Genomic DNA, 72,089 nt, shown 5'->3' on the forward strand with positions numbered 1-72,089 from the left:
CGGACACTGACAGACAGACAGGCAGATTGATAGACTGGCACACAGACTGATAGACAAATAAATAGATACGAACAGATACACAAATAGTTAGGTAGGGTAGGTTGGTAGATTGATAGATAGATACACTTATTAACGGGTAAGTAGGTAGTTGAAATGGATAGATAGATAGATAGATAGATAGATAGACGTAATGGTATACGGAGTGATTGATACAGACATTCAGAGAGACATTGAGGTAGCTAAAAGACTGAGTCAGAGTTGTGTGAATAAGACTAAAGAATAATATAGAAATTTGTGAATATTGAGAAAAAGTGAACGAAGGACGGAAGTATATGAAATGGAAGGATAAATTTAAGAAACGAGAGAAGAGAAGCGTGAATGAAGGATAGGGGAGAACTGAGTAAGGAAGGAGGAAAGCAAAAAGAGCAGAGGGAGGGGATGAAGCGAAGCAAGGAATGGAAGAAGGAAGCAAAGGAAGGAAGAAAATATAACATGGAAGAAAGAAAAAACTATACAGTGGAAGGAGAAGAGAGAGAGAGAGAGAGAGAGAGAGAGAGAGAGAGAGAGAGAGAGAGAGAGAGAGAGAGTGATCCTGGGATAAATATTCATAAGGCATGTGAATTAAGAAATCCTGTTATCTTAATGAGGGCGTAAGGAGAAAGAGAGCCTTGTCAGGGAAAGAGGAAGACTATAGTAATATTCCAAAATAAGCGCCTTGTGCTGGAGTTCCGCTTTTTAAAAATATTTATATAATTCACTTTTGTTTATATGAAGATTGTTACTGCTCTGTGTGTGTGCGTGTGTGTGTGTGTGTGTGTGTGTGTGTGTGTGTGTGCGTGTGTGTGTGTGTGTGTGTGTGTGTGTGTGTGTGTGTGTGTGTGTGTGTGAGAGAGAGAGAGAGAGAGAGAGAGAGAGAGAGAGAGAGAGAGAGAGAGAGAGAGAGAGAGAGAGGCTCCCTTCGCTTTTATTCAGCGTGACTCGACATTCTTCGTTCCTGTTTTTTCGTCCAAAGTTCTGTCATTATTTGCCAAGATTTATTTTTTCCTCACCCTGATTGTCCACTTTACTACCACATTGCCTTCCTCCTCCTCCTCCTCCTCTTCTTCCTCCTCCTGCCACAACCACACCCTTAACACATCATGCATTCTTACACTCCTTCCTCATCCACCAGCCCTTTCCCTTCCTCCTTCCCTTCCTCCCCTCCATCCTTCTTGCCTCCCTCTTTCCTTCTCTCATCTTTCCTACGCCGTCCCTTATCCCCCCTTTTTTTTTTTCTTCCCGTCCTCCCTCCTTCTGTCCCTCTCTCCCTCCCTATTTCTCTCTCTCTCTCTCTCTCTCTCTCTCTCTCTCTCTCTCTCCCGTTCACCCCTCCCTCTTTCTCTCCCCTCTCCCGTTCACCCCTCCCTCTTTCCTTCCGCCTTTTTTTTTTTTTCTCTCTCTCTCTCCCACCTCTTTTTCTCCGTTCCTCTTCCATTCCTTCTCTCCGTCTTTCCCTCACATTTCTTGTCATAACTCCCTCTCTCCACCATTTCCTATCCTTTCCGTCTCTTTCCTTCCCTCCCTCCTTACCGCCTCCTTCTCCCTTCCAACTCTCCCTCGCCATCTCCCTATATCCTTTCCTTCCTTATTTCCCCTCCATCCATACTCCCTCTTCCTCCCTTCCTAAAATTTTCTCTTCATTCATTCCTCCATTCCCGCTCCTCCCTCTCTGCTTTCCTCCCTCCCTTCCTTCTCACCTCCTTACCTCCTACCTTCGTCCACCCATCTTATCTCCCTCATTCCCTTCCCCTCTCCCTCTTCCTTTCCCTCCTCCCCCCTCCTTCTCACCTCATTTGCTTGTCTGACAACCTGTTAAAAAAAAAATCGTCTCCCTCTGTCCTCAAGCGCCTTCCACCCCCACCGCTCTCTCTCTCTCTCTCTCTCTCTCTCTCTCTCTCTCTCAGCACTTTCTTTCCCATCTTTACACAACGCTGAGAGATTGTAGTAAGATGTGCTCAGCGATATGGTGCGGCGTGGCTTGGTGCGACAGACGTGTGGTGTAGGGTGTAGTGTACTGTAGAGTGGTGTGGCTTGGTATGGTAGATAAGTGTGATATGATGTGGTATAGTGTTGTGTGGTGTTGTCTGTGGCAGACAGGTGTGTTATTGTGTGATGTGGTGCGCCAGATAGGTGTCCTGTGGAGTGGTGTGGTGTGTGGCAGAATGTGGTGTGGTGTGGTGCGGTGGGGTGTGGGATGTGGCAGACAGGTGTGGTGTGGTGTATGGCGGGCAGGTGTGGAATGGTATGGTGTGGTGTGGTGTGGCAGATAGGTGTGGGAGGGTGTGGTCTAGTGTGGCAGACAAGTGTGGGAGGGTGTGGTTTGGCGTGGCAGACAGGTGTGGGAGTTTGTGGTGTGGTGTCGCCTGGGGGTCGAGGCAAGGCGAGGCGGGGTGAGGGCAACAGTGGGGTCTAGTTGGACGGCATTCCCCACTCGCTGGATTGGTGGGTGGGAAGTATTTGACATTATTAGGGGAAAGAGAACTTCTTACGTCTATTTCTTGCATTGTCTCTTCCAAGGAACCTCGCAATTTAAATCTTATGTGACAAAAGGTGATTCTTATGAGGTAGCCTTAACTTCTATCTAACCCAACTACCTGCCACACAAACACCCCCTTCAGTTCCATCACACGAGTACCGGGTGCGCAAGTCTTAACATCACTACAAATGGCGACTCTCAAGGTTCCTCTAACTCACTTACGGCAGAATATAAAAATTTAGCGTTAACTGGAATACAAATTTAGACCTTCCTCAATGAGAGGGTTTACATGAGGATTATCCATAGTATGCTGTTTGAAATAGACACGGAACAGTCAGTGTATGGTTGAACAATGTTACCATAGATGGTGATGTCACTTGGAAAACAAATAACATAGGAAAGTAAGGTGTTTTCCCAAAAGGTGAAATTTGTTAACGCATGAGCTGATTAGGTATTTATAAAGAAAAAGGAATATGGAAACAGACGCAGCAATGCGTTGCCACGAATAAAGAGTGGCCAACAAGTAAATATAGGAGTCTGTTTGAAATTGGACAGGTAATCCCATAACTATCTAATGGCCAATAAATTATACGAACCCCACGTCTATTCCTCTATCATGCACACTGTACCTCTAGACAAGCTAACCGGCGAAGAAGATGAAGAAATGGCCATATGTACACGCATGTATGTATGTAACCCACCTAAGCCTTTTTTATCATTCACGAACAACAATACAATCTAACCCTCTCTTCACGCCCATTTCACCCTTCCTGCTGTTTACATGTCCTTCTACATCACAAGCTGCCGCACTCCATTTACTCTTATTTCACGTGTTCTGTTGCATACACATTGCTTTAAACTGGTAACAGCAGACGAAAGAAGGAACTATATATTCAATCACCACATCTGCTAATCCTTACTAGTTATTTTACGTTAACCTGGCCGAGATTTTCTTCCTCAGGCAGCTCACTTCACATAACTCAGTGGCAGAAAAGGACAATCATCCACTCAGTCAGTCAACCAGTTAATCAACCAGCCACTCAGCCACGAAGTCTTCCGCTCGTCAGCACAAGTATTGTCAGAGTACATCAGTCAGTGAGTGACAAGAATTCCACACATCGGTAAAGTGATATCTCTTACCACACTACTGTACATCTATTGTTTTACGATTGTTTTACGTCTGCCTCATAATGCTTTCCTTATAATGCTTCTATTAGTAAGGTTACCATGAAAAGTCCATATCTCCACAACGAGGCTTGCCGTGTTGATAGATTCATTCCACTGAGATGCAACAAATCAGCCATGGAAGAGACCCATATTGGAACACTTTTTCTCTTTTCTCCCCAATGAAACTTACCTGCGTTGGTAGATTATTCTCGTTGAGACAGAAACCATTCAGCTGTGGAAGCTGCACATACTGAAGTATTGGTTGGTTTTCTTTTGCACGAGTGGATATGATTGCGTGGGGATTGATGTGCAGTTGAGCAATTTCATGTTCTGTACTGTACAGTCAATAAAAACCTATCGAGACTCCCACTTTCCGTGATATTGAGCTTGAGTGATATTCTTCCATGTGTTCTGATGTGTATGGTATATCTGTCTATCTGCTTATGTATCTATCTATTATTGTATAAAATCTGTCAATCTAACTGGCTTCTTATATTAATCAATCATTGGGTCAGTCAGCCAGTCAGTCAATCTGTCTGTAGTAGTAGTAGTAGTTGTTCCCTAGGCAGTCTGGCCGAACAGTCCCGAGTCCCTTAGGAAGGCCATGGCCGAGACCGGGCTTTCCCACAGTGCTCTCAAAGAGTGTATGTTGTGTTGCTGGCGTAGGTGATTGTGTGCAGTGCAGTCTTCCATAATGTGCTTAATAGTATGGGTTGCTGTGTTGCATCCTGGACAGGCATCAGCAACGGAGTCATCCAGCCTCTTCTGGTAGCTTAAGAGGGCTGGATGGTGCCCACATCTCAGCCTGGCCAGGTGGACCCTGTCCTCACGAGGAAGATAGGATTCTGAAGGGCGGATGTCAGGAGGCCGTGCATGCAGCTGTGTGTTGTCTTTAAGTGACTGAATGGAGCGGCGAGTGATCTGAGTGTGGATATGCTTCTGGAAGCTGGTCTGAGGTGGGCGAAGGGGGGGAGATGACAGTATTTGTGTATGGTATCGTGTGCTGGGTGTTGTTTTGATGTTCCTTGGTGTGGGTGGATGTGCTGCCATGTATTGTAGTGGATGTTGTGGATTTGTAGAGGCTACAGCAAGAAACTGGGAGCCTCTCATGTCTACAGTAGGTGATCCTTGACTTTGATGACTTTGGTTTCTTGATGTAGGTGGTCTGTAGGTGCAGTAGCTGTGCAGCCTGTGATTATTTTTAGGGCCTTGTTCTGTATGGTCTGTAGAGTGTTGTAGTGTGTTTTGGTGAGGTTAGAAGCTCAGGCAGGGATTGCATAATTCATCACTGAACGTATGTATTGTTTGTATACTGTGGTGGTGGTTTCTTTGTTGTGTCCAAATGTTGTACGGGCAAGTGACCTCAAAGCATTGAGTCTTGGTGTTATTTTATTTTTAATGTTTGTGATGTGTTGTTTAAATGACATTGATGTATTGTACGTTACACCAAGGATTTTGTGTGTGTGTATGTGTGGTAAGGGGGTGTTGTTTATGGTGAGGTGTAGGATGTGACTGTGTTCTGCTGTCCAGTTTGTGAGAAGAGTCACTGTAGATTTGGCTGGGGCTATTTTGAGCCTGTTTGTGATGAACCATTCGTGCAGTGTGTTGAGGTAAGGTTGAATGATGTGTGCAGCTGTGTTTGCATTTTGGTGCATATACGTAAGTGTTCTATCATCTGCAAAGGAAGCTATGTGTATCTGTGGTGTGTGAGGTGTGGGTACTTCGTGCATGTATAGGTTAAAGAGTGTAGGGGACAAAACAGATCCTTGGGGGACGCCGTTTGAGAAGTTTCTGATGTTAGAAGACTGACCGGCAAATGTTACGTGTGCACATCTGCCTGCTAAGTAGTTTGCCAGCCATCTTTTTGTGTTATTATGCATGTTTGTGTTGAGTATTTTGTTTGTGAGGTTGTGGCAGGGGATGGCATCAAAAGCTTTGCTAATGTCTAGTGTGACTAGGAGCGTTGTGTGTGGTGGCCTAGCTGAATTCATGCCATCAAAAACTCTCTGTGTAAGGTCTGTAAGAAGGGTGTTTGTTGAGTGTAGTGGCCTAAAGCCATGTTGTGACTGGGCTAGGGGAATGTGAGGTGTGACTAGTTGTAGTACCAGTCGTTCAGTGACTTTAGGGGGGATGCAGAGGAGTGTGATGGGGCGATGTGAGTAGGGTAACGTGGGGTCTTTGTTGGGTTTAGGGATAGTGATGATATTGCCATGCTTCCAGATGTTGGGTATTATGTTGTGTGAGTAGCTGTAATTTGATATGTTGGTGAGTGCTTGTATGCCTTGTGGTCCTAGGTGTTTAAGGTGAATGTTGCTTATGTTGTCTGGTCCACAGGCAGATGAGTGCTTGAGGTTGTTAATGATGTGCTTCGTCTGGTTGTAAGTGAAAGGTGCGTAGTCTGGGTGTGTGGAGAACTGTCTCTTACGTCGGATGATACGTCGGTCTTCGGGATGGGGGTTTAGATGGCTGACTTGTGAAAAGTGTTTGCTTGTTGTTTGTTTGAGGGTATGGTGTCTGTTGTTATGATGGCAGCGTGTGATTGTGTGGTGTTGCTGTTGGAAAGTGTGATGCTGTTTAGTGTTTTGTAGAGTTTACTGATGTTTGTTTTGTGGTCAAGTGTTTGGAGGTAATTTTTCCAGTTTAGTGTTTGCTGTTCTGATATTTTATAGTTTATCTGAGTGTTGAGTTCTTGTATTTGTTGTATGGTGTCTTGTGTATGGGGTGTCGGGGAGTGTCGCAGTGTGTCCCGTTGTCTGATGAGGCCTTGAATTTCTGGTGTGAAGTTGGGGTTGTGTTTCTTTCTGTTGCCTCTAGGGATGTGTCTTTTGTCTGCGTTTTGTATGATTGTATTGAAAGTGTTCACAGCGGTGTTGATGTTTGTGATGGGTGTACTATTTAGTGTTTCGAAATGTTGTTCTGTTTCAGCTACAAAGGCCTCCCAGCTGGCTCTCTTATAATTAGTGTATGTATGTTTGTGGCCAGCTGGGGTGATTCTGGTTTTGGTAGTGATGATGATTGGGAGGTGATCAGAACCTAGGGTTTTGACCGCTCTCCATGATGTAGTGAGGGCGAGGTTTGGGGAGCAGAAGGTGATGTCTGGAGATGATGGAAAGAAAAGAGCTTGGTGTGGGATATGGGTATGTTGGTCTAGACTGTTTAGTATGAAAAGGTGGTCTGTCTGGGATTGTAGTACCAGCCCTCTGTCTGTGTCAGGGTTGTTGACTACCTGTCTAAGTCTGGTTTTCTTTCCATCTGTTTATCTATAGGTTATCCAGGTGTCGTGTGAAGCACGGCCTCAACATAAGAACTTCCATGCATTTCTGCTTCTGTACAACAAGGTCCCCTCCCCTATTTTTTCCAGGCCACACCGGTCTCCCCCGGTTCCATCGCACCTTATCGCTCCATCTTGCTCTAAATCTCCCCTTTCCTCTCCTTAAAACCGCCCCTTTCATATACTCTCCCATTCAGTCTCTTACCCTCCATGCTACCAAACTACCTGAGATTATTTTCTTTATATATCCAACAGTATCAGTCTACACCGCACTCTTCACGAATCGTTTCATATATCCATCAATTCTTTCATGTCACTTAACAGACACTTATAAGGTAACCACTTTCAACAGTTCGCGTTCAAGATTCCTGTCCTTCGAGTATATGTAAATTATGTCGATTAGAGAGAGATGTTACGAAGCCTCCTGTACCACCTAGAATAGAATTCATTGACTGTGAAATGTATTGTATCTTACTGCATTGTAATGAAGGTAAAGTATCTTAGAGTGTGTCAGAGTTTTCATGTATGTCCGTGATGTCAAGTAAATTACTTTTTATTTTTCTCGACTCTGGTCATAGATTTAATAGCCCGTTCTAATACCCAGCAGTTCTATATACCCTGCATATCTTCAAATGTCACCATTTCGACGCTAATACTCACCGTTCACATCGAATACATGCATAGGACTTTATCATTTAGGATAGGAGTGATACTATGACTGAGGGTGTTTTTATAACATGTCGAAGGGTCCTGTGGAAGATACGCAAAGCCTATTTTAATGAAATTCATATATTCACACTATTCCCTGCCTCAATTTAGGATCGAACCAGCGTCACTTCGAACAGTTGACTTTAGCCACTCTGCACGTCCAAGAACTGTCTACCTTTAAATGGCCTCCACTGTCCGCCACCAGCGACATACAAAACACTTATTTATTAGAAGACTGATTAGCCGACAGAAAAGAGAGAAAAGAGAGAGTCTGCACAGGAAGAGGAGACATGCAGACAGGCAGACAAAAGAGAAGGGGTGAAGGGAGAAAAATCGTAAAGGAACAGAAGAAGAAAGTGTGTGTGTGTGTGTGTGTGTGTGTGTGTGTGTGTGTGTGTGTGTGTGTGTGTGTGTGTGTGTGTGTGTGTGTGAGTGAGTGAGTGAGTGAGTGAGTGACAGACAGACAGACTGACTGACTGACTGACAGACAGACTGACTGACTGACTGACTGACTGACTGACAGACAGACAGACAGAGACTCTACCCAGCTCACTCGTGTTGTTGACATATTTCTCCGGTGTAGGAAGAGGAAAAATTCAGAAAGGTAGGTAGATGAAACAGCATGAAGAAAGTGAAAGAAATTTGAAAAAGAGACCTATGTAGACAAGAGAGAGAGCTTGAAGGGGGAGAGAATCCAAGAGGAAGAAGAGGAGGAGGAAGCTGTGCGTATGATAGATTCGACCCGGCTCACTAGTGTTGACATTATTCTTCCATACAGAAAGGAGAGAAACGCAGAATGACTGACAAGAGAAAGCATGAGAAGAGTGAGCGAAACTGGAGAAAGACAAATAGACAGACAAAGGAGAAAGCTTGAAGGGGAAGATAGAAACCACAGAGGAAGAAGAATAAATCGGGAGTGGCGAATGAGACAGATTCGACCCGGCTCACTCATGTTGACATTCTTCTCCCTTGTCAACATTTGTCTCTGGGCCGCCATTACACTTGATACCCGTTGAGACGCACGCCACCCTTCCCCCGTATTTATAAAAGATCCTAACCCTCTTTGATGGTGCTGGAGAGGGGCACCTTCATGTAGTGGCACTGATATAGCTGGGTGGCGCAGCTTTCTGGTTTACAAACGTCCTTCATCTCTCCTTGTCACCCAAAATGAGGATGGTGGACTGCAGGAGGGTGGCTTCAGCCTGCAGTCCACTGGGTTCATATTCAGATGAGCCTGGGGTTGTAATTACTCTTACTACTTCTGCCACTACTATAACTGCTGCTGCTGCTGCTGCTGTTGCCACAACTACTATTCATCTTCTCTCATGGTGACAACCTCTGTTGATCTGTCACTTGGTCCAGATTTTCGCCTTTTTACAGCTTATTTCACGGAGTCCTGTGGCAGAATAAGACAATACTATGGTTCTTCACGCTTTCTTTTTCATTGCTACGTGTCTGGCGTCATATTTTAGTTTTTATCTATTGTTTGAATTCAGGATTCAAAATGGGAAGATGGCAATTTTAGGCCAAATTGGAGTGAAGAGCATAATATTTCGTATTGAGGAGAACCAGACGATTTTATTCATTAAAAGGTGAATCACATGGAGCTGAGATTTTGAATCACAGGAAGCTGAGATTTAATACTATAATAATTCTTTTAACCCTACGATGGCTGCCTCACATAGAGTATTTTATTTGGGTTATCATCAGACTTGGGTTTATTTTAGGGTGAGCCTGAGTGCCTCAATCCCTGTACCATAAATCCCATAGGGTCGGGAAAATTGTGGTATTCTATTCAAGCCAACTCCAGATGATTTTACCCAGCAGAGAGTGAGTCATAGGAGCCTGAGTCTTATTACTAGAACCAATGACCCCATTACGACCGCGACAACTTTAGTATTTTATTCCAACTACCGCCATGGTAGTAACATTTCGTCTTCAGCTATTATGCTTTGTCGCTCTTTTAGATGCACGAGCTTCTCTGGGAGCGACACCGTCCGTCTGTCTTTAACTCCCCCCCCCCCCGCAAATTTAGGGTTTCACTCCTGTAGACGTAAGCGACTTTAGAGAAATCATACGATACCACAACATGCCACCCTCTCACACCAAACCACACCACAACATGCCACCCTCTCACACCAAACCACACCACAACATGCCACCCTCTCACACCAAACCACACCACAACATGCCACCCTCTCACACCAAACCACACCACAACATGCCACCCTCTCACACTAAACCACACCACAACATGCCACCCTCTCACACCATACCACACCACAACATGCCACCCTCTCACACCAAACCACACCACAACATGCCACCCTCTCACACCATACCACACCACAACATGCCACCCTCTCACACCATACCACACCACAACATGCCATCCTCTCACACCACACCACACCACACATCACATCACCTCCCACATCACACCACACAAAGTCACCCTCACACTCCACATCAGCCACCCACACCTCACTAATCTACCCCTCACACCAAACCACATCAAATCACCCTCATACACCAAGCCACATTAACCGAAGGGCATTAACCGGAGGACCCTGAAGCACCCACATCTCGTATTTTGTACTTATTCCCATTATTATTCACTCTAGTTTGTTTTTTAATTAAACTGTAGGTGTACGGGTTAAGATAAGAGTGCAAGCAAGCAATCTTATGCTCAGCTAAGACATTTTATAAATACAACCCTAGCTGGCTCTGATGCTGAAGTAAATATTGCGAGGATAGGAAGAAAGGGGGAGGGGGGCGTGGGGAGTGAGGCGATGGGATGGAATCGTGATGTTACTAAAGGGCATGTCTTGAGGAAGAGCGCAATGCAAATATCAGAAGTAATGGTCCTTGCACGGCTGTATTAAGTTTCTCCTTGGGATGTGTGTTTGTCATTAGCTTGGGAGTAAGACTCTCAAGGGTTGATATATGTTGTGGTGTACTAAAGGGCGTGTCACTGGGTATGCTGCAGAGGAATTCAGGTGTCTTCAGACGTAATGATCCTTGCAGAGTCGTATTAAGTGTGTGTGTGTGTGTGTGTGTGTGTGTGTGTGTGTGTGTGGGTTCGTATATATATATATATATATATATATATATATATATATATATATATATATATATATATATATATATATATATATATATATATATATGAACCGAGAAAACACGTGCAGAGTCAAAAATGACTAAAGTCAGATTATTACTTCCAATCGAACGACAGATAGTTGATAGTAAAACACACACACACACACACACACACATATATATATATATATATATATATATATATATATATATATATATATATATATATATATATATATATATATATATATATATATATATATATATATATTTATATTTTAGACTAGAGTGAGTAGTTGAATAATAATGATATTCGGTGAGGAAAACAGGTCATTATGATGATGATGATGATGATTTAAAAGGATAACAATTTATGATTTTCCCTGTTCCAACTTTTACCTCATTCCATCCCTAGGCTGTGGAAAGGATGATGATGATGATGATGATGATGATGATGATGATGATGATGGTGGTGGTGGTGGTGGTGGTGGTGGTGGTGGTGAGGAAATATTTGTCTTAAAGTTTGTCCTTTCCTTGTTTTAACTACAGACCTTCAGGTCATTACAAGTCAGTTTGTCTGTCTATCTGTCTCTGCGGAAAAGTAAATCATAAAGAAAGCTCACAGAACCTAAGAATTTCGAGATGCATGATTTAGCAGCATACTGTCTTTGCGCCACAGATCACGCTGACATTAGATTTTGCTTCAGGAAGTTTGGTCCTACATTTAGCTTGCATAGGAGGCTTCGCAGCACCTATTCTCTTGTGATTTATTTAGCCTACTGCTAATGATTATATTCTATTGTATGTTATTTATACCTCTTGAATATCGACGTAGATTTTACCTGTGACATAAAAAAGGAATGTTAAGGCGCAGTATACATAATGTACTGCTGAGAGAGAGAGAGAGAGAGAGAGAGAGAGAGAGAGAGAGGGAGGGAACATTAAGGCGCAGTAGACAAAACAGTAGGGAAAATAAATCGGAGAGAGAGAGAGACAGAGAGAGAGAGAGAGAGAGAGAGAGAGATGGACATTAAGCGCAGTGGGCAAAATAAATCGTTGACAGAGAGAGAGAGAGAGGAACGCTAAGGCGCAGTAGGCAAAATTAATTGTTAGAGAGGGGGACAGACAGACAGACAGACAGACAGAGAGGAAAAAAAAACTATCAAGGCACTCTAGGCAAAATAAACCGCTATAGAAAAACTGCAAAGAAATCTCCAAATCCACTAAGAACTGGGCCCTAGAATTCGGGTAATAAGGAATTCAACGCGGCCTGAGTAAGTCTTTGCACATGCTGGAATAAAAAGTGAGTGTTGGAATCTATCGGCCTTGTCAGTCAGGTGGGTATGTGTTTCTGACCCCCAGACGCCTCTATGAATGTGGAATTGATATTTGTTTGTTCTTCAGAGCTGACTGGCTTTTGGTTTTCTTTTTTCTGGCCATGATTTTTTTTTTTTCCTTACTGGGCACGAGCACTCTCTTTCAGGGCACTTATTTTTTCTGGTTATCAAAAAACTTTCCTTCTTTTTTCTGGCCCCAACACTATGTTTTTCTGGGCACTATTTTTTTAATTATTTATTTTATATGGTCATCAGATCTCTCCCTTTATTCTGGGTAGACTGCGAACATTATCTCTTCCGAGCACTTTTTTTTTTTTTTTTTTTTTAATTTTCTGGGCACCAGTTCTCCCCCATTTCCCGGTCACCATCAGTGTCTATTACTGGGCAAATATATTTTTTTAATAGGCACCAACACCATCTGTTTCTGGACACCATTTCTCTCTATTTTCTGGACATCAAGACCATCTATTTCTGATAATGTTTTTTTTTTTTTATTTCTAGGCACCAGCGCTATCTGTTTCTGGTCAACAACAATATCTACTTTTGGAAACTAATGTTCACCCTTCTCTGACACCAACACTTATGTTTTTCCTGAGCATCAGCACTGCTTTTCCAGGGAGCCAAAATCTCTCTCTCTCCCTCCCTCTCTCTCTCTCTCTCTCTCTCTCTCTCTCTCTCTCTCTCATATTTATGAAACCCTGACATAAGCGCAGCGTGCATAATAACTACGGTGCTAACTTTTGGGATAAACACTGTAATTATGTAACTGTATGCGTGTCCCCAGAAAGTTAGAGAGAGAGAGAGAGAGAGAGAGAGAGAGAAAAAAAAAATTCTGTCTGGGTAAAAGCCGATGCATTATTTTTTCCGCATTTTTAGGTGTTTTTTTTTCTTTTTTTTTTTTTTCAGCCAGAGTTGAAACTGGTGTAAAATTCTCTCTCTGTTTCGGTTTTTAGTGTATTTATTTTCATATTTTATCTCTTTTTTTATTTGTACGTTTGATTTAGACTTTCTTCTCTTAAGTCCTTTGGTATTACTCTCTTTGCTCTATATTTTTTTTTAAATTTATGTAGTCCTTTTATTTTGCTCTGTTCTTGCTGTTTTGCGTTTTACCTGTTCTGTGAGGGGAACAATTCGCCTAAAATTTCACATCTCATGCTTTTCAATTTTATCTCCTGGTTAATGTTCCTACGCTGTAAGAGTCTTGTATGTTTTTCTGCCCAAAGATTTTTTTTTAAATGATATTTGACGGATGTTGTATGTGTAAACACAATGGAACAGTGGACTAATTTATATCTCATGTTCTTGTGGCCCCAGGCTCGTCTAGACATGATCTCAGTGGACTACAGGTTAAAGTTTCCCCTCTCTCCTTCCCACCATCCTCTTTTCGGGGGAGAGGGACGGAGATGAGAGACGTTTCCGTAACTGGTCAAAGGATCTGCCCAGTTTTATCGGTGCCACAAAGTGAAAGGGTCCCTCTTCAGTACTACGGTATTAAGTTTCCTGTTATACTTGGCTGGTTTTCCTTTCTGTCTCGCCCGCTTCACCTTTCCTCACACACATCATTGCCTCTCCTGGCTAATCTCTTCTTTCTTTTTTCATCCATGTCTCATCCCTTCTTTCTCTTTTAATCCCTTCATCACCGCCTCTGTCTCACTTAGCCCCTTCTTCCTGTCTTACTCAACCCGCCATTCCCTCCTCCGTGCCTTGTTCTTCAACCCTTACTTTTCACCATCTGATATTCTTGTCGCATTAAATTTTCACTTTGTTTTTTTCCACCTTTTGGTCTCCATCATATGAAGGGTGTTCCTAGAGGAAAAAACAATTTTGGGAAGTGATATATATGAAGAATTTTTGAAAATTTAAAAATGTAATATTTGGAGGTGGAACGGCTGAGATATGGACCCATGTTGATACAGCTTTTTTCACTCAGAGTTCAACCATCCCTCATTTCCATTTCTCCTGGAACAACCTGTATATTCCTGCTGTTTCCCTTCGCTTGTTTTCTTTGTAATATATTTTGTTGTCTTGATTTCTTCCAATGTTTTCTGAGGTACATGACTAACTTTTCTTTCTTTTTCGGCCACTGTCTTAACCTTTCCCCACACTGGTCACGCTTCTCTCCCTGCCTCACTTATCCCGCCTCTCGTCTGCCTCGACGTGCTCCTCGATTTTCCTTATTTTTTATGTATAGGTCTTTTCGTCTCATTAGTGTCTCAGCTTCACTTTGTACCAAAGTTTGCATAAATCCTTTTTTTTTTTTTTTTTTTTTATAGAATATCGTGTGTGTGTGTGTGTGTGTGTGTGTGTGTGTGTGTGTGTGTGGGAGGGGGGTGCGCGTGCGCGCGAGCGTAGGGAGAGAGAGAGAGGGGGGGGGAGAGAGGATGAAAATGTCGAGTAAAACACACAGAAAGGCTGGGCACGACGTCAAAATAAAGCAATTACACAAAAAAATCATGGAGAAAAAACATTTATTCCGGGCCAAAAAGGAGTGCAAACACCATCCATAACACGTCATTCCAGCTCAAACACATTACCCCAAGAAAAAACAAAAACTAAAGCAAACACAGCTGCTCAGACACAATAGGGACAAGCACAGTGGTTTGAACAAACATATCATTACAACAAACGCTGAGTCAACGCACTCTGTTACGACACGTACAGAGCAAATACAACGCAAGAACATTAAGCACAGAAAATGGAGGGCAAACTCAAGAAACATCCAGCAAACACAGTAAAACACGACAAACAGAATATAATAAAGAAACACATCAAGTGCACAAAACAGAGAAAATATAGAACACACAAGAAATATGCACTGCAAACGGGAGGTAAACACAGTAAACACATCAAATATACAGCAAATAAACACAACATATATCAAACACTCACCAAAACACAGCTGATGTAAAACGCACAGCAAACTATCAGTACAGAAACACACGGTAAGCACACAGCAAACATAAAGCAAACACAGAGCAAACAGACCAAGCACATTGTAAATATAGAATTATCACAGCAAGTAGCAGTCCCAGCAAACGCAAGACAAATACAGAGGAAACACAGCGAATACAGACACAGTAAACTAACCATTTAAATATAAAATCACCTGAAACAAACACAGCATTATATCACATAAGCAGATATAGGAGTTTAAGCACACGGAGCTTAAATATCTTAAAAACACCTGAAACAAACACAGCATCCTTAACACTGAGTACCTAAAACAACTGATTAAGGTGCCTGAACCAGCGCCACTTAAAATGAGCAGAAACAGGATTCTTAACACACAAGGAATAAACACACACACACACACACACACACATACCACACAAGGAGATTCACAATCCGTTAAATAAAGACAGCCTATCCAAAACACAGCTCCTAAAACAAACACAAACACTATCCTAAAGACACAGCACACAAAAACCAAACAGCGAGCAGCACAAAGACAGCGGCGTAAGCAAACACAGCGACCCGAAGCCAGAAAGAAAAACAAGAGATGAGATGAACCAGAAGGAAAGTTTGGCTATCTCGACCTGGCTGATAAGGTCGTAAAATATTCCCAGATCTGATATTACACCCCAGAGGCCTTCGCGCGCGCGCACGCACACACACACACACACACACACACACACACACACACACACACACACACACACACACACACACACACACACACACACACACACACACACACACACACACACACACACACACACACACACACACACACACACACCTACTTACACGGAAGCTCACACTTTCGTAAGAGGACATTACTGTATTCGTACGTATTCCGCCCAGGTTATTCCCACAGTCATATTAGTCAGTACACTTACACAGATGCCACAAATACACACACCAGCATATGTGTACGCGCTCACGTTCCCAGCGTAGCCCAATTCAGGCATACGATAATAAACATTCTGAGGCAAGTGCAGACTATAAAGTATATAAATTCGTAGGCAAGCGAATATCGAAGCATTCAGTAATAAACATGTTTGGCAAGTGCATTTCCAAATATGGATTAATAAACATTTCTGGGCATGTGTAGCTTCAAGTATATTATGTTAAACAGTCTTAAAGAAGTGCAGTGGGTAGTATACTATGATAAATATCCTAGGCAAGTCCGTTCATAAACATATCTAGGCAAGTGCAGTTCCAAGTATACAATAACACAAAGGCAGTATATTAATCCCCTCGTTATACTGACATCATTTTCATTTTTTTTTTCTGCTACCAGTCATTTTTTATTCTGCTTAGTACACCTCCATAGTGAAAGGGTTAATGAAGCTTTTATCTTACCCACCCATTCACTGAATTAAAAGTCGGCTGGCGCTAGGAAGAAAAAATTAAAAACCAACATCGGTCTGAGAGAATTACAGGTGTACTTGACCTCCTGCATCCAGGTGTATCGGTAGTGACATCTTCATTATTTAATTACACATACATTGACGCCTGTATCAACTGTTTAACTATTTTAGCACCTGCATTAATTACTGATACCTGTCTTGATACCTACTTTAATTACAGGCATGTACAGTAAAGATACACGCATCTATTTATACCTGTTGAGAAATATGTTTATCGACAAATCTGTACATTTACCACTTCAGCCAAAGAACTTATAACACTTTTTTCTCCCTGTCTTTAGACCATCTTATCTTACGAGAGGCCTGTTGTACTGAAGGGATTTGTAAATATTATATATAGGTACTCCAGGTCGAAAAATCTTGTAATTTGAATAAAATCGTCAGTAAGCTGCGAGAATTACGTAACTGTCTGGAATGGGTTAAAAAAAGAAGTACACACACACACACACACACACACACACACACACACACACACACACACACACACACACACACACCCAGTGAAACAACTGAAGCCCATACAAAGAATAAAGGAGGGTTGAGGAGAGCATACATGTGGAAACACATAGCAGGCTGTACCAACAAATTACAGAGACAATATTCTTGATTTATGTAAGGCCACAACTGACTTAGGGTCATGAATACAAAAATATACAAATTTTGTGCCACACTTTCCTGTGCACATAATTATATGTTTACCTTTCATTTACCCATTATATTTGTTATTATTATTATTATTATTATTATTATTATTATTATTATTATTATTATTATTATTATTATTATTATTATTATTATTATTATTGTTACTACTACTACTACTACTACTACTGCTGCTGCTACTACTGCTACTGCTACTGCTACTGCTACTGCTACTACTACTGCTACTACTACTACTACTACTACTACTACTACTACTACTGCTGCTACTACTGCTGCTACTACTGCTACTACTACTGCTACTACTACTACTACTACTACTACTAGCAGGGGTACCCCACTTTGCCGGGCCAAAAAAGCGAAAACACATCATATACCACTTATGCTTTTGAAGAGGGATTATATGAGGTCCAGGAACTTTCTATTTCATCTATCGCAGACTAACGCACAGTATTTGTGGGCACTTGTTTACTATTACAGGTGACCTCAAATAGCCTCTGACCAGTGACCTCAAATGACCTCGGAGGCCAATCTCACATAGCCTTTGTCCGAACTGGAGGTCAAGTGAGTCTCCACGACATAAATTAGGCTGCTGGGTCCAGTCGTTCGAGCGTGTATTACCGGTGACCTCAAATAACCTTCTACCAGTGACCTCAAATGACCTTGGAGGTCAACCTCAGATAGCCTATGTCCGAACTGGAGGTAATGTGAGTCTCTCTGACAACAATTGGGCCGCTGGGGTACCTGGCGTTTCCCAGGCCCAAAAAAAAAAAAAAAAGGCGAACACTCTACCGGTGACCTCCAATGACCCAGATCTGAATTTTGGCCAGCCTAAAACCATCCTTGGGTCACCCTGATTCAAAATATATATGGGTCTGGGGGTCTCTGGGCCTTGGTTTGAGCGTGATAGAAGGACAAACAAACAAACAAACAATGCGACTCTTTTATATAGATAGATAGATAGATATTATTATTTTTGGGGGGTCGGTGAAGGAGTAACGCTTACTGACAGCAGGACTGTAAGGAGGGTCACATTAAGGGCGGACATAAAGATTGCGTCACGTCTTCAGCGAATAGGTTCGTATAGAATTATAATTGAAAATATTAGGACTGCCCATGAAATATATTAATTGGTCCGGCATTACACGTAATATTAAAGCTACTCGATAAATCAAGAGAGAGAGAGAGAACGAAAATGAATACATATGAAGTTCGTAATGATATATAACAAAACAATGAGCAATAACAACCGAAATCAAGTGATACCGTCTTTTGGAAAACAACAGACAACTCAGGTTATTATGCTAGAGTTCCAAATTATTCAGCCGAAAAACAGTTTTGTGTGTGTGTTTGGGGGGGCCGGGTGGCAAGTGCAATGGACATATATCAATTCTGAATGATGCTATTTCTCCCACTGAAGCAAGTGATATCAGAAAAACATGACCCGAATCCTATGGACTAGTGTCACTAGACGAACAGTTGTACTGTACCATATATGCAGTTATGTGCTCCAGTCTCTCTCTCTCTCTCTCTCTCTCTCTCTCACACACACACACACACACACACACACACACACACATACAAACCGGTTCCCAAGAAGCATTAACAGGCCTAAGTCCGTTATGGCTCCTTGAGATGATTGTGTGTGTGTGTGTGTGTGTGTGTGTGTGTGTGTGTGTGTGTGTGTGTGTGTGTGTGTGTGTGTGTGTGTATGTGTGTGTGTGTATAGTGCCTGGATATTTGCTACATGGAGGTTTTTGGGAGATATATGTGCCATTGTTTTTAATCCTTTCAGGTCGAGATCTCTTTTTTTCTTTATTGTATTTCTTTATCTGCAATCAGGCTATTTTCACTGAACTTAGAATCCCCTCCTCCTCTATTGAACTGAGAATCCCCTTCCCCCTTTTACTGAACTTAGAATCCCCATGTCTTTACTGAACGTAATCCCCTCCACTCCTCCTTTACTGAACTTAGAATCCCCTCCCTCCCCTTTACTGAACTTAGAATCCCCTCCCCTCCCCTCCTCCTTTACTGAACTTAGAATCCTTTCCCCTCCTCCTTTACTGAACTTAGAATCCCCTCCACTCCCCCTTTACTGAACTTAGAATCCCCTCCCCTCCCCCTTTACTGAACATAGAATCCCTCCCCCCCCCCGTTCTTCCTCGTTATGGGTAAGAGATTTATTTGAACTTTAATCTTGCCTCTCCAGTTCGAAAAAATAAGCAAAATCTGAATAAAATTTTTATCTGAAGGTTGCAAATAATTTAATGGAAATGACGGTATTGTACTGAAAAGGTAAAAATAGGGATTGGTGCTGGTGTTAGGTTTCTCTCTCTCTTTCTCTCTCTCTCTCTCTCTCACACACACACACACACACACACACACACACACACACACACAAGCAGAAAGCAGACATAAAAACCAATTCCAGCACTCTTCACTCTCATTTTTCCTTGCCTCCCTGAAAAAGCACTCCCTCCCTCACAGCCTCCCCCTTCGCCCTCACTTCCCCTCAACCCTCCACTCCCTTCCCCCCCTTTCTCTTCTCCATACTCCCTCCACTCCCCGTCTCTCACAAGCATCTCTACCTCCACTCCCCCTCTCTCACAAGCTTCTCTCCCTCCACTCCTCCTCTCTCATGTGCATCTTTCCCTCCACTCCCCCTCTCTCACAAACATCTCTCCCTACTGTACACTCCCTCTTCCACCCTCCCTCCGTCACAAACACTCCTCCACTTCCTCTTTCCCATACACCCCTACCCTTCTCCTCCTCCACACATCAACTCTTTAAACACAGTGTCATCCTTTTCAGTTAGTTTATGCCTTTCATTTTTCCCTCTTCCCCTCAGAACCTCCTCTTTCCTCCCTCCCACCCTCCTACCTCTCCACGTTTCTCCACTTGCTCTATGGGTTGGGGTAGCCGGTAGTGCAGTGGTAGCGTATCCAGCTCGCAACTGAAGAATTTAAAGTTCTATCGCAGGGGCCGGTCAACTGTAAGAAAAAGTTTGTTTCCTCCTTAATCCTGATCACCAAGCAGTAAAATTATTGGAGACCGGCATGTAAATACGACAGTTGCGGATGATAGAGTCTTAAGAAAAATTTTCTGCCTTAGCGATTCTCGTGCACTATATTGTCATTAATCTTCTTTCCTTTTTTCTTGTTAATTCTCCATTCTTTTCTCATCCGGATTTCTTCTGTCCTTCCCCCCTATTTGGCCTCTTTTCTATGCCGGATCCCCCTTCCTTACCCCCTTCCTCCTCCTCTTTTAACGCCCATCCACTCTCTCCTCACTCCACCTTCTCATTCACCGTCTCTCATCCCTCCTCCCTTCCCCTCTGGAGCCATCCTTTCTCCCAACCCCACTCCCGCCCACAAAATCCTTTCACTCCCTACCCCTTCCCCTCTACATCCATTCCCTTCCAATTCCCTCCCTTGTAGACCCATTCTCCTCCTCCTTTCCACCGCATCCATTCCCTCTCAACTCCTTCCCTATACACCAATCCCCTTTCAACCCCCTCCCCTCTGGACCCATTCCCTCCTACCCCCTCCTCAGTGCACTCTTCTCCCCTCTGGACCCATTCCCTCTCTACCCTCCCCCTTTACACTCATTCCCCTCTCGTCGCCCACTCCCCTCTCCCTTAAACTGATTTCCCTCCTCCTCCCCCCCTTTCCTCAGTACACTGTATCCTACCCCCCATCCAGCTACTCCCTTCCCCCTCCCCTCCTGATCCATTATATCTCCTACCCTAGAACCCTCCCCTCCCTCCCTCCCTTCCGTCCCTCTCCTCATCCCATCCCTCTCCTCATCCCATCCCTCCATGGTTCGCCCTTTACCGTGTCCTTACCGCGTGTCCTGGGGAAGAGGAAGTGGGAGGGGGGGTGGGGACAGAGGGCGTAGTGGGGACGATGAGAGGGGAGAATAAGGGGAGAGGAATAGGGGAGAGGAGCCAGAGAAGAGCGAGGGGAGGGCGGGAGAGTGAGAGGGAGGGAGGGGATGGTAAGCAAGGGGAGGGGTGTGGACGGTAAACAGGGCCACACCGCACCACACCACACGGGGGACAAAAACTGGGTCACCTCAAAGCAACCAAACCTGCCAACTAAATTATTGAACGTTGCTGAAAAACTGACCCCGTCAGGTGGTGGAGCGGTGGTGTGGACGGCTGTGTGTGTCGTAAGGCGGCGCTGAAGGGTAATAGGCTCCAGGATAACAGTTATAGAGGTCTAATGAGAGGTGATTGCACACACATTAACTGCCTTCAAATTCCGGAGAAAATAACTTCACGTTTTGTTTTATATGAAGCACCTGTTATGAGAAATATGACGTTATGCAAAAAAAGGCAGCTTTGCTTTGGTCTGACAGCTTTACACATGCACTGTAATCTGCCTCACTTTGTTAAATTCATATTAATACTTGAATAAGTGTCTGATATATATATATATATATATATATATATATATATATATATATATATCTGATATATATATATATATATATATATATATATATATATATATATATATATATATATATATGGATGCTAGAGTGGGAAATGTAGCAGCTGAAGGTGTAGTTGGTATGCATGGTGTGCCTGGAAGAAATGAAAATGGGGAACGAATGATAGGGATGTGCGTTGAGCGAGAGATTGTGATTGATAATACGCTGTTTGAGAAGAAAGATATTTATAAGTACACATGGGTGAGACAGGAGAGTGGAAGGGTTGTTGATAGAGCATTGATGTACTATGTGGTTGTGTCTAGGAATGTAATAGGAAGATTGTTGGATGTGAGAGTTCTGATAGGGGAGGGTGGAGGTATGTCTGACCACTACCTCGTGGAGGGAAAGTTAAGAGTAGGTGACAGATGGGTGAGAGCTATGAGAGTTAGGTATGGCAGGGAGGTTTTGAAAGTGAGTTGGATAAAAGAGAGAAAATGATAGAGTATCAGGAGAAATTGAAAGATGAGTGGATCGCAGCGAAAGATCAGGAAAATGGCAATGTGGAGGAGGAATGGCAGTTGTCTAAGAGTGCTGTGGTGGGGCATGCTGAAGAGGTGTGTGGTGTGCGACTTGTGGGTGGTGGTGTAAGAAAAGGAAGTGAATGGTGGTGCGAGGAAGTAAGTATGGCCATGGTTGAGAAGAGACGTGTATATGAAATTAGGCTGCAGAGGAAGGATGAGATGTCATATGAGAGATATAAGGAAAAGAGAAATAGGGCGAGAAGGGCTGTGCGTGATGCTAAAATGGCAGCAGATGATAGGCGGGGGTAGGCGGTTGACTGAGAATTTTCAACAGAATAAGAAAATGTTTTGGAAGGAGGTGAAAAGAGTGTGAAAGGGAGAGTCTGGGAAGGAAGAAGGAGTAAAAGCAGAGGATGGAAGGATGGAAGAAAGAGATGGGTAGAGTATTTTGTAAGATTGTTAAATGTAGAGGAGGAAAGGGTGGCTGAGATTGTGGCAGATGGAAGGGTGCAAGGAATAAATGTGTTGCGATAATTGAATGATTCTTTGATCACGAAGGGGGAAGTACAGGAGGCAGTAAAGAAGATGAAAACAGGGAAAGCTGCAGGTATGGATGGGTGTGCTGTGGAATGCCTGAAGGGTGGTGGAGCGACTATTGTTGACTGGTTAGTAAGATTGTTGAATGTGTGCTTTGTGAAAGGTATGGTGCCAGTTGACTGGGCAAGTGCTTGTGTGGTCCTGTTGTATAAAGGCAAAGTAATAAGTATGAATGTACTAGCTTTAGAGGTATAAGCCCGTTGAGTGTTGTAGGTAACGTGTATGGTAGTGTTAATTAAGAGAGTTAGAGAGGGTACAGAGGGAGTGATTGGTGATGGGTAGTGTGGCTTTAAGAGAGAGATGGGATGCGTGGATCAGGTGTTTGCTGTGAGAAGTTTGTGAAAAGTATTTGGCGAAAGGCAAGGATGTGTTTTGGGCATTCATGGATTTAGAGAAAGTGTATGATAGAATTTGATAGAGAGGCTTTGTGGACTGTTTTAAGATTGTATGGACTTGATGGCAGGTTACTAAAAGGGGTGAAAAGTTTTTATGTAAATAGTAGGGTGTGTGTAAGAGTGGGAAATACTGTGAGTGATTGGTTTCCCGTGAGAGTGGGGCTGTGGCAGGGATGTGTGATGTCGCCTTGGTTGTTTAATATTTATATGGATGGTGTTGTAAAGGAGGTGAATGCAAGAGTTTTAGGTGGAGGTCTGAGTCTGGTAAATGTTGATGGTAGAGAGTGGAATCTGAAGCAGCTGCTGTTTGCAGATGATACTGCACTGGTGTCTGATTCAGAGAGATTGAGACAGTTGGTAGAGGAGTTTGGAAGGGTGGGTGAAAGGAGGAAATTGAAAGTATATGAGAATAAGAGTCAAGTGATGAAGTGTACGAGGTCAGTAGATGGTAGGAGGATGAATATAGTTTTGAATGGCGAGTTGTTTGAGGAGGTAGAGTGTTTTAAGCTTTTAGGGTGACATGTTGCTGTGGATGGAAGAATAAATGTAGAAGTGAAGTTTAGAATGAATGAAGTAGGAAAGGTGCTGGGAGGAATGAGAAAAATGTTTAGATGTTGTTTGGTCAGAATGGATGTAAACAGAAGGCTTTATGAGGGTGTTGTGGTACCGACTTCGTTATATGGGGCTGAAACATGGAATATGGGTGTAGCACAGAGGAAAAGTTTGAATGTAATGGAGATGAGGTATCGGAGGAGTATGTGTGGAGTGAAGCGTATGGATTGAATGAGAAATGATGAAGTGTGAAGGAGAACTGGAGTTGTTCGGGAGATAGCTGATCGAACTGAGCAGCGGGTGGGTTTATGAGGGCCTGGGCGGGTTTATGGGGGTCTGGTCAGGTTTATGAGGGCCTGGGCGGGTTTATGAGGTCCTGAACGAGTTTATGAGGGCCTGGGCGGGTTTATGAGGGCCTGGGCGGGTTTGTTAGGGTTTGTGCAGGTTTTTTGAGGGCCTGGGTGGGATTATGAGGGCCTGGGCGGGTTAATGAATCCCTGAACGGGTTTACTGGGGCCTGGGTGGATTTATCAGGGCCTGGGCAGGTTTATTACGGTCTGTGCGGGTTTATTAAGGCCTGGGCGGGTTTATGAAAGCCTGGGTGGGTTTATGAGTGCCTGGGAAGGTGTATCATGGCCTGGGAGAGTTTATCATGGCCTGGGCGGGTTTATGAGGGCCTGGGCGGGTTTATGAGGACGGGCGGGTTTATGTGGGCCTGGGCGGGTTTGTGAGAGCTGGACTGGTTTATGAGGCGCTTGGTGGGTTTATGACGGCCTGGGCTGGTATATGAGTGCCTGGGTTGGTTTATGAGCATGTGGGCGGGTTTTTGAGGGCTTCGGCGGGTTTCTGAGGGCCTGAGCGGGTTTATAAGGGCCTGGGCGGGTCCATGAAAGCCTGGGCGGGTTTCTCAAGGGCTGGGAGGGTTTATGAAGGTCTGGGCGGGTTTATGAGGGTCTGGGCGGGTTCATGAGGGCCTGGGCGGATTTGCTAGGGCCTGGGCGGGTTTATGATGACCTGGGCCGGTTTGTATAGGCCTGGGCGGGTTTATGAGGGTCCGGGCAGGTTTATGAGGAACTGGGCGGGTTTATGAGGGCGTGGGAGGGTTTATGAGTTTCTTGGAGGGTTTATGAATTTCCTGGCGGGGTTATGAGGGTCTTGGCGGGTTTATGAGGGCCTTGGCGGGTTTATGAGGCCCTGGGCGTGTTCATGACGGCCTGGGCGATTTTTTAGGGCCAGGGCGGGTTTATGAGGGCCTGGGCGGATTTATGAGGGCCTGTGTGGGTTTATGATGGCCTGGGCTGGTTTGTGAGGGGCTTGTTTTTTTTTTCTGGCCTGGACAGGTTTATGAGGGCCTGGGTTGGTTTATGAGGGCCTGGGTTGGTTTATGAGGGCCTGGGCAGGTTCATGAAGGCCTGGGCGTGTTGCTGAAGGCCTGGGTGGGTATCTGAGTGCCTGGGCGGGTTACTGAGGGCTTGGGAGGGTTCATGAGGGCCTGGGCGGGTTTATGAGGGCATGGGCATGTTCATAAGGGCCTGGGCGCTTTTATAAGGGCCTGGGTAGGTCTATGAAAGCCTGGGCGGGTTTATGAGAGCTTCGGAGGGTTTTTCAGGGCCTGGGCGGGTTCATGAGTGCATGGGCGGGTTCATGAGAGGCTGGGCGGGTTTCTGAAGGGAAGGGTTTGTTTATGAGGGGCTTGGCGGGTTTATGACGACTGGGCGTTTTTCTGAGGGGCTGGGCGGGTTTCTGAGGGCCTGGGCGGGTTTTTGAGGGCCTGGGGGGGGGGTTTGAGGACCTGGGCGGGTTTCTGAGAGCCTAGGCGCGTTTCTGAGAGCCTGGGCGGGTTTATGAAGGCATGGGCGGGTTTATGAGTTCCAGGGTGGGTTTATGATGGCTTGGGCTGGTTTATGAAGGCCTGGGCGGGTTTATGAGGGCATGGGAGGAATCATGAGGGCCTGGGCGGCTTCATGAGGGCTTGTGCAGGTTTTTTGAGGGACTGGGCGGGATTATGAGGGGCTGAGCGGGTTTATGAGGGGTTGCGCGGTTTTTATGAGGTGCTTAGCAGGTTTCTAATGGCCTGGGCGGGTTTTTGAGAGACTGGGCAGGTTTATGAGGGCCTGGGCGGGTTTATGAGGGGCTGGGTGGGTTTATGAGAGCCTGGGCGGGTTTATGAAAGCCTGGGCAGATTTATGAGGGCCTGGGAGGGTTTATGAGGGCCTGGGCGGGCTTATGAAGGCCTGGGCAGGCTTATAAGGGCCTGGGTGAGCTCATGAAGGCCTGGGCAGGTTATGAATTCCTGGGAAAGTTTATGAGTTGCTGGGCCGGTTCATGAAAGCCTGGGTGGGTTTATGAGGGCCTGGACGGTTTTATGAGGGGCTGGGCGGGTTTATCAGGGGCTGGGCGGGTTTATCAGGGATTGGGCGGGTTTATCAGGGACTGCGCGGGTTTCTGAGAGCCTGGGTGTGTTTATGAGGGCCTGGGCGGGTTGATGAGGGCCTGGGAGGATTTATGAAGGCCTGGGCAGGTTTATGAGGGCATGGGCAGGTTCATTAGGGCCTGGGCGGATTCATGAGGGCTTGGTCGGATTTTTTGAGGGGCTGGGAGTGTTTATGAGGGGCTGGGCGGGTTTATGATGGGCTGTGCGGATTTATGAGGGCCTGGGTGGGTTCATGAGAGCCTGGGTGGGTTCATGAGGGCCTGGGCGGGTTTATGAGGGCTTGGGTGGGTTTTTGAGGGTCTGGACGGGTTTATAAGGTGTTGGGCGGGATTATGAGAGGCCGGGCGAGTTTATGAGGGGCTGGGCGGGTTTCTGAGGGCCTGGGCGGGTTCATCATGGCCTCGGAGGGTTTATGAGGGCCTAAGCAGGTCTATGAGGGCCTAGGCGGGTTTATGAAAGGCTTGGAAGGTTTATTAGGGGCTTGGCGGGTTTATGAGGGGCTTGGCTTGTTTTTGAGGGCCTGGGCGTTTTCATGAGGGCCTGGGCGATTTTATGAAGGCCTCGGCAGGTTTATGAAGGCCTATGCGGGTTCATGAGGGACTAGGTGGGTTTATGAGTGGCTTGGCGGGTTTATGAGGATCTGGGCGGGTATATTGGGGTTTGGGGGTTTATGAGGTCCTTGGCGGTTTTTTTGGGCTTGGGCGGGTTTATGAGGGCCTGGGCTAGTTTTTGAGAGCCTGGCGAGTTTATGAGAGCCTGGGCGCTTTTATGAGGGTCTGGGAGGGTTTATGAGGGCCGTGGCGGGTTTATGAGGGCCTGGGCGGGTTTTTGAGGGCCTGGGCAGGTTCATGAGTTCCTGGGTGGGTTTATAAAGGGCTGGGAGGGTTTGTGAGGGTCTGAGCGGGTTTATGAGCACGTGGGCAGGTTTATGAGGGTTTTAGGGGATTTATGAGGGCCTGAGCGAGTTTTCTGAGGTCCTGGCAGGTTTATGAGGGCCAGGGAGGGTTCTTGAAAGCCTGGGCAGGTTTATTAATGCCTGAGTGGGTTTATGAGGGCCTGGACAGGTTTATGAAAGCCTGGGTGGGTTCATGAAGGCCTGGGCGGGTTTATGGTGGCCTTGGCGGGTTGATGAGGGTCTGGGCGGATTAATGAGGGATTTGGAGGTTTTATGAGGGGCTTGGCGGGTTTATGAGGGCCTGGGCGGTTTATGAGGGCCTGGGCCTGTTCATTCGGGCATGGGCGATTTTATGAAGGCCTGGGCGGGTTTATGAGGAGCTGGGCGGGTTCATCAGGGGCTGAGCGGGTTTTTGAGGGGCTGGGCTGGTTTATGAGGGACTGGCAGGTTTATGAGGGCCTGAGCGGATTTATAAGGGCCTGGGAGGGTTTATTAACGCCTTGACGGGTTTATGAAGGCCTGATCGGATTTATGAGGGCTTGGACGGGTTTATGAGTATTTGGGCGCATTCCTGAAGGCCTGGGCGAGTTTATGAGGGCCTGGTAGGGTTTATGAGGGCATGGTGGCTCAATCGGTAGAGAGGTGGCCTGCAGTCCTGACGGACCCAGGTTCGAATCCCGGCTGGGGCAGGGAACAGTTTAAGGATTTGAATTTCATTAAATCAGGCTTTACTGATCTACCAGATGACCCGCCGACATGTCGTAAAAATACCCCCGCTAATACCAATACACCAGTCCTGCATGAGACAGCCCTAGCGTGTATTCAATATGGACGGTGGGTGTTAGCGCCGAAGTGGTGACATGTAGAGGTGTATGGTATGTAGGAGGACTGCTGGGCCTTGATAGCAGGCTGTGAAGCCTATGCCCAAAGTCGGACACATAAAAAAAAAAAAAAAAAAAAAAAATGGGCTGTTTATGAAGGCCTGGGCTAGTTTCTGAGTGACTGGGCGCGTTTATGAGGGCCTGGGAGGGTTTATGAGGGCCGTGGCGGGTTTATGAGGGCCGTGGAGGGTTTATAAGGGCCTAGGCGGGTTTTTGAGGGCCTGGGCAGGTTCATGAGTTCCTGGGTGAATTTATGAAGGGCTAGGCGGGTTTGTGAGGGCCTGAGAGGGTTTATGAGCACGTGGACAGGTTTATGAGGGTTTTGGGGGTTTATGAGGGCCTGGGCGGGTTAGTGAGGCCCTGGGCGAGTTTATCAGGGCCGTGGCGGGTTTATGAGGGCCGTGGCGGGTTTATGGGGGCCGTGGCGGGTTTATGAGGACCTTGGCTGGTTCATGATTTCCTGGATGGGCTCATTAATGGCTGGGCGAGTTTGTGAGGGCCTAAGCGGGTTCATGAGCACGTGGGCAGGTTTATGAGAGTTTTGTGGGGTTTATGAGGGCCTGGGAGGGTTTTTTGAGGTTCTGGTGGGTTTATGAGGGCCAGGGGGGCTCTTGAAAGCCCAGGCGGGTTTATTAAGGAGTGGGTGGGTTTATGAGGGCCTGGGCAGGTTTATGAAAGCCTGGGTGGGTTCATGAAGGCCTGGGCGGGTTTATGATGGCCTTGGCGGGTTGATGAGGGTCTGGGCGGGTTTATTAGGGGTTTGGGGGTTTTATGAGGGGCTTGGCGGGTTTATGAGGGCCGTGGCGGGTTTATGAGGGCCGTGGCGGGTTTATGAGGGCCTGGGCGGGTTTTTGAGGGCCTGGGCGGGTTTTTGAGGGCCTGGGCGGGTTTTTGAGGGCCTGGGCAGGTTCATGAGTTCCTGGGTGGGTTTATAAAGGGCTGGGAGGGTTTGTGAGGGTCTGAGCGGGTTTATGAGCACGTGGGCAGGTTTATGAGGGTTTTAGGGGATTTATGAGGGCCTGGGCGAGTTTTCTGAGGGCCTGGCAGGTTTATGAGGGCCAGGGAGGGTTCTTGAAAGCCTGGGCAGGTTTATTAATGCCTGGGTGGGTTTATGAGGGCCTGGGCAGGTTTATGAAAGCCTGGGTGGGTTCATGAAGGCCTGGGCGGGTTTATAGTGGCCTTGGCGGGTTGATGAGGGTCTGGGCGGGTTTATGAGGGGTGTGGAGGTTTTATGAGGGTCTTGGCGGGTTTATGAGGGCCTGGGCTGTTTATGAGGGCCTGGGCCTGTTCATTCGGGTATGGGCGATTTTATGAAAGCCTTGGCGGGTTTATGAGGGTCTGGGCGGGTTCATGAGGGGCTGAGCGGATTTTTGAGGGGCTGGGCTGGTTTATGAGGGGCTGGGCAGGTTTATGAGGGCCTAAGCGAGTTTAAAAGGGCCTGGGCGGGTTTATTAGCGCCTTGACGGGTCTATGAAGGCCTGAACGGGTTTATGAGGGCCAGGATGGGTTTATCAAGGCCTGGGGGGGTTTATCAGGGCCTGGGCGGGTTTATCAGGGCCTGGGAGGGTTTAACAGGGCCTGGACGGATTTAATAGGGCCTGGGCGGATTTACCAGGGCCTCGGCAGGTATACCAGGGCCTGGGCGAGTATACCAGGGCTTGGGCGGGTTTATAGGGCCTACGCGGGTATACCAGGGCCTGGGCGGGTATACCAAGGCCTGAGCGGGTATACCAGGGCCTGAGCGGGTATACCAGGGCCTGGGCGGGTATACCAGGGCCATGGGTAGGTATACCAGGGGCTGGGCGGGTATACCAGGGACATGGGCGGGTATACCAGGGCCTAGGCAGGTATATCAGGGCCTGGGAGTGTATACCAGGGCCTAAGCGGGTTTACCAGGGTCTGGGCGGGTTTAATAGGGCCTGGGCGGGTATACCAGGGCCTGGGCTTTTATACCAGGACCTCGGCGGTTATACCAGGGCCTGGGCGGGTATACCAGGGCCTGGGGAGGAATACCAGGGCCTGAGCGGGTATACCAGGGCCTGGGCGGGTATACCAGAGCCTGGGCGGGTATACCAGGGCCTGGGCGAATATACCAGGGCCTTGGCGAGTATACCAGGGCCTGAGCAGGTATACCAGGACCTGACGGGTATACCAGGGCCTGGGCGGGTATACCAGGGCCTGGGCGGGTATACCAGGGCCTGGGCGGGTATACCAGGGCCTGGGCGGGTATACCAGGGCCTGGGCGGGTATACCAGGGCCTGGGCGAGTATACCAGGGCCTGGACGAGTATACCAGGGCCTGGGCGGGTATACCAGGTCCAGGCAGGGTATACCAGGGCCTGGGCGGGTATACCAGAGCCTGGGCGGATATACCAGGGCCTGGGCGGGTACACCAAGGCCTGGGCAGGAATACCTGGACCTGGGCGGGTATGCCAGGGCCTGGGCAGATATACAAGGGCCTGGGAGGGTATAAAAGGGCATGGGGGGGTATACCAGGGCCTTTAAGAGTATACCAGAGCCTTTACGAGTATACCAGGGCTTTCGCGGGTATAGCAAGGCCTTGGCGTGTATACCAGGGCCAGATCAGGTATACCAGGGCTTGGGAGGGTATACCAGGGCCTGGGCGGGTATAAAAGGACCTGGGCGGGTATACCAGGGCCTTTACGAGTATACCTGGGCCTTTACGAGTATACCAGGGCTTTTTCGGGTATACCAGGGTCTTGGGGGGTATACCAGAGCCTGGTCAGGTATACCAGGGCCTGGGCGAGTATACTAGGACCTGGGCGGGTATACCAGGGCCTGGGCGGATATACCAGGCTCTGGTCGGGTATACCAGGGCCTGGGCGAGTATACCAGGGCCTGGGCGGGTATACCATGGCCTGGACGGGTATTCCAGGGACTGAGCAGGTATACCAGGGCCTGGACAGGCATACCAGGGCATGGGCGGGTATACCAGGGCTTGTCCTGGTATACCAAGTATTTCTTCTCATATACAAAAAGGTACTCCAGAACTAAATCTCAAATCGGGCCTCTGCTGTCAGAAGGTGACCTGGTAATGGACCCACATGAAATATGCCACATTCTTGCTAACCAGTATGAAGCAGTCTACAGTACAGTAAACCGGACAACACAAAGATCATCCATGACCCACAACTTTTCTTCAGGACTGACCCAGCCAGACAACAGCAACATACCCTGACAGGCATTAGCTTCAGTGAGGAGGATGTTATCAAGGCAATCGATGAGTTAAAGTCTAGTTCAGCACCAGGTCTGGATGGAATCCCAGCAGTACTACTAAAGAAATGTAAAGAGGCTCTTGCGCGACCCCTATACCTTCTCTGGCGCAGATCACTGGACATAGGGAACGTACCCAGAGACCTGAAAAGAGCCACAATAACGCCAATACACAAAGGGGGAGAAAGAGGTCTTTCCAAAAACTATCGTCCAGTAACCTTAACATCCCACATAATCAAAATATTTGAAAAGATTGTAAGGAACCATATTATTGACTACCTAGAGGACCAAAAGCTAATGAACAATAGTCAGCATGGTTTTCGTAAAGGGAGGTCATGTCTCTCTCAGCTGCTGCAACATCACGATCACCTATTAAACCAACTGGCGGCTGGCAATAACATGGATGTGGTATTCCTTGATTTTGCCAAGGCCTTTGACAAGGTTGATCATGGAATACTCCTCCACAAGCTGAGAACCTTGGGAATCACTGGTAATCTTGGTATCTGGCTGCATGACTACTTGTCCTCCAGAAGCCAGACTGTCAAAGCAAATGGAGCGTCATCATCAGAAAGACCAGTAGTTAGCGGAGTGCAGCAGGGCTCAGTATTGGGGCCACTTCTTTTCCTTGTACTGATGATGGACATTGATGAAGAGATTCAGCACTCTACACTCTTATCATTTGCTGATGATACAAACATTAGTAAAAATATCAAATCGCTAGAGCATGTGAAGGAACTACAAAAGGATCTGAATACTGTATATAACTGGGCAAGGAAAAACAACATGGTCTTTAACAGTGATAAATTTGAGCTGCTCAGATGTGGTCCCTTAGAAAATCTAAAAAGCTCTACAGATATCTACATTGAAGATGGACAAGCCATAAGCACCAGCAGTGAGGTCAAATGCCTGGGAGTTTATCTTAGTGAAGATGGAAAATTTCAGCGCCACATTCAAGAGACAGTAAAGAAAGCAAACAGAGTAGCTGGGTGGATACTAAGAACTTTCGGTACAAGAGAAGCGGAATGCCTTGTAACCCTATGGAAGGCTCTTGTCCAACCCATCCTGGATTACTGCAGCCAGCTCTGGTCACCCCATAAGGTTGCAGACATTCAAGCCCTAGAATCTGTCCAGCGTCTCTTCACACGCCAGATCAGGGGAATGAAGTCACTTGATTATTGGAGCAGGCTAAAATCCCTGAAAATGTACTCTCAGCAGAGAAGGAGAGAGAGATATTTGGCCATCTGTGTCTGGAAGATCCTGGAGGGACTAGTTCCAAATCCATCAGGAGTAGTTCTACATCCACGTGACCGTGCTGGACGGCAGTGTGTACGAAGAGCAGCACCCAGCCAGGCACCACACAAGATTAAAACCCTCTTAGGGTACAGTTGCAACATAAATGGACCAAAAATCTTTAACTGCCTCCCCAAAGAACTGAGAGACATAAAGGGCTGCTCGGTAGAGGTCTTCAACAGAGTTCTGGACAGATTCCTGGCGGAGATACCAGACGAACCTCCTGTCCCGGGTTACACCCAACTCTGCAGGGCAGCCTCAAACTCTATCCCAGACTAGCTGGACCTCAAACAAAGGGACACAAGACTGGGGCGCAGCGGTGGACCACCACGACTGTGAGGCCTTGGGCTCTAGACTTCTTCAAGTAATTCAAGTAAGTAATACATAAATAAAGCTAAGATACTTAGGTGCACCTTGCGAACTGAGTAAACAACCGTTTTCTTTTATTCATGCTTGAGAGAGCACGAACGCGCCAGGGATAACAAAAGAAATAAGTAGCGGAAGCAAAAGGACCATGGAAATTTATTCCCTGATCATGTACGAAGCTGGACGCACGCTTTTCGAGACTCAGGTGATAAAAAAAGGCCAGGTAACCTGCTGATAATTGATATATGACTGTAATACATACATACATTCATATATATATATATATATATATATATATATATATATATATATATATATATATATATATATATATATATATATATATATATATATATATATATATCGGAGCATTCACAGAAGAATCACTTAGACACACACACAAAAAAAAAAACGATTTTTTTAAGGGCAACTGGCATACAAGTGCCCCTTAAGTACTGATATACGCACGTGTATATCTGCCCATGAAAGAATATAAGACGAATTTAGTAGTAAAGAAAAAAGAAAGGGAAAAATACTTATTGTTAAAAAAGGAAAAAACTGACCTTGCTCGTTAGCTTTGAAATTTCGCCGCGATATCACTGAAACTGACCAGGAACGTGACACACCTTAACCTGAAATGCGACATGAATCACGGCTTGATGTTACCTCAGTACGATATGAGAGGGGAGCTGCACACACACACACACACACACACACACAAGAACAGAGAGAGAGAGAGAGAGAGAGAGAGAGAGAGAGAGAGAGAGAGAGAGAGAGAGAGATTTACCCACGTCTTCCTCGTGTCAAGAAAGGCTACGAAAATGCACGAGAGAGAGAGAGAGAGAGAGAGAGAGAGAGAGAGAGAGAGAGAGAGAGAGAGAGAGAGAGAGACACTACAAAAATGCACAAGAACAAAGAAGTGTAAACTGTTCTTTTTTAACACCAGTGAGTGCCGTGACGAGCCATTGCCAGTCCTAGTTGAGTAGCTTGCCTCTTAGCTCCTACAAAATGGGTGGGCGAGGTGACATGCCTACTTAGTTCTCTTTTAAATCGTGTAACTACAGTAAATGTCAATATGCTGATGATTTTATTTTCTTTATGCGAGGAAGAAGGAACCCAAGGCCAGGAGCCCGCAATAACTGTTCCTTCCAAGAGAAAAACAAAATACCAGAGAGAGCCCACACACACACACACACACACACACACACACACACACACACACACACACACACACACACACACACACACATCTCCAGTTTGAACACACAGGCTGAAAATTTCCTCTCATGTTAATTTCTATGAATGCTTCCGGTTAGGCTTGCTTTATTAGTTTTTTTTTCTCTCTCTTTCTCTCTCTCTCTCTCTCTCTCTCTCTCTCTCACAGAGAGAGAGAGAGAGAGAGAGAGGTGGGTAGTGTGGGAAATGTCGGCCATATTAGAATGTTAAACAGATGACAATAGTGAATAAACTGATGAAATATTGAATGGAATTTTCTTCCTTACTATAACACACCTTACAGGGTTGCAAGGGGTAATAATAATGGTAAAATAATAATAACGAAGTAATAACAATAATAATAATAATAATAATAATAATAATAATAATAATAATAACAATGATGATGATGATGATAATAATAATCATCATCATCATCATCATCATCATCATAATTAACAATGATGATGATGCTAATGATGATGATAATAATAATAATAATAATAATAGTAATAACAATGATGACGATGATGATGATAATAATAATAATATGACGATGATGGTGATGATGATGATGGTGATGATGAAGAAAAAGAAGAACAAAAATAACAACAACAACAACAACAACAACAACAGGGACAAGAAGGAAGAAGAAGAAAAGAGGTCAGGCCAAAGGTGACCCAGTGAATGACCTCAGCCGACCCAGCAGGAGTTGTAAAAGGTCACTTAGGAAGCACATACACCGCACATTTGCCTCGTTATCGCCTTGTTTGCAGGAAAAGTTTCACCTGACTGCTGTATGTGGTGGTGGTGTGGTGTGGTGGGGGTGGTGCTGGTAGGTGGTGGTGTAGCTGTGGTGGTGGTGGTGTGGCGTGATGGTGGTGGTTCATATAGGTGTGGCGGTGATGGTGATAAGTTGAGGTGGTGATGGTGGTAAGTAAATGTGGTGGCGGTAGACGGAGATGTGGCAAATGTGGTGGTGGTGGTGGAGTTAATTTCTTCATCCATCTCCTCCCAGACGCTTATATCTCGACTCCATCAAAGACACACACACACACACACACACACACACACACACACACACACACACAGAAATCTAGACTACTTCCACCTACTTCATCATCGCTCCATCCTGCCATCCTCACCATCCTTCATCCTATCCTCATTTTCATCCTCTCACCATCTCAGCCGCGTCTCATTTTATCATCAACATCTTCACTTTCATCAATCATCCTTCACTACCATCACTCCTTCACAGTTCATCAATCTTCCTTCTCCACCATCACTCCACACTCCATCAATCTCATTCTCCACCATCACTCCTTCACACTCCATCGATCTTCTTCTCCGTCATCACTCCTTCGCACTTTCTTACGTCCCGTCTCCAACATGAATAACAATATGCCCCACACACGGAGAACCAAGAAAGAAAGGAAGCAAAGCAACAGACAAACCTACTTAAATAAATGCTAAGCTATGTGAACAAGAGGGCAGATATATAAGCACCAATTTACATAACTAGATGCATGACAAAAAATAAATAAAAACTCCATTATTAGCCACAACAAGTCAAAAAACCGTTTACTCTTTCCACTGATCCTACTTCACACCTAAGGCATGTCCGTCGCTTTCCTCCCTGACGCATCATATCAGAGAGAAGAATGAAGGGACAGAGAGACATGCCAAGCCTCTCCCAGCTTAGCAATACCAGCCAGCGGGGGAAATGACGCGAAATATTACACTTTCGACGGCACACCTTTTACCTGTCTGGGCTTGATTACCGTCCCCGCAGCGCACCTTTGTACCTGTGTGGGTTTGATGGTCGTCCCCGGAAAACACAACAACACTCACCTGAGGGGGAAAGAGGTCACCTGTGTTAGTTAATCGCATAAAAAAAATAATAATAATAAAACGTTTAACACACTCAATTAACCTATCCCAAAATTATGCAACTTTTCCATATTAAGGTATATTCAATTGTCCCATACATTCTGACACCGACTGTTTCTGAAATTTGTCCCATACATTTTGACACTGACTATATGTTTCTGAAATTTGTCCCATACATTCTGACACTGACTGTATGTTTCTGGAATTTGTTCCATACATTCTGACACCGACTGTTTCTGAAATTTGTCCCATACATTCTGACACTGACTGTATGTTTCTGAAATTTGTCCCATACATTCTGACACTGACTGTATGTTTCTGAAATTTGTCCCATACCTTCTGACACTGACTGTATGTTTCTGAAATTTGTCCCATACTTTCTGACACTTACTGTATGTTTCTGAAATTTGTCCCATACCTTCAGACACTGACTGTATGTTTCTGAAATTTGTCTCATACATTCTGACACTGACTGTATGTGTCTGAAAATTGTCCCATACATTCTGACACCGACTGAATGTTTCTGAAATTTGTCCCATACGTTCTGACACTGACTGTATGTTTCTGAAATTTGTCCCATACCTTCTGACACTGACTGTATGTTTCTGAAATTTGACCCATACCTTCTGACACTGACTGTATGTTTCTGAAATTTGTCCCATACCTTCTGACACTGACTGTATGTTTCTGAAATTTGTCCCATATCTTCAGACACTGGCTGTGTTTTTGTAAAGGTTGTTTGTAAATACCGTATGATCACTTTAATTTGGCTTAAAATTGCCATCATTCCATCTTCAGTGCTGAGATATAACAAGAGACTAACACTAGAATACGCTGCTAGTCACGAAGAAGTGCTATGGAAAAGGATATTTGAGTTGCAGCACCAAAGCCCTAAAATATAGAGCAATCTTATTAACACTAGAATACGCTGCTAGTCACGAAGAAGTTCTATGGAAAAGGATATTTGAGTTGCAGCACCAGAACCCCCTTAAAATATACAACAATCTGATTAACACTAGAATATGCTGCTAGTCACGAAGAAGTGCTATGGAGAGGATGTCGAGTCGCAGCACTAGTACCACCCTAACAAATAAACACTAGAATATGATGCTTGTCACGAAGAAGTGCTAGGGAGAGGATGCTGAGGCGGAGCACGAGAACCTGCGAAATACAGGGCAGTCCAAATATTACCCATCTCAATTCTCGTGCTCTCGGGACGGCTCACTTAACATTACCAGTGTCTAGCCTGCATAATTTGTCACTTTGCATAACACTTTCCATGCTCTCTTTTTTTTTTTTCTTCACGTGGCTGATTAGTTATATAAAGTTACCTGCACTCCTACACCTGCAGACTGAGCCGTTCCCGCGACACACAAGCTAGAGGAGCGCAATACACGGGGGAGGGAGGAGGAAAGAGGGAGGGAGGGAGAGAGGAGGAGGAAACAAGAAGAAAGGTGAGATGGGAGTAGAGGAGAAAGAATAAGAAAAACTAAGGTAAATCAAGGAAACAAGAAAAAAAAAAAGGAACAAAGAGAGAGAGAGAGAGAGAGAGAGAGAGAGAGAGAGAGAGAGAGAGAGAGAGAGAGAGAGAGAGAGAGCATTATACAAACAGGCATCACCATCATTTCCAAACCTTCCCTTTCCATAATTGTTTTTTTTTTTATATATATATATTTAACCCACTCCCAACCTGGCCAATTCCCGTCAATCCTAGCGAGTAATTACACCAGGATCAACGCTGGAGAGAGAGAGAGAGAGGGAGAGAGAGAAGTGAACGGATGAAAACGGAACACAAGCAAAAATGAGGAAAAAGGGAAAAAGGAACCAAGGAAGAAAGTAAGAAACTGTAAAGAAAACAAAGAAAATATAAGCAGTGACTCCAAGAAAGAAAATAAAGCAAGAGATAATGAGATAAAAAGCTAAAATTATACAAAAAAAAGGGAAAGTAGAGAAAATGAAGAAAACGGACTAGAGAAGCGACAAGAGGAGTAACTACCCAAAACGCACCCAATCCCGCCAAACAGCAAAGAATTGACAAAAAAAGATGGTCTAGGGAAGTTAGTCTCGCTTTTAGGCTACTGGGGTTGGAGGCTGTGTGTTTGTTGCTGTTTGTGTTTGTCTGTTTGTGACTGTGTTGGTGGTGGAGGCTGCGGGCGGTGAAGGAGGAGTTAGGGTGAAGGTGTAGCTCTCTCTCTCTCTGCATATAGACAGATAGACAGAGATAGATGGAAGATAAACAGATAGACAGATAGATAGACATAGATAGATTATATATGCAATCCATTTATATATATTTGTATATATCAGGCAAAGGAGGGAAATTGGGGTGGGGGAAAGGACATATCTTCTCTACCTATCTATCTGCCTATCTATCTGTCTATCTATCATCTATCTATCTGTCTATCTATCTATCTATCTATCTATCTATCCATCACACACACACAATTCCAACTAAAGTCAGTAAAATGCGTGACTTACAAAGCAGTGCCCCCGAAATGGAAACAGAAGAATACCATAGTGCCCCGACAACGGGGCAAGCAAGATACAGCCCAGTATGCCCGGGAACGTGCCGACACTCCCACACGGACCCCACGGGGTAGCCGCCACCAGTCGGAACAACCCCCGGCAACAACGGCATATGTCAGCCCAGGTCGTGCGCCCCTATGTCACGCAACCGCCATGCCGTCCCCGTCGTAGGAGAAGGACACTACCTTTATAGAGTGGGATTGTTGAACCAGCTAGGGGTGGAGTTGTTCTAGACAGTCCAGACGGCGCCCCTCCTCGTGAGACGGCCTATTGTCGCTCCAAAAGTGTCCTGGTAGAGACGGCCTATTGTTGCTCCTGCCCTCGTGAGACGGCCTATTGTCGCTCCGAAAGTGTCCCGGTAGAGACGGCCTATTGTCGCTCCCATCCTCGTGAGATGGCCTATTGTCGCTCCGAAAGTGTCCCGGTAGAGATGGCCTATTGTCGCTCTCGCCCTCGTGAGATGGCCTATTGTCACTCCGAAAGTGTCCTGGTAGAGACGGCCTATTGTTGCTCCCCTCCTCGTGAGACGGCCTATTGTCGCTCCAAAGGTGCCCTGGTAGAGACGGCCTATTGTCGCTCCAAAGGTGCCCTGGTAGAGACGGCCTATTGTCGCTCCAAAGGTGCCCTGGTAGAGACGGCCTACAGTCGCTCCCGCCCTCGTGAGACAGCCCACTGTCGCTCTGAAGGTGCACGGAAGGAGGCAAGGAGCAAGACGTTACCCCGGCAGGAGACAAGAGCCCAGGCCTCCCATACCAGAGTGGCCCAGACAGGCCTCACAGCCTCCCCTGGCCTCCGCTCCCTACGCCTGGCTCTGGAACAGACGCACCTGATGGGCCCCAGCATAAGCCGATGCCGCAGCCCTCCCCTGTCGACGCCCCTAGACGCTGGAGACCGCAGTCCGCAGTCTCTCCTGATCCTCCCCAGGACACCCGGGCGCGATCTCCATATGCCCCCACGACGACGTAAGTCTCCCACCTCCGGCCGAGACTTACACCAGAGGTTCCTGGAGCTATTCGGCCCCAGTCCCGAGGGCCATACCCCTGAGCCCAGCCTGGAAGCCACGGGTAGCCCAGGACCCGAGAGGACGCCCCTACGAGTTGTCCCGTGCCCTCTTGGCACGCCTCCCCTTGGCGGTGCCCCTAGCCAGGCAGGATTGCTGATGGCGTGTTCCCGCCCCTGCCCCCCCATGATGAATACGTGTGATGCTGCCCAGAAACAGTGCAAGTGATTTAGGTTAAGCGTGACTTTGCCTAGTGTAGTATCGTGCAGTGATTTAATATAATGAATATCGGGGCAAGTAAGATCACAGTGAGAGAATAAAGGACGAGTGTGCGAACCAAGATCTGGTAAACTATATTTATGAGTGACGTCCCTTATATACAATTAGTAAGACTGTGCCACCTGGAAATTCCTCCGTAGGAATACACCCCTACTGCTGTGAGCTCTAAAGAAGTAATACGAGAAAGTGTTAGTGATATTCCCCCACTCCCGCTACCCGTAAATCCTGTATGACATTCCCTCATCCCAGTATCTAGTGTAAGTGTAAACCAAGAATAGAATCAATTACCAAAGTCCCTTTGCTATTGGAAAATGTGTAATCCTCATTGTTAATCCCTGCCTCTCTCCAGTATTACCATAACTCCCTCCTAGCCGTCACAAGTCACTCCCCACACCATCCCCTTTTCTCCCCCCCTTTTGTGAGACTCACTCCCCGCGCCTCATGCGTGCACCTATATTCACTGTACCCTGAATACACTAGGTTTGATTGGTTGGCATTAATATCAGATAAGCAAGTATTCTGTGAGATACACATGTCCTAGATAAGGGTTTTATATTGCTACATATTATGTTGTAATATCTGCTGATTTGTCCTGTGTCTGATTGTGGTAATATACGTGTAAAGGTTATTGCCTGGAGTTTTTGTGTCCTGCCTCTCTTTATTGCACTAAGCTCCGGTCTCGATAGAGGACCCTGCTCCACGTTAGGTGTTTTAGGAACGAGAAGTTGAGCCTATTTACACCTAGCATTACACTGGTGGCCAGCGGTGGTTCTTGACCCGGGTGTAAAAGAGAGGTAATCAGGAATATTTGGCAAAATGGCAACTAAATCGCGCATTCAGTTACCCAAATTTGAACCCGACCAGTATGATATACACACATATCTGGCAATAATTAAGCCCTTACTGGATATTGGCTTTGAAAATGACCAACAGAAAATTGCAGTCACACTACCACTATTGGGTAAAGCGGCGGCGAACATAGCACCGAAAATCGTCCCAGAACTCACCGGCAGAACTTTAAGAAGTTCACTGTACAAGCCATCACCCCATCATTAGGGAAAGTGGTGGCTCTATCCCAATTGGATAGATTTTCATTCGACGGGGATTTAGATAATACCCTGATACAGGCAAGACGCCTGGTTACTGCTGCCTACCCGGAGGAAGATGAGGAAACCCGGGATCAGCATACATTTAACACTCTGCTCAGAGTGCTCCCGAGTGTTGTTAAGCAACACTTCACTATCCATGACCCAACAGGAGACATGGATAGAGATATACAGCTGATACAATGCCTCCTGACCGCCTGCTCTTCTCCACAGCAAATCAATGTTATTAAGAAATTCCCCACCCGACCCCTGGCTCCCCCAGCCACACCACGTCCACCTCTGCCTCACACCAGCCTGACCCCAGCGCCTAGCCCGCCCAGGGCACACCCCTCCCGTCGGCGCCCCACCCCGTGAGAAAACCCGAACCTAATTCTTATCAACCCGTGGGAATTCACAGCCTGCAACTCCCACTGCCCCCTTCATGACATACGGGACCAGCTTAAAACTGCTCGCCGCAGAATCACAGCCCCGGGTTCGCGTAAATTGTCTGCCTTAGAAGGCGAAGCCCCAGGGGACGAGCTGATGCCCATGGACGAGCCCCATTCAGGAGAACTGGAGCAGGAACAGGAGAATGCAAGCCCTAGCCAGCTGGATTTTTAGGCCCGCCCCGCACCAACCCATGGTGGCGGGGGCCATTACCCTTAAGTATCGCCCTCCAGTATACCACAAGATGAAAATAAACGGTGTGAAGGCCAGATTGCTAGTCGATACGGGAGCGGCCAGGTCCTGCCTTTACAGCCACTATTTCTCCCGCTACAGATCACGTTTTGGCCCACTCCGCCCTACTACCACTCACCTTGTGGACGTGGGGGATGGCCCCCTGCCCATCCATGGGGAAACTCGGGCCCTATGGGTCGACACCCACTAGCCGGTGTCCACCCAACATCCATTCATCATTTTTTATTCCTCCTGCCGGAGTTATGATGGGTATTTAGGATTGGACTTGCTCCAAAAACTCGGGAGCTACGATCGACTGTCGCCACCGGCAACTTCAGTTCCGCCCCCCACCCCGTTCCACCCCGGCCGTTTGCAAATGCACGCCGCGGCCCCGGCCGGAGGATTCGCCCCCTTCCTCCCGCCAGTGCCCCCCTTCCCCCGCCCCCCTCTCCTCCCCTTCCTGTGCCTTTTCACCCCACTCCTGCTCCTTCTTTCCCCGCCACCATCTCTGCCGCTGTTACCATCCCCTCCCACCATGAGGCTTGGGTGCCCCTTAACAGGCCCTCAGGTCCCTCCGTTTTGTTCTCCCCCCTCCTCCCCTCCGGAGCCCTTTCTGCCTGCCTTGTGTCCCCCACCTTCCTCCCACCCCACCACGCCGCCATCCGCATCGCCAATCTCGACCCATCCCCTCTCACCCTCCCCAAGGGGCTTATCATCGGAGAGATGAAGGAAGCCGAGCCCTGTGCCCCATCCTCCTCCCACCTCCCCACCCCTCTACCCCCCATCCCCGACCATCTCTCAGACCAGCAGTCAGACACCCTACGCCGCCTCCTCCTGGATTTCCAGGATTTGTTTGCGACAGGACCAGCAGATAAAGGGCATACCACGTACCTGTCGCATGAAATTCATACGACAGGCCCACCTATACGACAACCATCCCAACGTAAGAACCCCTGACAGAGAGAAGAGGAGGACCGCCAGGTGCGCGAAATGGTAGAGGCAGGTGTTATTACCCCCTCCACCAGCCCATGGTCCTCCCCCATCATTCTAGTAAAAAAGAAAGACGGCACGATGAGATTTTGCATCGACTACCGCTGCGTGAACAATGTCACCATTAAAGATGCCACCCCTCTCCCCCGCATTGACGATTCCCTAGACTCCCTCTATGGAGCGTCTTGGTTTTCTACCCTCAACCTCCAGTCTGGATACTGGCAGGTCCCCATCCATCCGGACCATCAAGGCAAGACGGCCTTTTCCACCAGTAATGGCAAACATTACGAATTTAATGTTCTGCCATTCGGCCTCTGCAACGCCCCTGCCACTTTCTCCAGACTAATGGAATCTGTCTTGAGCGGCCTCACTTGGGAAATATGTTTAGCTTATCTTGACGACGTCATTGTTTTTAGCCAGACCTGGGCCGATCACTTGCAGCGCCTCCGTCGAGTTTTCACCAGAATTCGCCAGGCAGGCCTCAAGCTACATCCTTCTAAATGTGTCCTAGCTGCTAGAACCGTCTCGTTCCTGGGACATACTATTTCCCAAGCAGGAATTTCCCCAGATCCCGACAAGCTCCATGTCATAGCGGACATACCACCGCCACAGGATGTCCACGGCGTCCACGCCTTCCTGGGACTCATGTCCTATTACCGTCGCTTCGTGAAGGGATTCGCGCGGATTGCCAAGCCTCTTCACGATTTGACACGGAAAGGGGAACCTTTTCTCTGGACCGAGGACCGGCGAGCTGCTTTTCAACAGCTAAAAGACAAGCTCGTCTCTGCCCCCATCGTAGCCTTCCCCGACTATGCCCTCCCTTTTCGCCTCTACACCAATGTGTCCCTTACCGCGATAGGTGCTGTCCTAGCCCAGGTACAGGCCAGCAAAGAACACATCATTGCCTGCGCCAGTCGCACTCTGAATCCGGCTGAAAAGAATTATGCCGCCACCAAGCGAGAATGCCTCGGCATAATCTGGGCCCTCCAATATTTTAGGGCTTATCTTTCTGGGACCCAAGTCACAATAATCACTGATGACCAATCACTCCAGTGGTTATGCCAGTCGGACTCCCATTACGCCCAACTCGTCAGGTGGCGCGACACCCTAGAGGAGTTTCAGTACGAAATTTCATACAGGCCCGGAAAGCTCCACACCAATGCAGATGCCCTCTCCCGCCTCCCCATCCACGTGGTACAGCCAGACCCAGACCTCCTACAACTCTGGCACCACAAGGAACGGCCCCCTTGGATCCCTGCCCACCTATTCCCTAAGCTATGCCGACAGGGTGACCACCTCCTAACCCCGTCCGGGCATATCCTCTTGACCCCCAATGCGGCACGTGACACCCTGCGCCACCTCCATGCCCACAACAGCATCCACTTGGGCACCAAAAAACTATTACAGGTGTTCAACGACATTTACTGGGCCCCAAATCCCTCCACCCTCACCAAGGAAATTATCCAGACTTGCCGCGCCTGTGCACTTGGGAAAGATATCACCCGGACCGCTGGACCATCGGGCCATATCACCGCCCACAAGCCCTGGCAACTCCTGGCGATCAACGTAGTAGGCCCTCTTCCCCCCAAATCTGGATATAAATATGTGATCACTTTTGTAGACACGTATTCAAAATTCGTAGTAGCCTGCCCGGCTAAGGAACATCATGCCGTCGCTGTCGCCGATGCCCTTCTCCGACACGTGTTCCCTTACTTTGGCATCCCACAAGCCATCCATTCCGATAATGCCCCCGAGTTCTCTGGAAAAGTCTGGGAGGAACTAGCCAGAATTTTCGGATATAAGATCTCCCACTCCTCACCATACTGGCCTCAAGGGAATGCCATATGTGAACGTAGCCATCGTACCCTTATCAATCAGCTACGCACCCGAATCGAGGCTACAAAGAACGACGACTGGCCGGCGCATGTGAAAATTGTCCAGTGGGGCATGAATTCATGCCCCCGAGAAGACGGGGTTTCCCCCCATGAGAGAATCTTTGGGGAAACTCCCCTCCTACTACCCCTATGCCACCACCTGCAGCCGGCAGCTTCCGCTCCCACTACAGACCCGCTACACCTGCTAAAAGGGCGGATACACCTCCTACAAAAGAATCTGGACCTTGGACCCAACACAGCCTCCAACCCCTTCAACCTGGGTGACACAGTCGTCATCGCCCAACTCCCCACTCCCCACAAGCTCGTCCCCCGCTTCACGGGGCCTCACACAATCACCCGCGTCCCCAACCCATACCAGGTGGTCATAGACTACCACAGCACTCCCCATACCCTCCGCAACCGCCACGTGCGGCTTTCCGCACGCCCACCTCCCCCGCCCCGGCCCCACACCCCCAGCCCCCTCCAGCCCCCGCACCACCCTCTACATTCACATATGAGTGCTATGTTTCCTCCTCACCCTCCCACTCCACTCCCCCTACCACCTCTGCCTCCCCGGCTGCCACCACCCCCAGCACCTCACCTGACGCCTCCCCCGCCACCCCTCACTCACCCTCACCCCTTCCCTCCGTTGCCCCCCCCTCAACGCCCACTCCCACCTCTTCTGCCCAAGCCACCACACCCTCACCACAACCCACGACCACCACCCCTCCCCCACCCACCATGCGTACACCCACTCCACCAACACCACGCCCCACCGCGCCCACAACACGCGAAACAATCCGCCCACCCCATACGCCCACTTCCCCTCTCACCCCAACCCTCAAGACCACCACCACCTGCTCGGGCTGCCTCTCACGCCCGCCTGCCCTATACACACACACTCCTACACCAACCACCTCCCCACGACTTCACACCATCAAGCTACATCAGGCCCAAATCCCCTCTACCTGTACTCCCCAGAGACTCAACGCTGCATTACCACGGCACAAAACCCAGCCCTTACCCTCGGTATCCAGGATTCAGCTTCTGACCACACCGACAGCCACACCAAGCAAGATGAGAGTGAAGCCGGCCATATGGGCGCCTACCCTTGGCAGGAACCACAGACTTCGCGGGCCACACCACCTGCTGACCCTCCTCCAGTCTACCACCACCGCCTCCACACTCTTCCTCACCTGCGACCCGGAGCAGGAAGAAAACCCCTACACCGTCGCCTGGCAAACCGTGCTGCGACACCTCCAGCCCATGTACACCACCTCCAACACGCAAGCATTCCACCTCCAGCCACGAGGACGTGACTTTTTACAGGGGGAGAGTGGTAAAATGCGTGACTTACAAAGCGGTGCCCCCGAAATGGAAACAGAAGAATACCATAGTGCCCCCGATAACGGGGCAAGCAAGATACAGCCCAGCATGCCTGGGAACGTGCTGACACCCCCACACGGACCCCACGGGGTAGCCGCCACCAGTCGGAACAACCCCCGGCAACAACGGCATGTGTCAGCCCGGGCCGTGCGCCCCTATGTCATGCAGCCGCCACGCCGTCGCCGTCGTAGGAGAAGGACACTACCTTCACGGAGTGGGATTGTTGAACCAGCTAGGGGTGGAGTTGTTCTAGACACTCCAGACGGCGCCCCTCCTCGTGAGACGGCCTACTGTCACTCCGAAAGTGTCCTTGTAGAGACGGCCTATTGTCGCTCCCGCCCTCGTAAGACGGCCTATTGTCGCTCCGAAAGTATCCCAGAAGAGACGGCCTATTGTCGCTCCCCTCCTCGTGAGATGGCCTATTGTCGCTCCGAAAGTGTCCTGGTAGAGACGGCCTATTGTCGCTCCGAAAGTGTCCTGGTAGAGACGTCCTATTGTGCTCCCCTCCTTGTGAGACGGCTTATTGTCGCTCCGAAAGTGTCCCGGTAGAGACGGCCTATTGTCGCTCCCGCCCTTGTGAGACTGCCTATTGTCGCTCCGAAAGTGTCCCGGTAGAGACGGCCTATTGTCGCTCCGAAAGTGTCCTGGTAGAGACGGCCTATTGTCGCTCCCCTCCTCGTGAGACGGCCTATTGTCGCTCCGAAGGTGCCCTGGTAGAGACGGTCTATTGTCGCTCTGAAGGTGCCCTGGTAGAGACGGCCTATTGTCGCTCCGAAGGTGCCCTGGTAGAGACGGCCTATTGTCGCTCCGAAGGTGCCCTGGTAGAGACGGCCTATTGTCGCTCCGAAGGTGCCCTGGTAGAGACGGCCTATTGTCGCTCCGAAGGTGCCTTGGTAGAGACGGCCTATTGTCACTCCCGCCCTCGTGAGACGGCCCACTGTCGCTCCGAAGGTGCACGGAAGGAGGCAAGAAGCGAGACGTCACCCTGGCAGGAGACAAGAGCCCAGGCCTCCCGTACCAGAGTGACCCAGACAGGCCTCACAGCCTCCCCTGGCCTCTGCTCCCTACGCCTGGCTCTGGAACAGACGCACCTGACGGGCCCCAGCGTAAGCCGATGCCACAGCCCTCCCCTGTCAACGCCCCTAGATGCTGGAGACCGCAGTCCGCGGTCTCTCCCAATCCTTCCCAGGACACCCGGGCGCGATCTCCATACGCCCCCACGACGACGTAAGGCTCCCACCTCCGACCGAAACTTACACCAGAGGTTCCTGGAGCTATTCGGCCCCAGTCCCGAGGGCCATACCCCTGAGCCCAGCCCAGAAGCCACGGGTAGCCCAGAACCCGAGAGGACGCCCCTACGAGTTGTCCCGTGCCCTCTTGGCACGCCTCCCCTTGGCGGTGCCCCTAGCCGGGCAGGATTGCCGACGGCGTGTTCCCGCCCCTGCACCCCCACGATGAATACGTGTGATGCTGCCCAGAAACAGTGCAAGTGATTTAGGTTAAGCGTGACTTTGCCTAGTGTAGTATCGTGCAGTGATTTAATATAGTGAATATCGGGGCAAGTAAGATCACAGTGAGAGAATAAAGGACGAGTGTGCGAACCAAGATTTGATGAACTTTATTTATGAGTGACGTCCCTTATATACAATTAGTAAGACTGTGCCACCTGGAAATTCCTCCGTAGGAATACACCCCTACTGCTGTGAGCTCTAAAGAAGTAATACGAGAAAGTGTTAGTGATATTCCCCCACTCCCGCTACCCGTAAATCCTGTATGACATTCCCTCGTCCCAGTATCTAGTGTAAGTGTAAACCAAGAATAGGATCAATTACCAAAGTCCCTTTGCTATTGGAAAACGTGTAATCCTCATTGTTAATCCTTGCCTCTCTCCAGTATTTCCATAACTCCCTCCTAGCCGTCACAAGTCACTCCCCACACCATCCCCTTTTCTCCCCCCCTTTTGTGAGACTCACTCCGCGCTTCACGCGCGCGCCTTTATTCACTGTACCCTGAATACGCTAGGTTTGATTGGTTGGCATTAATATCAGATAAGCAAGTATCCTGTGAGATACACATGTCCTAGATAAGGGTTTTATACTGCTATATATTATGTTGTAATATCTGCTGATTTGTCCTGTGTCTGATTGTGGTAATATACGTGTAAAGGTTATTGCCTAGAGTTTTTGTGTCCTGCCTCTCTTTATTGCACTAAGCTCCGGTCTCGAAAGAGGACCCCGCTCCACGTTAGGTGTTTTAGGAACGAGAAGTTGAGCCTATTTACACCTAGGATTACAATCGGTAACCACACAACCATAAATATCTGCAACAAGGCATCCACACAAACTACCCAGGCAATGCATAAATATTCCATCCCCTTCCATCCACTTCACTACACATCGTTCTCTTCCTCATCACCGCCAAGTGTCTCGTTAAAATATAGATGACAGTTATTTATTTATTTATTCATTCATTTATTTATTCATTAATTTATTTATTTATTCACTTATTTATTTATTCATTCATTTATTAATTCACTTATTTATTTATTTATTCATCTACTTCACTTATTTACTTATTTATTCATTTATATATTTATTCACTTATTTATTTATTTATTTATTCACTTATTTATTTATTTATTTATTCACTTATTTATTTATTAAATTTTTTATTCACTTATTTATTTATTAACTTACTTATTCACTTATTTATTTATATATTCACTTATTTATTCACTTATTTATTTATTTATTCACTTATTTATTCACCTACTTACTTATATATTCATTTATTTATTTGTTCACATATTATTTATTTATTTATTTATCTATTTATTTATTCATTTATTTAATTATTCACTTATTTATTTCTTTACTCACTTATTTATTTACTTATTCACTTGTTTATTCACTTATTTATTTATTTTTCCACTTATTTATTTATTCACTTTTTATTCACTTATTTATTTATTTATTTATTCGCTTATTTATTTATTTATTCACTTATATATTCACTTATTTATTTATTCACATATTTATTTACGATACTTATTTATTCATTCACCTATTTATTCACTTATTTTTTTATTCATTTATTTATTCACTTACATATTTATTTATTCACTTATTTACTCATTTATTTATTTATACATTTATTTATTTATTCAATTATTTATTTATTTATTTATTCATTTATTCACTTATTTATTTATTTATTTGTTTATTCACTTATTTATTTATTCATTCACTTTTTTATTCACTTATTTAATTCTTTATTCACTTATTTACTTATTGATTCATTTCATTTGCTAGAGGAGTCACAGGAGCGCGCATTTTTTTTCAGCTCTTCATCATTCATTGTTAAAACTGACATCATTATTTTACACTTACATTTCATATTTACATTAATACGCCTCCGTTCATTCCTGTCTTGAAACAATTTTCTTTCCCCTCAAATACGCGGAGAAGTCGATGATTGCTGTGTCCAATCAATCCAGTTCAGAAAGTCTCCCGTAACTTAGATGTAGCCGTCTGGAAATAGCAACTGTACAATGAAAAGCTCTTTTCTTCTTTCCCTCCCACCCATTCCTATTCAAATCTCGATGCGTTGTGGACGAACTTTCATCAAACCTTCAGGAAATAGCAACTATTTGGATATGTGACGACAATTACTTTTAGAGAGGACTTGCTAAGAAAACGACCGAATACCAGCCTTCATATATCTTTTGATGTGGAAAGGCTTTTTGATAAACGCTGCGGGTATATTTCAAAGAGTTTTACTAATTTTTACCTCCCGCCTTTAGGAAGGCGAGGTGATATTTGACTGTGTGTGTGTGTGTGTGTGTGTGTGTGTGTGTGTGTGTGTGTGTGTGTGTGTGTTGTTTTGCAATATAAAACAAAAAATATTTCTGGTTCATTTCAGAAATGGATAGAAAAGGGTGGGTGTTTACTGCCTTTATTGGAAAATTCTTAGACCCTAACATCTGAAGAGATCTTTTCTCTTATATTCCTATTCTCACCAGAAATCGATTCATTTCAAGATACTCTCCTCTATAAAATAAAACAGTTGGTCTGTTGCTAACTTTATGTAAAAGTCACTGTGCTAAAGATTTTAGGGGAGGAGAGAGGGTTGGTACTGGCTCTTAAACTCTGATTCTGGGAGACCGGGATCAAGTGTCCGGTAACCCGCCTCCCCTTTTCTCTTCGCAGTTTTCGTAAAAACTCATTTTTCTCTCCACAGACACATGAGTGTTCTGGTGACAGCCGCATCAATATAAAATATTATTCACCACTTTTGGATACTAACTTATACTCTCTTCTTGCTTTCTCGATAATTACGTTTTATTTTTTATTTAGAACGACTCTTTGATCTAAAGAGCTAAGATGTAGTCTTCAGTAACCTATTCAGTGTACAAGGTGACCTTCAAACTTAGCAAGGCTGTCTAACGGTCACATAAAAGAAAAAAAAAAAATCCAGAAATCCTTTCATCGATTAGATTTAGAATGTTTTATGTTGTTCTTGCTAAAGACACATTCCTTGTTCTGAACTGCGCATTAAAACACATTACCTTGACTTCTCTTTGTCATGGCTGCATTACTTTTTCAAATTGTGATAAGTATTAACTATCAGTCATTTTTCTAACACTAAATTATATTTAACTTGGCAATTTGAAGCATAATCCTGAAACTCATCCAGGATGTGATCGATTTTAGATATTTTATTCGTGATACTCTCAGATAATTATAGGTAACGTACGATTTACTTTTCATCGTCTGAGTGTTATGATTCATCCCGTAATACAGGTAGAGTGTGAGTTTAGACATGACAGGAAGAAATGAGACATACAAATTTAAATTACTTTGGCAGTGTTGACTTCGTAGAACTTCTTTATCGAGATGTTTATGTTGGATATTACACCTTCATATTGTAGTGAATGGTATCATTATCTTCTTGCTTTCGGCATAGTTTGGATCACTGACAAAAATTACGAAGTTATTAATGATTAAATTGAATAAGATCAGGATAAGATGTTACGAAATGATTTGAACCTGAATAAAGGAAAACTAAATTGTCCGTGTCATGTTATTCCCCTCGAAATTGTGGGGTCTGGGACTAGGCTACCTGTGACCAATACATTTAAGAAAAAAAGACTAGTTTACTATCCTTGGTTGCTTTACGAAATCGAAATCTCTCCTCTCACCTTTTGACAATCGAAATTATCCAAGACCGTCACCGTTACTGGAGCACACTAGTGTGAAAATACACAGAATTCCCTTTAATACGCCTCCGTTCATTCCTGTCTTCAAACAATTTTCTTTCCCCTCAAATACGTGCAGAAGTCGATGATTGTTGTGTCCAATCAATGCAGTTCAGAAAATCTCCCAGAACTTAGATGTAGCCGTCTGAAAATAGCAACTGTACAATGAAAAGCTCTTTTCTTCTTTCCCTCCCATCCATTCCTATTCAAATCTCGATGCCTTGTGGACGAACTTTCATGAAACCTTCAGGAAATAGCAACTATTTGGATATGTGACGACCATTACTTTTAGATAGGATTTGCTAAGAAAACGAGTTAATACCAGCCTGCATATATCTTTTGATGTGGAAAGGCTTTTTGATAAACGGTGTGGGTATATTTCAAAGAGTTTTACTAAGTTTTACATCCCGCCTTTAGGTAGGCGAGATGATATTTGACTGTGTGTGTGTGTGTGTGTGTGTGTGTGTGTGTGTGTGTGTGTGTGTGTGTGTGTGTGTGTGTGTTCTTTTGCAATATAGCACAAAAAACATTTCTGGATCACTTCAGAAATGGATAGAAAAGAGTGGGTGTTTACAGCCTATATTGGAAAATTCTTAGACCCTAACATCTAAAGAGATCTTTTTCTCTTTTATTCCTGTTCTCACCAGACATTTTTGTCCAGGCGAAGGTAGACTTATGAAACCGAAAATGTTACATGAAGCTTTCATAAACCGTTTCATTTCAAGCGACTCTCCTGTATAAAATAAAACAGTCGGTCTGTTGCTAACTTTATGTAAACGTCACTGTGCTAAAGATTTTAGGGGAGGAGACCGGGTTAGTAATGGCTCTTAAACTCTGATTCTGGGAGACCGGGAACAGGTGTCCGGTAACCCGCCTCCCCTTTTTTCTTCTGTTTTCGTTAAAACTCATTTTTCTTTCCACAGACACATGAGTGTTCTGGTGACAGCTGCAACATTGGAAAATAATATTCTCCACTTTTGGATACTTACTTATACTCTGTTCTTGCTTTCTCCATAATTATGTTTTTTTTTTTTTTCAGATTTATAAACACTCCGTGATCTAAAGAACTAAAATACAGTCTTCAGTAACCTATTCAGTGTACAAGGTGACCTCCAAACTTAGCAACCCTGTCTAACGGTCCAAAAAAAGAAAAAAAAAAAATCCCGAAATCCTCCGATCGATTGGGTTAAGAATGTTTTATGTTGTTCTTGCTAAAGACACATTTTTTGCTCTAAACTGTGCATTAAAAAACATTACCTTGACTTCTCTTTGTCATGGCTGCATTACTTTTTCAAATTGTGATAAGTATTAACTGCCAGTCATTTTTCTAACACTAAATTATATTCAACTTGGCAGTTTAAAGCTAATCCTGAAACTCATTCAGGACGTGATCGATTTTAGGTATTTTATTCGTGGTACTCTCAGATAATTATAAGTAACATACGATTTACTTTTCATCGTCTGAGTGTTATGATTCATCGTGTAATACACGTAGAGTGTGAGTTTAGACATGACAGGAAGAAATGAGACATACAAATTTAAATTACTTTGGCAGTGTTGACTTCGTAGAACTTCTTTATCGAGATGTTTATGTTGGATATTACACCTTCATATTGTAGTGAATGGTATCATTATCTTCTTGCTTTCGACATAGTTTGCATCACTGACAAACAGTTCGAAGTTATAAATGACTAAACTGAATAAGCAGATCAGGATAACATGTTACGAAATGATTTAAACCGGAATGAAGGAAAACTAGATTGTCAATGTTATGTTATTCCGCTCGACATGGTGGGGTCTGGGACTACGCTACCGGTGGCCAATACATTTAAGAGAAGAGGACTAGAGTGCTATCCTTGGTTGCTTTACGCAATCTAAAACTCTCCAGGCACTTCTTGACAATCGAAATTATGCAAGACCGTCACCGTTACTGGAGCACACTAGTGTGAAAATCCACAATACCCTTTAATACGCCTTCGTTCATTCCTGTCTTTAAACAATTTTTTTCCCCCAAAACAGGCGGAGAAGTCGATGAATGCTGTGTCCAATCAATCCAGTTCAGAAAGTCTCCCGTAACGTAGGTGCAGCCGTCTGGAAATAGCAACTGTACAATGAAAAGCTCTTTTCTGATTTTCCCTCCCACCCATTCCTATTCAAATCTCGATGCGTTGTGGACGAACTTTCATCAAACCTTCAGGAAATAGCAGCTATTTGGATATGTGACGATCATTACTTTTAGAAGGGATTTGATAAGAAATCGACCGAATACCATCCGCCATATTTTTTATGATGTGGAAAGCATTTTTGATAAACGCTGCGGCTATATTTCGATGAGTTTTGCTAATTTTTACCTCCTGCCTCTAGGAGGGCGAGGTGATATTTTACTGTGTTTCTGTGCGTGTGTGTGTGTGTGTGTGTGTGTGTGTGTGTGTGTGTGTGTGTGTGTGTGTGTCTGTCTGTCTGTCTGTCTGAGTGTTGTTTCGCAATATAACACACAAAAATTTTCTGGTTCATTTCAGATGTTGATAGGAAAGGGTGGGTGTTTACTGTCTTCATTAGAAAATTCTTAGACCCTTACATCTAATTGAGATCTTTTCTCTTTGATTCCTAATCTCACCAGATATTTTTGTCCAGGTGAATGTAGACTTATGAAACTGGAAATATTACATGTAGGTTTCATACACCGATTCATTTAAGGGGCTCTCCTCTATAAAATAAAACAGTCGGTCTGTTGCTAACTTTATGTAAACGTCACTGTGCTAAAGATTTTAGGGGAGGAGAGAGGGTTGGTACTGGCTCTTAAACTCTGATTCTGGGAGACCGGGATCAAGTGTCCGGTAACCCGCCTCCCCTTTTTTCTTCACATTTTTCGTTAAAACTCATTTTTCTTTGCACAGACACATGAGTGTTCTGGAGACAGCTGTAACAATAGAAAATAATATTCACCACTTTTGGATACTTACTTATACTCTGTTCTTGCTTTCTCCATAATTATGTTTTTTTTTTTTTTCAGGTTTACAAACACTTCTTGATCTAAAGAACTAAAATACAGTCTTCAGTAACCTATTCAGTGTTCAAGGGGACCTCCAAACTTAGCAACCCTGTCTAACGGTCACAAAAAGAAAAAAAATCCAGAAATCCTGTCATCAAATGGGTTAAGAATGTTTTATGTTGTTCTTGCTAAAGACACATTCTTTGCGCTGAACTGTGCATTAAAAAACATTACCTTGACTTCTCTTTGCCATGGGTGCATTAGTTTTTCAAATTATGATAAGTATTAACTGTCAATCATTCTTCTAACAGACACTTATATTTAACTTGACAGTTTAAAGCATAATCCTTGAACTCATTCAGGACGTGATCGATTTTACGTATTTTCTTCGTGATACTCTCAGGGAATTATAAGTAACGTACGATTTACTTGGCATCGTCTGAGTGTTATGATTCATTGTGTAATACAAGTAGAGTGTAAGTTTAAACAGATGACAGGAAGAAATGAGACATACAAATTTAAATTACTTTGGCAGTGTTGACTTGGTAGAACTTCTTTATGGAGATGTTTATGTTGGATATTACACCTTCATAGTGTAGTGAATGGTATCATTATCTTCTTGCTTTCGACATAGTTTGCATCACTGACAAACATTACGAAGTTATTGATGATAAAATTGAATAAACAGATCAGGATAACATGTTACGAAATGATTTAAACCTGAATGAAGGAAAACTAGATTGTCAGTGTCATGTTATTCAACTCGACATGGTGTGGTCTGGGACTAGGCTACAGGTGGCCAATACATTTAAGAGAAGAAGACTAGAGTACTATCCTTGGTTGCTTTACGCAATCGAAAACTCTCCTGTCACCTCTTGACAATCGAAATTATGCAAGACCGTCACTATTACTGGAACACACTAGTGTGAAAATACACAGAATTCCCTTTAATACGCCTCCTTTCATTCCTGTCTGCAAACAATTTTCTTTCCCCCCAAATAGGCGGAAAAGTCGAAAAATGCTGTGTCCAATCAATCCAGTTCAGAAAGTCTCTCGTAACGTAGGTGCAGCCGTCTGGAAATAGCAACGGTACAATGAAAAGCTCTTTTCTGATTTTCCCTACCACCCATTCCTATTCAAATCTCGATCCGTTGTCGACGAACTTTCATCAAACCTTCAGGAAATAGCAGCTATTTGGATATGTGACGACCATTACTTTTAGAAGGGATTTGATAAGAAATCGACCGAATACCATCCGCCGTATTTTTTATGATGTGGAAAGGCTTTTTAATAAACGCTGCGGGTATATTTTGATGAGTTTTGCTAATTTTTACCTCCTGCCTTTAGGAGGGCGATGTGATATTTTACTGTGTTTCTCTGCGTGCGAGTGTGTGTGTGTGTGTGTGTCTGTGTGTGTGTCTGTGTGTTGTTTCACAATATAACACAAAAAATTTTCTGGTTTATTTCAGATGTTGATAGGAAAGGGTGGGTGCTTACTGTCCTTATTAGAAAATTCTTAGACCCTAACATCTAAAGAGATGTTTTCTCTTTTATTCCTATTCTCACCAGACATTTTTGTCTAGGTGAATGTAGACTTATGAAACTGGAAATATTACATGTAGGTTTCATACACCGTTTCATTTCAAGGGGGTCAGGGTTGGTACTGGCTCATAAACTCTGATTCTGGGAGACCGGGATCAAATGTCCGGTAACCCGCCTCCCCTTTTTTCTCCACAGTTTTCGTTAAAACTCAGTTTTCTTTGCACAGACACATGAGTGTTCTGGTGACAGCCGCAACAATATAAAATATTATTCACCAATTTTGGGTACTGATTTATACACTCTTCTTGCTTTCTCGATAATTACGTTTTATATTTTATTTAGAAACACTCACTGATCTAAAGAGCAAAGATGCAGTCTTCAGTAACCTATTCAGTGTACAAGGTGACCTCCAAACTTAGCAAGCCTGTCTAAATGTCACATAAAAGAAAAAAAAAAAAATCCAGAAATCCTTTGATCGATTAGATTTGGAATGTTTTATGTTGTTCTTGCTAAAGACACATTCTTTGTACTGAACTGCGCATTAAAAGACATTACCTTGACTTCTGTTTGTCATGGCTGCATTTCTTTTTCAAATTGTGATGAGTATTAACTGTCAGTCATTTTTCTAACACTAAATTATATTTAACTTGGCAGTTTAAAGCTAATCCTGAAACCCATTCAGGACGTGATCGATTTTAGGTATTTTATTCGTGATACTCTCAGATAATTATAAGAAACGTACGATTTCCTTTTCTCGTCTGAGTGTTATGAGTCATCGTGTAATACAGGTAGAGTGTGAGTTTCGACAGATGACAGGAAGAAATGAGACATACAAATTTAAATTACTTTGGCAGTGTTGATTTCGTAGAACTTCTTTATCGAGATGTTTATGTTGGATATCACACCTTCATATTGTAGTGTATGGTATCATTATCTTCTTGCTTTCGGCATAGTTTGCATCACTGACAAATATTACGAAGTTATTAATGATTAAATTGAATAAGCAGATCAGGATAACGTGTTACGAAATGATTTAAACCTGAATGAAGGAAAACTAGATTGTCCGTGTCATGTTATTCCCCTCGACATGGTGGGGTCTGGGACTACGCTACCGGTGGCCAATACAAGGAAGAGAAGAAGACTAGAGTACTATCCTTGGTTGCTTTACACAATCGAAAACTCTTGTGTCACCTCTTGACAATCGAAATTATGGAAGACCGTCACTATTACTGGAACACACTAGTGTGAAAATACACAGAATTCCCTTTAATACGCCTCCGTTCATTCGTGTCTTCAAACAATTTTCTTTCCCCCCAAAAAGGCGGAGAAGTCGATGAATGCCGTGTCTAATCAATCCAGTTCAGAAAGTCTCCCGTACCTTATGTGCAGCCGTCTGGAAATAGCAACGGTACAATGAAAAGCTCTTTTCTGATTTTCCCTACCACCCATTCCTATTCAAATCTCGATGCGTTGTCGACGAACTTTCATCAAACCTTCAGGAAATAGCAGCTATTTGGATATGTGACGACCATTACTTTTAGAAGGGTTTTGATAAGAAATCGACCGAATACCATCCGCCGTATTTTTTATGATGTGGAAAGGCTTTTTGATAAACGCTGCGGCTTTATTTCGATGAGTTTTGCTAATTTTTACCTCCTGCCTTTAGAGGAGCGAGGTGATATTTTACTGTCTTTCTGTGCGTGCGTGTGTGTGTGTGTGTGTGTGTGTGTGTGTGTGTGTGTGTGTGTGTGTGTGTGTTTGTCTGCGTGTTTGTGTGTTGTTTAGCAATATAACACATAAAAAATTTTCTGGTTCATTTCAGATGTTGATCGGAAAGGGTGGGTGTTTACTGTCTTCATTAGAATATTCTTAGACCCTAACATCTAAAGAGATCTTTTCTGTTTGATTCTTATTCTCACCAGACATTTTTGTCCAGGTTAATGTAGACTTATGAAACTGGAAATATTACATGTAGGTTTCATACACCGTTTCATTTCAAGGGGCTCTCCTCTATAAATTAAAACAGTCGGTCTGTTGCTAACTTTATGTAAACGTCACTGTGCTAAAGATTTTAGGGGAGGAGAGAGGGTTGGTACTGGCTCTTAAACTCTGATTCTGGGAGACCGGGATCAAGTGTCCGGTAACCCGCCTCCCCTTTTTTCTTCACAGTTTTCGTTAAATCTCATTTTTCTTTTCACAGACACATGAGTGTTCTCTTGACAGCAGCAACAATATAAAATATTATTCACCACTTTTTGATACTGACTTATACTCTCTTGTTTTCTCGATAATTACGTGTTATTTTTAATTTAGAAAGACTCATTGATCTAAAGAGCTAAGATGCAGTCTTCAGTAATTTATTCAGTGTACAGGGTGACCTCCAAACTTAGCAAGCCTGTCTAACGGTCACATAAAAGAAAAAAAAATCGATAAATCCTTTGATCGATTAGATTTAGAATGTTTTATGTTGTTCTTGCTAAAGACACATTCTTTGTTCTGAACTGCGCATTAAAACACATTACCTTGACTTCTCTTTGTCATGGCTGCATTACTTTTTCAAATTGTGATAATTTTTAACTGCCAGTCATTTTTCTAACACTAAATTATATTTAACTTGGCAGTTTAAAGCTAATCCTGAAACTCATTCAGGACGTGATCGATTTTAGGTATTTTATTCGTGATACTCTCAGATAATTATAAGTAACGTACGATTTACTTTTAATCGTCTGAGTGTTATGATTCATCGTGTAATACAGGTAGAGTGTGAGTTTCGACAGATGACAGGAAGAAATGAGACATACAAATTTAAATTACTTTGGCAGTGTTGACTTCGTAGAACTTCTTTATCGAGATGTTTATGTTGGATATTACACCTTCATATTGTAGTGAATGGTATCATTATCTTCTTGCTTTCGGCATAGTTTGCATCACTGACAAACATTACGAAGTTATTAATGATTAAATTGAATAAGCAGATCAGGATAACGTGTTACGAAATGATTTAAACCTGAATGAAGGAAAACTAGATTGTCCGTGTCATGTTATTCCCCTCGACATGGTGGGGTCTGGGACTACGCTACCGGTGGCCAATACATTGAAGAGAAGAAGACTAGAGTACTATCCTTGGTTGCTTTACGCAATCGAAAACTCTTGTGTCACCTCTTGACAATCGAAATTATGGAAGACCGTCACTATTACTGGAACACATTAGTGTGAAAATGCACAGAATTCCCTTTAATACGCCTCCGTTCATTCGTGTCTTCAAACAATTTTCTTTCCCCCCAAATAGGCGGAGAAGTCGATGAATGCTGTGTCCAATCAATCCAGTTCAGAAAGTCTCCCGTACCTTAGGTGCAGCCGTCTTGAAATAGCAACGGTACAATGAAAAGCTCTTGTCTGATTTTCCCTCCCACCCATTCCTAATCAAATCTCGATGCGTTGTCGACGAACTTTCATCAAATTTTCAGGAAATAGCAGCTATTTGGATATGTGACGACCATTACTTTTAGAAAGGATTTGATAAGAAATCGACCGAATACCATCCGCCGTATTTTTTATGATGTGGAAAGGCTTTTTGATAAACGCTGCGGCTATATTTCGATGAGTTTTGCTAATTTTTACCTCCTGCCTTTAGGAGAGCGAGGTGATATTTTACTGTGTTTCTGTGAGTGCGTGTGTGTGTGTGTGTGTGTCTGTTTGTGTGTCTATGTGTTGTTTAGCAATATAACACACACACAATTTTCTGGTTCATTTCAGATGTTGATAGGAAAGGGTGGGTGTTTACTGTCTTCATTAGAAAATTCTTAGACCCTAACATCTAAAGAGATCTTTTCTGTTTGATTCTTATTCTCACCAGACATTTTTGTCCAGGTGAATGTAGACTTATGAAACTGGAAATATTACATGTAGGTTTCATACACCGTTTCATTTCAAGGGGCTCTCCTCTATAAAATAAAACAGTCGGTCTGTTGCTAACTTTATGTAAACGTCTCTGTGCTAAAGATTTTAGGGGAGGAGAGAGGGTTGGTACTGGCTCTTAAACTCTGATTCTGGGAGACCGGGATCAAGTGTCCGGTAACCCGCCTCCCCTTTTTTCTTCACAGTTTTCGTTAAATCTCATTTTTCTTTGCACAGACACATGAGTGTTCTGGTGACTGCCGCAACAATATAAAATATTATTCACCACTTTTGGATACTGACTTATACTCTCTTCTTGCTTTCTCGATAATTGCGTGTTATTTTTTATTTAGAAAGACTCATTGATCTAAAGAGCTAAGATGCAGTCTTCAGTAACCTATTCAGTGTACAAGGTGACCTCTAAACTTAGGAAACCTGTCTAACGGTCACATAAAAGAAAAAAAAATCCAGAAATCCTTTGATCGATTAGATTTAGAATGTTTTAGGTTGTTCTTGCTAAAGACACATTTTTTGTTCTGAACTGCCCATTAAAACACATTACCTTGACTTCTCTTTGTCATGGCTGCATTACTTTTTCAAATTGTGATAAGTATTAACAGCCAGTCATTTTTCTAACACTAAATTATATTTAACTTGGGAGTTTAAAGCTAATCCTGAAACTCATTCAGGACGTGATCGATTTTAGGTATTTTATTCGTGATACTCTCAGATAATTATAAGTAACGTACGATTTACTTTTCATCGTCTGAGTGTTATGATTCATCGTGTAATACAGGTAGAATGTGAGTTTAGACAGATGACAGGAAGAAATGAGACATACAAATTTAAATTACTTTGGCAGTATTGACTTCGTAGAACTTCTTTATCGAGATGTTTATGTTGGATATTACACCTTCATATTGTTTTGAATGGTATCATTTATGTTCTTGCTTTCGGCATAGTTTGCATCACTGACAAACAGTTCGAAGTTATTAATGATTAAATTGAATAAGCTGATCAGGATAACGTGTTACGAAATGATTTAAACCTGAATGAAGGAAAACTAGATTGTCCGTGTCATGTTATTCCCCTGGACATGGTGGGGTCTGGGACTACGCTACCGGTGGCCAATACATTGAAGAGAACAAGACTAGAGTACTATCACTGGTTGCTTTACGCATTCGAAAACTCTTGTGTCACCTCTTGACAATCGAAATTATGGAAGACCGTCACTATTACTGGAACACACTAGTGTGAAAATACACAGAATTCCCTTTAATACGCCTCCGTTCATTTGTGTCTTCAAACAATTTTCTTTCCCCCCAAATAGGCGGAGAAGTCGATGAATGCTGTGTCCAATCAATCCAGTTCAGAAAGTCTCCCGTACCTTAGGTGCAGCCGTCTGGAAATAGCAACGGTACAATGAAAGGCTCTTCTCTGATTTTCCCTACCACCCATTCCTATTCAAATCTCGATGCGTTGTCGACGAACTTTCATCAAACCTTCAGGAAATAGCGGCTATTTGGATATGTGACGACCATTACTTTTAGAAGGGATTTGATAAGAAATCGACCGAATACCATCCGCCGTATTTTTTTTGATGTGGAAAGGCTTTTTGATAAACGCTGCTGCTATATTTCGATGAGTTTTGCTAATTTTTACCTCCTGCCTTTAGGAGAGCGAGGTGATATTTTACTGTGTTTCTGTGCGTGCGTGTGTGTGTGTGTGTGTGTGTGTGTGTGTGTGTGTGTGTGTTTGTCTGCGTGTTTGTGTGTTGTTTAGCAATATAACACATAAAAAATTTTCTGGTTCATTTCAGATGTTGATCGGAAAGGGTGGGTGTTTACTGTCTTCATTAGAAAATTCTTAGACCCTAACATCTAAAGAGATCTTTTCTGTTTGATTCTTATTCTCACAAGATATTTTTGTCCAGGTGAATGTAGACTTATGAAACTGGAAATATTACATGTAGGTTTCATACACCATTTCATTTCAAGGGGCTCTCCTCTATAAAATAAAACAGTTGGTCTGTTGCTAACTTTATGTAAACGTCACTGTGCTAAAGATTTTAGGGGAGGAGAGAGGGTTGGTACTGGCTCTTAAACTCTGATTCTGGGAGACCGGGATCAAGTGTCCGGTAACCCGCCTCCCCTTTTTTTTTTTTCACAGTTTTCGTTAAATCTCATATTTCTTTGCACAGACACATGAGTGTTCTCTTGACAGCCGCAACAATATAAAATATTATTCACCACTTTTGGATACTGACTTATACTCTCTTCTTGTTTTCTCGATAATTAAGTTTTATTTTTTATTTAGAAAGACTCATTGATCTAAAGAGCTAAGATGCAGTCTTCAGTAATCTATTCAGTGTACAGGGTGACCTCCAAACTTAGCAAGCCTGTCTAACGGTCACATAAAAGAAAAAAAAATCCATAAATCCCTTGATCGATTAGATTTAGAAAGTTTTATGTTGTTCTTGCTAAAAACACATTCTTTGTTCTGAACTGCGCATTAAAACACATTACCTTGACTTCTCTTTGTCATGGCTGCATTACTTTTTCAAAGTGTGATAAGTTTTAACTGCCAGCATTTTTCTAACACTAAATTATATTTAACTTGGCAGTTTAAAGCTAATCCTGAAACTCATTCAGGACGTGTTCGATTTTAGGTATTTTATTCGTGATACTCTCAGATAATTATAAGTAACGTACGATTTACTTTTCATCGTCTGAGTGTTATAATTCATCGTGTAATACAGGTAGAGTGTGAGTTTCGACAGATGACAGGAAGAAATGAGACATACAAATTTAAATTACTTTGGCAGTGTTGACTTCGTAGAAATTCTTTATCGAGATGTTTATGTTGGATAGTACACCTTCATATTGTAGTGAATGGTATCATTATCTTCTTGCTTTCGGCATAGTTTGCATCACTGACAAACATTACGAAGTTATTAATGATTAAATTGAATAAGCAGATCAGGATAACGTGTTACGAAATGATTTAAACCTGAATGAAGGAAAACTAGATTGTCCGTGTCATGTTATTCCCCTCGACATGGTGGGGTCTGGGACTACGCTACCGGTGGCCAATACATTGAAGAGAAAAAGACTAGAGTACTATCCTTGGTTGCTTTACGCAATCGAAAACTCTTGTGTCACCTCTTGACAATCGAAATTATGGAAGACCGTCACTATTACTGGAACACACTAGTGTGAAAATACACAGAATTCCCTTTAATACGCCTCCGTTCATTCGTGTCTTCAAACAATTTTCTTTCCCCCCAAATAGGCGGAGAAGTCGATGAATGCTGTGTCCAATCAATCCAGTTCAGAAAGTCTCCCGTACCTTAGGTGTAGCCGTCTGGAAATAGCAACGGTACAATGGAAAGGTCTTTTCTGATTTTCCCTCCCACCCATTCCTATTCAAATCTCGATGCGTTGTCGACGAACTTTCATCAAACCTTCAGGAAATAGCAGCTATTTGGATATGTGACGACCATTACTTTTAGAAGGGATTTGATAAGAAATCGACCGAATACCATCCGAAGTATTTTTTATGATGTGGAAAGGCTTTTTGATAAACGCTGCTGCTATATTTCGATGAGTTTTGCTAATTTTTACCTCCTGCCTTTAGGAGAGCGAGGTGATATTTTACTGTGTTTCTGTGCGTGCGTGTGTGTGTGTGTCTGTTTGTGTGTCTGTGTGTTGTTTAGCAATATAACACACACACAATTTTCTGGTTTATTTCGGATGTTGATAGGAAAGGGTGGGTGTTTACTGTCTTCATTAGAAAATTCTTAGACCCTAACATCTAAAGAGATCTTTTCTGTTTGATTCTTATTCTCACCAGACATTTTTGTCCAGGTGAATGTAGACTTATGAAACTGGAAATATTACATGTAGGTTTCATACACCGTTTCATTTCAAGGGGCTCTCCTCTATAAAATAAAACAGTCGGTCTGTTGCTAACTTTATGTAAACGTCTCTGTGCTAAAGATTTTAGGGGAGGAGAGATGGTTGGTACTGGCTCTTAAACTCTGATTCTGGGAGACCGGGATCAAGTGTCCGGTAACCCGCCTCCCCTTTTTTCTTCACAGTTTTCGTTAAATCTCATTTTTCTTTGCACAGACACATGAGTGTTCTCTTGATAGCCGCAACAGTATAAAATATTATTCACCACTTTTTGATACTGACTTATACTCTCTTCTTGCTTTCTCGATAATTGCGTGTTATTTTTTATTTAGAAAGACTCATTGATCTAAAGAGCTAAGATCCAGTCTTCAGTAACCTATTCAGTGTACAAGGTGACCTCCAAACTTAGCAAACCTGTCTAACGGTCACATAAAAGAAAAAAAAATCCAGAAATCCTTTGATCGATTAGATTTAGAATGTTTTATGTTGTTCTTGCTAAAGACACATTTTTTGTTCTGAACTGCCCATTAAAACACATTACCTTGACTTCTCTTTGTCATGGCTGCATTACTTTTTCAAATTGTGATAAGTATTAACAGCCAGTCATTTTTCTAACACTAAATTATATTTAACTTGGGAGTTTAAAGCTAATCCTGAAACTCATTCAGGACGTGATCGATTTTAGGTATTTTATTCGTGATACTCTCAGATAATTATTAGTAACGTACGATTTACTTTTCATCGTCTGAGTGTTATGATTCATCGTGTAATACAGGTAGAATGTGAGTTTAGACAGATGACAGGAAGAAATGAGACATACAAATTTAAATTACTTTGGCAGTATTGACTTCGTAGAACTTCTTTATCGAGATGTTTATTTTGGATATTACACCTTCATATTGTTTTGAATGGTATCATTTATGTTCTTGCTTTCGGCATAGTTTGCATCACTGACAAACAGTTCGAAGTTATTAATGATTAAATTGAATAAGCAGATTAGGATAACGTGTTACGAAATGATTTAAACCTGAATGAAGGAAAACTAGATTGTCCGTGTCATGTTATTCCCCTCGACATGGTGGGGTCTGGGACTACGCTACCGGTGGCCAATACATTGAAGAGAAGAAGACTAGAATACTATCCTTGGTTGCTTTACGCAATCGAAAACTCTTGTGTCACCTCTTGACAATCGAAATTATGGAAGACCATCAGTATTACTGGAACACACTAGTGTGAAAATACACAGAATTCCCTTTAATACGCCTCCGTTCATTTGTGTCTTCAAACAATTTTCTTTCCCCCCAAATAGGCGGAGAAGTCGATGAATGCTGTGTCCAATCAATCCAGTTCAGAAAGTCTCCCGTACCTTAGGTGCAGCCGTCTGGAAATAGCAACGGTACAATGAAAGGTTCTTTCCTGATTTTCCCTACCACCCATTCCTATTCAAATCTCGATACGTTGTCGACGAACTTTCATCAAACCTTCAGGAAATAGCAGCTATTTGGATATGTGACGACCATTACTTTTAGAAGGGATTTGATAACAAATCGACCGAATACCATCCACCGTATTTTTTATGATGTGGAAAGGCTTTTTGATAAACGCTGCGGCTATATTTCGATGAGTTTTGCTAATTTTTACCTCCTGCCTTTAGGAGAGCGAGGTGATATTTTACTGTGTTTCTGTGCGTGCGTGCGTGTGTGTGTGTGTGTGTGTGTGTGTGTGTGTGTGTGTGTGTGTGTGTGTGTGTATGTGTGTGTTTGTCTGCGTGTTTGTGTGTTGTTTAGCAATATAACACATAAAAAAATTTTCTGGTTCATTTCAGATGTTGATCGGAAAGGGTGGGTGTTTACTGTCTTCATTAGAAAATTCTTAGACCCTAACATCTAAAGAGATCTTTTCTGTTTGATTCTTATTCTCACCAGACATTTTTGTCCAGGTGAATGTAGACTTATGAAACTGGAAATATTACATGTAGGTTTCATACACCGTTTCATTTCAAGGGGCTCTCCTCTATAAAATAAAACAGTTGGTCTGTTGCTAACTTTATGTAAACGTCACTGTGCTAAAGATTTTAGGGGAGGAGAGAGGGTTGGTACTGGCTCTTAAACTCTGATTCTGGGAGGCCGGGATCAAGTGTCCGGTAACCCGCCTCCCCTTTTTTCTTCACAGTTTTCGTTAAATCTCATTTTTCTTTGCACAGACACATGAGTGTTCTCTTTACAGCCGCAACAATATAAAATATTATTCACCACTTTTGGATACTGACTTATACTCTCTTCTTGTTTTCTCGATAATTAAGTTTTATTTTTTATTTAGAAAGACTCATTGATCTAAAGAGCTAAGATGCAGTCTTCAGTAATCTATTCAGTGTACAAGGTGACCTCCAAACTTAGCAAGCCTGTCTAACGGTCACATAAAAGAAAACAAAAATCCATAAATCCTTTGATCGATTAGATTTAGAATGTTTTATGTTATTCTTGCTAAAGACACATTCTTTGTTCTGAACTGCGCATTAAAACACATTACCTTGACTTCTCTTTGTCATGGCTGCATTACTTTTTCAAATTGTGATAAGTTTTAACTGCCAGCATTTTTCTAACACTAAATTATATTTAACTTGGCAGTTTAAAGCTAATCCTGAAACTCATTCAGGACGTGATCGATTTTAGGTATTTTATTCGTGATACTCTCAGATAATTATAAGTAACGTACGATTTACTTTTCATCGTCTGAGTGTTATAATTCATCGTGTAATACAGGTAGAGTGTGAGTTTCGACAGATGACAGGAAGAAATGAGACATACAAATTTAAATTACTTTGGCAGTGTTGACTTCGTAGAACTTCTTTATCGAGATGTTTATGTTGGATATTACACCTTCATATTGTAGTGAATGGTATCATTATCTTCTTGCTTTCGGCATAGTTTGCATCACTGACAAACATTACGAAGTTATTAATGATTAAATTGAATAAGCAGATCAGGATAACGTGTTACGAAATGATTTAAACCTGAATGAAGGAAAACTAGATTGTCCGTGTCATGTTATTCCCCTCGACATGGTGGGGTCTGGGACTACGCTACCGGTGGCCAATACATTGAAGAGAAGAAGACTAGAGTACTATCCTTGGTTGCTTTACGCAATCGAAAACTCTTGTGTCACCTCTTGACAATCGAAATTATGGAAGACCGTCACTATTACTGGAACACACTAGTGTGAAAATACACAGAATTCCCTTTAATACGCCTCCGTTCATTCGTGTCTTCAAACAATTTTCTTTCCCCCCAAATAGGCGGAGAAGTCGATGAATGCTGTGTCCAATCAATCCAGTTCAGAAAGTCTCCCGTACCTTAGGTGCAGCCGTCTGGAAATAGCAACGGTACAATGAAAAGCTCTTTTCTGATTTTCCCTCCCACCCATTCCTATTCAAATCTCGATGCGTTGTCGACGAACTTTCATCAAACCTTCAGGAAATAGCAGCTATTTGGATATGTGACGACCATTACTTTTAGAAGGGATTTGATAAGAAATCGACCGAATACCATCCGCCGTATTTTTTATGATGTGGAAAGGCTTTTTGATAAACGCTGCGGCTATATTTCGATGAGTTTTGCTAATTTTTACCTCCTGCCTTTAGGAGAGCGAGGTGATATTTTACTGTGTTTCTGTGCGTGCGTGTGTGTGTGTGTGTGTGTGTGTGTGTGTGTGTGTGTGTGTGTGTGTCTGTGTGTTGTTTAGCAATATAACACACACACAATTTTCTGGTTCATTTCAGATGTTGATAGGAAAGGGTGGGTGCTTACTGTCTTCATTAGAAAATTCTTAGACCCTAACATCTAAAGATCTTTTCTGTTTGATTCTTATTCTCACCAGACATTTTTGTCCAGGTGAATGTAGACTTATGAAACTGGAAATATTACATGTAGGTTTCATACACCGTTTCATTTCAAGGGGCTCTCCTCTATAAAATAAAACAGTCGGTCTGTTGCTAACTTTATGTAAACGTCTCTGTGCTTAAGATTTTAGGGGAGGAGAGAGGGTTGGTACTGGCTCTTAAACTCTGATTCTGGGAGACCGGGATCAAGTGTCCGGTAACCCGCCTCCCCTTTCTTCTTCACAGTTTTCGTTAAATCTCATTTTTCTTTGCACAGACACATGAGTGTTCTCTTGACAGCCGCAACAATATAAAATATTATTCACCACTTTTGGATACTGACTTATACTCTCTTCTTGCTTTCTCGATAATTGCGTGTTATTATTTATTTAGAAAGACTCATTGATCTAAAGAGCTAAGATGCAGTCTTCAGTAATCTATTCAGTGTACAAGGTGACCTCCAAACTTAACAAGCCTGTCTAACGGTCACATAAAAGAAAAAAAAAAAAACATAAATCCTTTGGTCGATTAGATTTAGAATGTTTTATGTTGTTCTTTCTAAAGACACATTTTTTGCTCTGAACTGCCCATTAAAACACATTACCTTGACTTCTCTTTGTCATTACTTTTTCAGATTGTGATAAGTTTTAACAGCCAGTCATTTTTCTAACACTAAATTATATTTAACTTGGGAGTTTAAAGCTAATCCTGAAACTCATTCAGGACGTGATCGATTTCAGGTATTTTATTCGTGATACTCTCAGATAATTATAAGTAACGTACGATTTACTATTCATCGTCTGAGTGTTATGATTCATCGTGTAATACAGGTAGAGTGTGAGTTTAGACAGATGACAGGAAGAAATGAGACATACAAATTTAAATTACTTTGGCAGTGTTGATTTCGTACAACTTCTTTATCGAGATGTTTATGTTGGATATTACACCTTCATATTGTTTTGAATGGTATCATTTATGTTCTTGCTTTCGGCATAGTTTGCATCACTGACAAACAGTTCGAAGTTATTAATGATTAAATTGAATAAGCAGATCAGGATAACGTGTTACGAAATGATTTAAACCTGAATGAAGGAAAACTAGATTGTCCGTGTCATGTTATTCCCCTCGACATGGTGGGGTCTGGGACTACGCTACCGGTGGCCAATACATTGAAGAGAACAAGACTAGAGTACTATCCTTGGTTGCTTTACGCAATCGAAAACTCTTGTGTCACCTCTTGACAATCGAAATTATGCAAGACCGTCACTAGTACTGGAACACACTAGTGTGAAAATACACAGAATTCCCTTTAATACGCCTCCGTTCATTTGTGTCTTCAAACAATTTTCTTTCCCCCCAAATAGGCGGAGAAGTCGATGAATGCTGTGTCCAATCAATCCAGTTCAGAAAGTCTCCCGTACCTTAGGTGCAGCCGTCTGGAAATAGCAACGGTACAATGAAAAGCTCTTTTTTCATTTTCCCTACCACCCATTCCTATTCAAATCTCGATGCGTTGTCGACGAATTTTCATCAAATCTTCAGGAAATAGAAGCTATTTGGATATGTGACGACCATTACTTTTAGAAGGGATTTGATAAGAAATCGACCGAATACCATCCGGCGTATTTTTTTTGATGTGGAAAGGCTTTTTGATAAACGCTGCGGCTATATTTCGATGAGTTTTGCTAATTTTTACCTCCTGCCTTTAGGAGAGCGAGGTGATATTTTACTGTGTTTCTGTGCGTGCGTGCGTGTGTGTGTGTGTGTGTGTGTGTGTGTGTGTGTGTGTGTGTGTGTGTGTGTGTGTGTGTGTGTGTTTGTGTGTTGTTTAGCAATATAACACATAAAAAATTTTCTGGTTCATTTCAGATGTTGATCGGAAAGGGTGGGTGTTTACTGTCTTCATTAGAAAATTCTTAGACCCTAACATCTAAAGAGATCTTTTCTGTTTGATTCTTATTCTCACCAGACATTTTTGTCCAGGTGAATGTAGACTTATGAAACTGGAAATATTACATGTAGGTTTCATACACCGTTTCATTTCAAGGGACTCTCCTCTATAAAATAAAACAGTCGGTCTGTTGCTAACTTTATGTAAACGTCACTGTGCTAAAGATTTTAGGGGAGGAGAGAGGGTTGGTACTGGCTCTTAAACTCTGATTCTGGGAGACCGGGATCAAGTGTCCGGTAACCCGCCTCCCCTTTTTTTTCACAGTTTTCGTTAAATCTCATTTTTCTTTGCACAGACACATGAGTGTTCTGGTGACAGCCGCAACAATATAAAATATTATTCACCACTTTTGGATACTGACTTATACTCTCTTCTTGCTTTCTCGATAATTACGTTTTATTTTTATTTAGAAAGACTCTTTGATCTAAAGAGCTAAGATGCAGTCTTCAGTAACCTATTCAGTGTACAAGGTGACCTCCAAACTTAGCAAGCCTGTCTAACGGTCACATAAAAGAAAAAAAAAATCCAGAAATCCTTTGATCGATTAGATTTAGAATGTTTTATGTTGTTCTTGCTAAAGACACATTCTTTGTTCTGAACTGCGCATTAAAACACATTACCTTGACTTCTCTTTGTCATGGCTGCATTAGTTTTTCAAATTGTGATAAGTATTAACTGTCAGTCATTTTTCTAACACTAAATTATATTTAACTTGGCAGTTTAAAGCATAATCCTGAAACTCATTCAGGACGTGATCGATTTTAGGTATTTTATTCGTGATACTCTCAGATAATTATAAGTAACGTACGATTTACTTTTCATCGTCTGAGTGTTATGATTCATCGTGTAATACAGGTAGAGTGTGAGTTTAGACAGATGACAGGAAGAAATGAGACATAAAAATTTAAATTACTTTGGCAGTGTTGACTTGGTAGAACTTCTTTATCGAGATGTTTATGTTGGATATTACACCTTCATATTGTAATGAATGGTATCATTATCTTCTTGCTTTCGGCTTAGTTTGCATCACTGACAAACATTACGAAGTTATAAATGACTAAACTGAATAAGCAGATCAGGATCACATGTTACGAAATGATTTAAACCTGAATGAAGGAAAACTAGATTGTCAGTGTCATGTTATTCCCCTCGACATGGTGGGGTCTGGGACTAGGCTACCGGTGGCCAATACATTTAAGAGTAGAAGACTAGAGTACTATCCTTGGTTGCTTTACGCAATCGAAAACTCTCCTGTCACCTCTTGACAATCGAAATTATCCAAGATCGTCACTATTACTGGAACACACTAGTGTGAAAATACACAGAATTCCCTTTAATACGCCTCGGTTCATTCCTGTCTTCAAACAATTTTCCTTCCCCCCAAATAGGCGGAGAAGTCGATGAATGCTGTGTCCAATCAATCCAGTTCAGAAAGTCTCCCGTAACGTAGGTGCAGCCGTCTGGAAATAGCAACGGTACAATGAAAAGCTCTTTTCTGATTTTCCCTCCCACCCATTCCTATTCAAATCTCGATGCGTTGTCGACGAACTTTCATCAAACCTTCAGGAAATAGCAGCTATTTGGATATGTGACGACCATTACTTTTAGAAGGGATTTGATAAGAAATCGACCGAATACCATCCGCCATATTTTTTATGATGTGGAAAGGCTTTTTGATAAACGCTGCGGCTATATTTCGATGAGTTTTGCTAATTTTTACCTCCTGGCTTTAGGAGAGCGAGGTGATATTTTACTGTGTTTCTGTGCGTGAGTGTGTGTGTGTGTGTGTGTGTGTGTGTGTGTGTGTGTGTGTGTGTGTGTGTGTGTGTGTTGTATCGCAATATATCACACGCAAAATTTTCAGGTTCATTTCAGATGTTGATAGGAAAGGGTGGGTGTTTACTTTCTTCATTAGAAAATTCTTAGACCCTAACATCTAAAGAGATCTTTTCTCTTTTATTCCTATTCTCACCAGACATTTTTGTTCAGGTGAATGTAGACTTATGAAACTGGAAATATTACATGTAGGTTTCATACACCGTTTCATTTCAAGGGACTCTCCTCTATAAAATAAAACAGTCGGTCTGTTGCTAACTTTATGTAAACGTCACTGTGCTAAAGATTTTAGGGGAGGAGAGAGGGTTGGTACTGGCTCTTAAACTCTGATTCTGGGAGACCGGGATCAAGTGTCCGGTAACCCGCCTCCCCTTTTTTCTTCACAGTTTTCGTTAAAACTCATTTTTCTTTGCACAGACACATGAGTGTTCTGGTGACAGCCGCAACAATATAAAATATTATTCACCACTTTTGGATACTGACTTATACTCTCTTCTTGCTTTCTCGATAATTACGTTTTATTTTTTATTTAGAAAGACTCTTTGATCTAAAGAGCTAAGATGCAGTCTTCAGTAACCTATTCAGTGTACAAGGTGACCTCCAAACTTAGCAAGCCTGTCTAACGGTCACATAAAAGAAAAAAAAATCCAGAAATCCTTTGATCGATTAGATTTAGAATGTTTTATATTGATCTTGCTAAAGACACATTCTTTGTTCTGAACTGCGCATTAAAACACATTACCTTGACTTCCCTTTGCCATGGCTGCATTACTTTTTCAAACTATGATAAGTATTAACTGCCAGTCATTTTTCTAACACTAAATTATATTTAACTTGGCAGTTTAAAGCATAATGCTGAAACTCATTCAGGACGTGATCGATTTTAGGTATTTTATTCGTGATACTCTTAGATAATTATAAGTAACGTACGATTTACTTTTCATCGTCTGAGTGTTATGATTCATCGTGTAATACAGGTAGATTGTGAGTTTAGACAGATGACAGGAAGAAATGAGACATAAAAATTTTAATTACTTTGGCAGTGTTGACTTCGTAGAACTTCTTTATCGAGATGTTTATGTTGGATGTTACACCTTCATATTGTAGTGAATGGTATCATTATCTTCTTGCTTTCGGCATAGTTTGCATCACTGACAAACATTACGAAG

Source organism: Coenobita brevimanus, chromosome 22, assembly GCF_032717465.1.
Source record: "Coenobita brevimanus isolate Jiangsu-jjx chromosome 22, ASM3271746v2, whole genome shotgun sequence".
Lineage (NCBI taxonomy): Eukaryota > Metazoa > Arthropoda > Malacostraca > Decapoda > Coenobitidae > Coenobita > Coenobita brevimanus.